Source organism: Scardinius erythrophthalmus (assembly GCF_964197995.2).
Source record: "Scardinius erythrophthalmus genome assembly, chromosome: 9".
NCBI lineage: Eukaryota > Metazoa > Chordata > Actinopteri > Cypriniformes > Leuciscidae > Scardinius > Scardinius erythrophthalmus.
In genome coordinates, this window is record NC_138229.1 from 30372052 (window position 1) to 30444140 (window position 72089).

The window sequence follows — 72089 nt, forward strand, 5'->3', positions numbered from 1 at the left end:
GTTTTATGTTTTAAAGAGATATGATTATTTGTAAAAGGAAATTTGATTGTTAAATTTTTTTACATTTTTTTTAAAGAGCTAAATCATCTTTACAATTTCACATGGGTCTGATTTAGATTCAGTTAGATGGTCAGTTTACACCCAGATGGTGTAACTTACCCACTGACTCGGATCAACTTACCCCAAACCTGGGGTAAATTGAGCCACAGGAACACTTTTTTTAAAAATAAGAAAGCCATGTTTTTAGAACATTTTTAGATGTATTCTGATCATTTAAAATCATCATCCTGAAACATCCTGAAATTAGTTCAGATACTTTCATTGTACTTCTGCCTCATTTTCCCTTATCCTTAGGATCACAAGTAAAAAAAAAAAGGTTCATCTTACCCCACTCTCCCTATATATATATATATATATATATATATATATATATATATATATATATATATATATATATATATATATATATATATATATATATATGTATATATATATATATATATGTATATATATATATATATATATATGTATATATATATATATATATATATGTATATATATATATATATATATATATATATATATATATATAAAATAGAAAAATGTGATACTCATCGAGTCTGATAAAATATTGTGCAAGGTAGACATCTAGTGGTCTTCCGTCAGCGTGAGGTAAAATGAGGTAAATAAGAGGTTTACTCTCTGCTCATTTATATGGACTTTTAAAAATTTCTAAATGTTCATTATTTTTAAAAAGAAGTATCGTAGATGCCATACAAACGGAAGAAAAAAAAACTGCTTCGCGCAAAACACAACTAGATTCGAGATAGCAAACTGAATTACAGAGCCCTGGGCTATATTGGCATAATCTAAACGCATTCTAGATCAAAAGTAGTCTCCTTATAAAGACAGCAGCAGCAGCAGCGTGCTTCACCACAGTCACAATACTTTTAACGTGGAAGTGACATGCCTTCACTTACAGGGTTTTAGGGAAACTGCCCTTCAACTCCCGCAGAACAAACGGTACATTCATGAGCAGCAGTAAGTCAGTCAGTCAGCACTGCAGTATAATAATATCTCTGGAGATTTCACTCCTCTTCCTCTCTGAATGTTACATTTGTTCAAACGCGCCTCATACGATGAGGATTATAATCTGGAGCATCGCGAGCGCTTTCCTGTTCAGTGTCATTTTTATGCAGCGACATCGAAGGTATGTGGAATATACAACTAAATCCATATCTAGATGCCTGTATATGGTCAAAAAAGCATCTTGAATTGATGAAAAATACGCTGAATTCTGTTTGCTGTTTGGTTGGTAACATTAGCTATTCCCGTGTTAGAGCCTACAAATTCGACTAATTTGTACTAGCTTACTAATTAATGAACAAATCATTGCATATTAAGTATGCTGCTGTTCATTAATTTTACTTAGTAGCTATTACAAAAAAGCACATGATTTTGAAGTCCTTAAGAGTTTCAAACTTAACTATGTGCTTTCCCATTTGTCCTCATTGTAGACCAGTTTTTACATGTGGCGGGAACTTCACTGGAGACACAGGACTGATTGGGAGTCAGGGGTATCCTGGTGTCTACCCACCCAACAACAAATGTGTGTGGAGAATTACAGTAAGGACAGATGCGTGGGAGATATCAGTCTTTAAATGTCTTTTCTGTCAAAGAAAATATTTCCCATGCACCATAAATCTCTTACTAAGTGTGGTCTGGTCTGGGTGATTGCTTACTGTCCCTAGCTAATGATATTTTGGTCCATATTCTGATCCTTCATTGTAATTCTGTAGAAATCTTCCCTGTTCCCTGTTTTATAATTTACCAGGCAAAAAATTTAATTCTTTTTGCTTAGAAAAGTAACAACACACACTTCACTGGCAGCACACTTCAACAAGCCACACTATTTGAAGTATGGTTCATTTCTATAGCACAAATGTGTTACTCACGAGCACCTCTACTGAATTATGAATGTCTTTTTAAAAATCAGTTGCGACCTAATAGCATTTTTGGAGAGTAATCTAAGGAGTTAAATGTTTTGATTGTGGAAAGATATTCATGCTAAAAAAAATATTCTTTTATTTCCCAAAAGCACTGATAACCAACTAGTTTAGCGAGTTTCATCGTTAATAGTGTTTTCCGAAACCACAGTTCCAATGAACATTTGCATGAACATGGCTGCCATCTTTTCCCCAGAATAAATGGCACACGCGTACACACTTGGGTGTCCGACACCATGTCGCTGGTTTGTGGTTTGCCCCTTCTTGGACCACTGTTGGTAAATTCTCACCACTGCTGATCAGGAGAAACCCACTCTGACCCAGTCGCCTTGCCATAACAATTTGGCCCTTGTCAAAGTCGCTCAGATCTTTATTCCTGCCATTTCTCCATCCAACCCGTTTATTACGAGAACCGATTATTTGCTTACAATCTAATCTACCCAGACCTTAATATGTGGCCTCGTTAGGAGATGATCAACGATATTCGCTTCACCTGACTGGCCATAATATATTGGCTCATCAGTGCTCATCATTCCATTTGAGGGTACGTTTACACGACAACGATATGGTTAAATCGGAGAAGTTTTTCCTTTTGAGTTTTCCGCGTACAGACGACACCATTGTCAAAACGATCCCCATTCACACGGAACCGTGAAAAGGACTTAAAACGCTGTATTCTGGGCCCTATTTTAACGATCTGAAACGCAAGTATCAAACGCGAAATGCAAGTAACTTTGTGGGTGGATCTTGGGCGCTGTTGCTATTATACCGGCGGGATAAATGACTCTTGCGCCCGACGCAAATCTAAAATGGGTTGGTCTGAAGTAGCTTCATTATTCATAGGTGTGGTTTGGGCGTAACGTGAAATCAACCAATCAGAGCATCATCTCACATTCCCTTTAAGAGCAGGCGCGCTGGTTCCATGGCAGATTGCTATTATAACGGCGGATTTGCCAGGCAGGCGCACACCAGGAGCGGTTCACAGCCGAGGAGACAAACGTTCTCGTCAGGGCCGTAAAAGACAGAGAAGTGTCATTGTATGGGGATGGGAGAAACCCACCCAAATTAGCTTCGGTTAAACAGGCGTATGATAATTTGGGTAAATGTGTAAGCTAGATTTCTGCCTATTTTTTCACATCTTCATAGGCACAACAATGATTTCGTGTGTTAATATTTTTCATAAGCATGCGCCCTTAAAATAGGATCTGAACGCACCACTGACTTTAGACTAGGTTTTTCCTGGTCAGTGGCGGAATTGTTTTCTGAAACTGCAAAATAGCACCAGGGAACGTTTGCGCCAGAACACGCCTCCTCTTTTCGCTGAACCGCCCCCCCGGGAGCGCAAGTTCATTCCCTAATATTATAATATACCGACGTGCGTCTGTGGAGGGAAAAGTCTGCTGTGCGCAGGTGCAAAATAGGAATGATACATGTGTCGGTGTACAAAGTCAATTGCGCTGGGTGTAAGATAGGGCCCTATAGATTGAACAGGTTATACGCATGTGCCCTACAGTATATTGTTAAACCAATGATGTTGAAATGACAGAGGTGCGACCATGTTACTTCGATTTAGAGAAACAGCCACAACTAGCTAGTCAATTTCGTTGCATCGTACTGTGGTACTTAGGCAACGAGTTACGCTATTGTATGGGGAATTTACTCCTAATCTCGTGAGAAAATGTAACAATTTTACATTTTGTGGAATTGGTGGCAAATTTGATTCATATTGAAAACATGCTTTTTTTTTTTTTTTTAAGTAAGCACCCTTAACCCAAACCCTAAACGTAACATTAAGCAAATTGAATGAATGACATTCTCCACCAATTTGCCAAAATGTAAAATAGTTACAAATTGCCATGGGACTGTGTTGACTCTTCTCAATTAACCGTCTACAGGTCCCTCAGGGGAGGGTCGTCTCCCTCTTGTTCCGGGTTCTGGATCTTGAGAGTGATAGTCTTTGCAGATATGACTTTGTTGATGTTTACAATGGCCACATCAACGGGCAGCGTCTCGGCCGCTTCTGTGGTACTGCCAAACCCGGAGCGCTGGTCACCAGTGGAAACAAGATGCAAGTGGTCATGGTGTCAGACGCCAACACAGCTGGGAGTGGTTTCCTTGCTGTATACTCAGCGATTCGCCCAAATGAAAGAGGTAACGAGACTACCAACTTATTACCATCCAAATATAGTAAGTGGCCCTTCCCTGTTATTTCAATTCAGCTCTGTGTTTTGGTTTGCTCATCAGGTTTTTTTCTGTATAAATGCACACTCAAATTTCCAGAAATTATTTAAAAAATGCAGCACTACAGACCTCAGTATTTTCAAATAAATCTGCATTGATTCCATGTCATCAGCCTAATATCCAATGATTGTCCATGGCAGGTGACCGGTATTGCGGGGGTCTTTTAGACAAGCCCTCTGGGACGATAAAGACTCCTAACTGGCCAGATAAAGACTACCCAGCAGGAGTAACATGCGCCTGGCATATTGTTGCTCCTCAAGACCAGGTGTTAATTTATTATTTCTATCAATTCCAGATAATGTCACAACAAGTCATGCATCATTGACAGCACATTGACAGGATGAGTATGAAGAAATATCTTTTTAAATTGCAAGTAACTTCCCCCCCTTCTCAGATCATTGAGCTGAAGTTTGAGAAGTTTGATGTGGAGAGGGACAGCTCCTGCCGCTATGACCACGTGGCTGCGTTTAATGGTGGAGAAATGAATGAGTCACGGAAGATCGGCAAGTTCTGCGGAGACAGCCCACCCATGTAAGACCTTCAGTCCATCACACATGCACCAATACACCATTTACCACCCGTTCACTAAGCAGAAAAACCACCACAGACACTGACCTCGAATTTTTAGACTGATCTTTTTTATTCTTCACTTAGGGGTAAAAAGAAGTTCAAAATACCTTTTCAGCGGTATACTGTTAGCGAACATTCTGACGCCACTCACACTGCTGTATGTAAATATATATATATATATATTTTTTGTATGTTTCATGTATTACAAAATAAACACACAACAAAAATGACAGAAGTGAGAAAGTAGCAGTTCAGAAAGCATCTGGTCATAGAGATGTGCATATGTTTGCACCAGCTCTGCAATTCATCACTCCATTCAAGTCACGTCACGTTTATTTATACAGCACTTTATACAATATATTGCTTTAACGCAAACAACTTTACAGTATTAAACATGAAAAACAGTGTCATTTTCAATTAGAATTACACCAATGGTCGTTTGACAGTGTTTATCAGCCGAAACAAACTCCAAATGAACTTAATTTTAGAACGGATTGTGGTCGAAATGACGGCACACCAGTTTGTCCTTCGATTTCGCTTGAAGTATATTGGGGCCTTAATTCTAAAAATCTTTGTTTATGCATAGACTTTAATAGGGCAGTATCAAGGTATATAAGTGATTTAACATTATGTCTTGAGTGAACGTAAACAGGTGGTTGACAAAATCTTACTACATGTTAAATAAACCTACTTCACCTGAAAAACTATATCGCATCAACTATATTGTGATATATCGTTATCGTGAAATAAAGTTTCTCTCACAGTTGGGAGTTTATATCGCACAATTCTAACTTTATAACTTGCAATTGCGATTTTATATTTTGCAATTCTGACTTTATAACTCGCAATTACAAGTTTATATCTCGCAATTCTGAGAAAAAAAGTCAGAATTGTGAGATAAAAAGTCGCAATTATCTTTTAAATTGTTTTATCACGTGGCGGAAACAACCTTTACTGATCAGAAATTGTATTGAAAAGACAGAATTGCAAGATATAAAACCGCAATTGCGAGTTATAAAGTTAGAATTGTTAGATATAAACTATATAAAATATATTCAAATTCAATTCTGACTTTATAACTCACAATTCTGAGTTTATATCACACAATTCTGAGAAAAACAGACATAAAAACTTGCAATTACATTTTTTATTTTTTATTCTGTGGTGGAAACAAGCTTCCGTAGTGTCCACATGGTCAATAAATCTTTATTTTAGAGAGGTATTTCAAAAGAAAAATGGTCACATTTATTTATTTATTTTGTCTCGTACTGTAGGCCAATTTACTCGGATGGCAATCATCTCCTCATCGTGTTTCTGTCTGACCTGAGTCTAACTGCGGATGGATTCATCGGCCATTACCGCTTTAAATGGAGGAGTCTCAGCACAGCCAGCGCCCCTCTCACCCCCATGAGCACCATGCCACCCACCACACGGCCCGCAGGTCAGTCCACAGCCCACTTTCCAGTAGGTTTCATTTCAAATGAAAAATGCAAGTAGCGGCACGGTGTAAAACTGCTGTATTTTATAGGTATGTGTGTAGGTAATGACATTGGAATGTATTGAAGATTTATTATGTTTGGTTCATATGGAACGCATTAGTTCGGTCACGTGGGAAGACTAATGTGCTTCTATTTTGTTACTAAAGTGCTTTAACAGAAATACATTTATGTGACGTTTTACACTGTATTTTAGTGTATAAGGACATGCTATAGTTGGTCATTATTAAAGCGAATCTTTTCACTCTCTTTTCCAAAAAGCCCTTACATATTCAGAAGGTCTTTGCAAGCAAAAATGCAAAAGGACTGGAACAATTGAAAGTCATTACTGCTCTAGTAACTTTGGTAAGTGGCCGTTGTTTGATTTTAATGTTTTTGCTTTCTGTAAACCCAAATAATAGGAGGAATTCTGGGAATTTCTTTGAAATTCTGACTCCAGGCATCAGCGCTCCTTTTTCACATTTTCAGGACTTTTACAAAGGCAATAAACAAATTAGTCTGATAAAAAATAAAAATAATTGGTAACACTTTACAATAATGTTCATTAGTTAACATTTTTTTTAATGAATTAACTAACACAAACTAACAAAGAGCAATACATTTTTTTTACAGTATTTATTTCATGTTTTTTCAAAGTGAACCTTTGATTTTAATAATGAATTAGTAAATGTTGAAATTAATATTAACTAAGATTAATAAATGCTGAAGAAGTATTGTTCATTCTTAGTTCATGTTAACTAAGGTAGGTAACTAATGCTAACTAATAAACCATATTGTAAATTGTTACCAAATAATTTTACGTATCTCTACCACTCTTTATCAAAATGATATTTGAGGAAAAATATTTTACAATAACTTGATATAAAAAGGATTTGTATTTAAACAAACTGCTTAGAAATCATTAGTTAACCCTTATAAAAAATACTTTAATATACGCTTGGGATCTAAAATATACGCTTTGTAGTAAGTACACTGTATACAAAAATGTACTAGTAGTATACTTGAATGTGTCCTATAAACATTCAAATATGAATATGTGTATGAAAATAAAATATTCAACATAGTCAACATTTCAAGAGATGCCTAAACACCTAAAAGTGATGTAAACCTATTTTAATTCACAGAAATAATTCACTATTGTTTTTTTTCCCAGAAGTTAACTAAAGCTCTCATTCACCGTCTCTGTTTTAATAATGCTTATAGATGGAAAATGTGTTCAGGCCGATACTGAGACTCAGCTCTTTTTTTATTTTATAATTGTAGTGGCAGTAAAGCTGCTGAGCACAGTAAAAATGACAGCACGCATAACAGAACTATACATTATACATTACCATGCACATGCAATTTTATGCATTTGTTCACAGAAGAAACCCTGATTCTGTGAATTTAGTCTTTTTTTCTCTCCCCACAGTGATTACCGCCACCCTTATCTCGGCAGCCATGAGGGACCACAGCGTCCTCGCTACCTTTTCCCTCATTCACCTTTATAAGGAAGGAAGTTTAGCCATTCAACAGGCTGGGAAGACCATGAGCACAAAAGTCACGGTCCTCTGTAAAAAATGCCCTCTAGTCAGAAGAGGCGAGTATCTTTACACCGACCTTGATCTACAAAAACCCTAACCTTAATCACTTGAATTGAAACCAGCACAGCCAGCGCTAGCACCCAGCGAGCCCAGCAGATGTTTATAGTTGATTGAGGTGGATTTTGGAAGGTGATAGTTTGCAAATTTCGAGCTCCCCCCAAAGTCCTTTGGCTCCATTTGTGGTGTTGAGATATTTCAGGCAGGATATGCCATTTCGGCGTCACGGTGTGTAACTTAAGCTCGCTCAAGAGAGGGTCTCAGTCGGTTTCCTTGAATCGTGGACAGCTAGAATAATAATTCTCTTCAAACCCATGGATGGTATGTGACTTTATTGATGCCATGCTTTACCTCAGCTCACTTAGTGTCGAAATAGTAAGCCACTGCTTGGAAACTCTGAAAAGCAACTGTTTTGTTTTGAGGGAAATTTCTAGAAAATGTGCCATGGAAGAATTTGCGTTAAAATATGCAGGAATTGTTTTTGGCAGTTCAGAGGAACAGTTTAACATTAATCATTTGCGGTGGAATTTTTATTGTTGAAATGAAAAGCAAGGGAATAAACAGAAAACTATTTGCTTTGGCTCACGTTATATGAAAGCAAAGGCGTCTGTGTTCTTCAACATGAGCAAGGAGAAAAGGAGAGTTGTAAACACCCTCTTGAACTTTTTTTTTACGCCACAGGTTTGGGATGTGCATTTGCTAGTTCAAAAGATGTGGCCAATCCTCTGGTACTAATTAAAAAAACATCACATTAGAACTAGCAAAAATAAATTGCCCTTGTGAAAAGGAAGTTAACCTAGCATAATTGTATTGAATGCACTTTAAATCTTGAAAGTATAATATCTTAAGAACTGTACTTGCAGATAATGTAATGTTAATGTACTAAAAGGCCACTTAAGGGTCCTAACAGAGAGTGAACATTCATGATTGTTTTTTAACACACTTTAAAAAAGTGAAATTTTTACAGTGTCAAATTATTTATTTATTTGACTTTAAAGTACATTTTAAATCATTAAGTTTATTATCATTTGTCAAAAGAAGTACACTTATTTTGATGCGTTGACTAACATACTAAAACACATGTTAAGCACTTGATTAAATATTTAGAGTTAATATATTTTAAATGTACTAAATTACAACAAATTCGTAATTACAAATATATTTAAAATACATGACATACAAGTTTAAATAAAATGACATTAAATTAGGCCTATACTTCAGTTTACCATAAATGCTTGACGGTACATTTGACATCACTTAGAATTAATTATGAAATTAAGTAAATTATGAAATTAAGTCCTACTTGGGTCAAAAAACACTTGAAACTTCCATGCAATTAAGTGCCTGAAAACATTACATTTAGTTTGCACTTAAAGGTGCAGTATGTAATATTAAAGGTAGGGTAGGTAGGATTTTTATAAAAACTTTTTTTCAAATTTGTTTAAACTGTCTTTATATACCAATACATAATTAAAATGTAAGTGCTCTGAAAAAGAGAGTATAAAAATCGAGTGACTGTAGACCTTTTAATCTGCAATAAACACAGCTCATTATTTCCATTCGGGACGAAACAATTGATTGGTTTGGGCGACTGTCACTCACTCTCGCAACCATGGCTACCACCCCTGTTGCTAGATCTGCCCATATGCGCGCGCACCCGTTTGATTTGAGGAGTGCAAGAGAGGCGTGGAACCTACGAAGAGTAAAATTATGGCAGAGAAAGAGCATTCAAAATTCAAAGCACCTGCATATGCAGTCAGCGAAGGCAAACAAGGCAAAAACTACTTCCTCGGACCCTGGTTGCCTGCACTCTTGAACGACCTCCTCTGCTTCGCCCTCGACCCCGGACTTGTCCTCGAACCGACGATGCGGTACTTGTCTCCGGAGTGTAGTCCTCATTAGAGTCAACAATCTTTTCATCATGGAAACTTGCAAAACACCGTATATGTTATGAATCTTACACGAAATTCACCTTCATCACAGTGTAACTGATGGTAATGGAAAAACGTGTATCAATGCAACCTGTTTTTAGCTTTGCCTTATGAATATAGCTCGTTACCTATAAATATAGCTTGTTACCGAATCAAACAAAGTATATTTTAAACTTTACCAGTATCGATATGCTAGCTTGATAGTGAGTACTAAAAGAAATCTTATTTGTTTATATTTATAGTGATAGTTAGGTATTTTATTACATGTGATTCTGACATGATGTCACTGCATGCACTGCGCTCCTTCCTCTCCACTCGTCTCAGGTAAATAAATGCGTCTTCCAGCTGAGCCTGAGCGTTTGGCGTCGCGCGTTCATGTGTTTTGGGGGCGTGGCTTTGGAAGGAGCTCAGAAGGGAGGGGGTGGAGTGAATGGAAATAATGAGCTGTGTTTACAACAGTCGTGAGAGGTCTACAGACACTCGATTTTTATACTCTCTTTTTCAGAGTACTTACATTTTAATTATGTATTGGAATATAAAGACAGTTTAAACAAATTTGGAATGTTTTTTTTTTGTAGAAGAATCCTACCTACCCTGCCTTTAAGAGCTAGCGGTTGACATTCAAAATATTGGAGAGAGTTGTTCCCCCGCCCCCTCCTGCTCAAACTCGACGCTCATGCGGGTTTCCAGATTGAGGACAAACAATAGGAATGAGCGCAATTAACAATGGAAGGTAACGAGCCTTGTAAGTTGCTGAGCTGATTTATTAGTGTTTTAATATGCCATAGAAATTTTTAGATGGATGCGGAGGCTTTTTAGGTCGCATAGAATCTGCAATCTCTGTCCTAGTTTGTTTGCTGGCTTCCATGGCTGCAATACTCTGTGTTTTCCACCAACTGGCAACCAACCCGGGGTGTCGAAATTCTATTGGGTAAATTGGCTATTTTTGTGCTTTAGTACAGTCAAAAAAAGTACGTACAGCACCTTTAATAAGTATATTCTTTTAGAGTATGTTATTTCATATCAAGTAAAAAAAGTACATAATTATTATGTATTTGTTTTGTTTTTTCAGGGCTTAACTACATTGTCATGGGACAGACAGATGAACAGGGACAGGGTATTGTTTCCCCTTATAACTTTGTGATGGCCTTCAAAACCAAGAAGCAACGGGATCTGGGAGTGCTGAAGAATATTCACTGTTAATGTGCTGGAGTCTGGATTTCTATGACCTACAGTATATTATTCACTTGATGTAAGTGCATTTAATAACATTCATACTTGAAGGACTCTTTCAGTATTTAAGACTGCTCTGACTTTTTCAAATTTTTCTAGCACATTTACCCCAATAGAGCATTTGTAAAAACGTAAAAAATTCTTTGTTTTCAATCTTTTTAAAGGAACATACTTTACTTTGAAAGACTTAAATATCTTTTACATAAACCAATGACGGTTTATGTAAAATGACAACATAAATCAATGACGCCCTCAAAATAATTTTAAAAATAACTTCTAAAATAATTATAGCAAAAAGCACTTCAAGAGTTGGACTGAAGATCTGAACTGTTGCAGAGCACATTGGAAAAATGAAGGCACTCACTACAACAAACTGTCTTTTGCAGTAGCTGGTGGGTGCTGACATTTACGAGAGATGCGGACATGTTGGCCTTTGAATCTGACATTTATCTAATCTATCTAGTGTTGTAATGAGTGAGTGAAGATTGAAGATGACAAAATGAAATGTTGTCAAAATGAAGTGCATTGTAAATTGCTTTGATGTCAGATGAGGTTTCTACAGACTCTACAGTTCCTATGTCACTCCTGCGATGCAGTATTTTATTTGAAATACTGTGTGCTCTTGTGCAGCTCAGAAACGTATTATATGTTGATTTTTCAAACAATGGGAAAATAAAATGAAAACAGAGTGAGAATGAAAAGCTTAAGTTTGCTTAGTGTATATGAGGGAGTCAGTTTAATTTGGATTATTTTTAATCAGCTTTTAAATTTTAAATTAGTTATAGCATAACATAACTTCTGGCCCCAGTTCACCACATGTTTATTTAATTGTGATATTAACGGCAATTTAGTAAAACTACTATATTTTGTAAATGCAATATACAGTATAATATTTTATTATTATAAATTATGTTTATCAGAATTCTTAGCTTTGAGATTTTCTTCGCAAAGACTGCAGGTAATTTTTTGACTTCCCTTGTGAAAAAGAAGTGATAGAGTACTTATTATGGAAATAAAATACTTTAAAAGAATATACTTAAGTGCGAACTGAATATAATGTTTTCGGATACTTAATTGCATGTTACTTACAGTTAAATGAAAATGTATTATAGTTTAAATTGGAACTTCAGAGTGTTTTTGACCCACTTAAGTAGGACTTAAGTACATCTTGATATATAATTACATAATTACCTCTTATTGTCTTTGAAATATGGTTAAAGTGTACTGTGTACTACTGACAACACATTTATGGTCAACTAAAATATACTTTAATGCCATTTTATTGAAACATAACCAGTATGTCATATATTTCATTATATTTGTAATTACATGTTTGTTGTGAAGTTGCAATTTAGTACATTTAATCTATATAATAACTTACAATAAAATATCACATATAAAACACACCACAGTTAAATCATAATTATGTAAGGTGCTTTTTGTATGTTAGTCAACACATCAAAATATGTGTGCAATGCACTTTAAAGTAAACCCTTTAATTAGACATTATTACAAAGTGCACTTTTTAAGAGTGTACTTAAAGGGATAGTTCACCAAAAAATGAACATTCTGTCATCATTTACTCACCCTCAAGTTGTTCCAAACCTGTATGAGTTTCTTTCTTCCGTTGAACACAAAAGAAGATATTTTGAAGAATGTTGGTAACCAGCCATTGACTTCCATAGTGTTTTTTTCCTACTATGGAAATCAATGGGGCCCATCAACTGTCTAGTCCATCATTCTTTAAAATATCTTCTTTTGTGTTCAACAGAAGAAAGAAACTCATACAGGTTTGGAACAACATGAGGGGGAGTAAATGATGACAGAATTTTCATTTTTGCGTGAACTGTCCCTTTAAGTGTGTTAAGAAACAGTCATGAAAGTGTACTCTCGTTATAGTCTTTTATTAGTATTATATTATACAGTTTTCTTTTTAATAATATACTTTTAAGATTTAAAGTACACTACAAGTGCACATTCACTACAATTAAGCACACTTCGTTTTCACAAGGGTTTGAATTTGCATTGTAATGCTGGAACTGGGCAGCAAACTTGTTAATATACTGAGATCTGTTAGTGTTTCTGTACAGTAACATAATGCAGTACAGTGAATGAGACACATTGTTAAGTGAATCCACTGAGCCCGGAGGGGGCTTCGAATGTGAAACCGAGCGCAGCTCTACGTGATGGTACAATTGTCAAAGGGGAACATTCAGCTCAGCTGAAATTATCCCAGAAACTCAAACCTGGAATTTCACAATGACATTGAGAGAAATTCCCTCTGGAAGAGAGCTGGACACGTTAGATGATTGTAAATAGGAGGCAGAGCCCAGGAAAGTGTTTGCAATTCTGGCCACTGTTAAATGATGTGGATGCTTGTTCAAAAAGAAATTCTGCCAATTGTAGCATTTTTCTGCTTTCGACTTTCGAAAAAATCCTCCTCTGAATTACAATGCGCTTTCCTGGATGAGCAAATATTTAGACTGACACCCAAAATGTATGATTATAAGCCAGAATAGCTGGCCAGCTAGATCTAAGCCTGATTAAATAACAAAATGAATGAATGTGCAGATCCACATGGCTCAAATATTTCTTGTGAGCACCTTTATTTACGTAATGTAAAAATATCCAGCTATTTACAATCTGAAAGAATCAAGAGTCGATGAAGAAATAAAGCATTCACAATTATTAAGAAAATAACATTCTCTTTGAATAATCTTGCATCTAGTATCTTAGCTAGTAGAAATGAAATGATTAGTGACATATTTCGGTGCAATTAACAGGAGGTAAATTCATGAGGAAATATTCATAAAAAATAGCACTTGCGTTAAAGTGTTGGTGCGTAAGGCAGAAGGGATGTTAAGAGGAAAAAAAGTGCAATGTATGGGTTGTGCTTTCTGACAAGGTCAGCCATTGACTTTCTTCAAGCCCCTTCCCATAAGGCATGCAAACACCGTCATCACCATCTTGGGTTTGACCTCCACAAGGTCATCAGGCAGGGCGTACACCCTGACTCCGATTTTTCGCGCCACTGAGATTGCGTATCTGTGAGGGGGAAACAGAGATACGGAGACGGTTGTTGGTGGCGAGACAACAGGCAATTTGGCGTCAGATGCGTATCAGGGTAATTTATGAGGAGCCGCGGGGGGAACTTACTTTGCATTGTTTAGCTTGTCCTCTGGCGTCATTTCCCCGCTCTTCACCATCTCGTATTTAATGACTTTGGGCACGATGGTGTCGATCAGATCAATCACTGGCAGGCTAGTGCTGATTGATTTGTCCTGAAACAATACATCATATACAATTCAATTTCATTTAAACTTAGACATGTTTGATATTATTTGAATCCCAATATGAATTCATTCACTTCATGGTTCTGTAGGAAAGCAGTACTAGTAAAACGTTGTGTCGAATGGGATTCACCTTGAAGCTGCTGATATACGAGTCTTTATTGCCTTGTTTCAAGGTGTTGTTCACCCACTTGATAATAATTTGGTCATTGACTATTTCCCCTTCACCGAGGTCAGACAGAACCTTCAAAGTATATCTGCAAGAGTTATTTGTAAGAAACAAGATGATTAATATGTTTCACGTTTTTAACAAAACTATAACCATCCTCATATGACAAGTATTTTTTTTTTGCAAATATCCAAAAAGTTTGATGTCATTTTTTTTTTAAAGAAATTAATACTTTTATTCAGTAAGAAGGCATTATTTTTTTTCTCCAAAAGTCACAGTAAAGACTATCAAATAAATGTTGTTCTTTTGAACCTTCTATTCATCAAATTATCCTGAAAAGCAACATGTATCACTGTTTCCATAAAAATATTAAGCAGCACAGCTGTTTTCAACATTGATAATGATAAGAAATGGTGTCTTGAGCAGCAAATCAGCATATCAGAATAATTTCTGAAGGATCATGTGACACTGAAGACTGGAGAAATTATGCTGAAAATGCAGCTTTGATCACAGGAATAAATTACATTTTAAAATATATTCAAAAAGAAAAAAGTTATTTTAAATTATAATAATATTTCACAATATTACTGTATTTTTGATTAAATAAATGCAGCCTTGGTGAGCATAAGAGACTTATTTTTTTTAAAAACATTTAAATGTTAAGTATTTTATGACTGGAAATGTATTTTCCTGCCTCTCGTAATATATGTTGACAACACACATTTAGCATATATTTAGAGTATGGTTTGGCCAATTTTTTTGCCATACGAGTCAAGTCAAATTCTTTCAACCCAATAGAGACAGAGCGTATTTAGGCCACGCCCACACCCGGGGGGAAAACAATCCAACGGTCTCCATTGACTTTGCATTGCGAGAGGTTGCCTCCTTGTCATTTCTTGCTTCTAACAAAAGACAGAAAAATGCCTAAAAGCTGATGTGTGACAAGGTGTACAGCAAACAAGCTAAAAAACCCAGAAATACGTTTTTATTAGCTCTCGACCCCAAAAAACGAGTGTTTAGGACATAAAAGTGGATACAGGCAGTTGAGACAGAGCGTCACGTGTCTCATTACTCTGAGAACTAACGTAGGCTACGCCCGCTGGAAGAGACCTAATCGGCAACACAGGATAGTTTATCTTACAGAAATATAATATATAAAACTGACATTTGGATATTTGAGTTGATTGCACACGTGGTGTATTTTTAGTGCATAGGCCTACTGAGTGTCAGGATCCCACAATTTACCCATTCGTTCCAGCCTGTATCCACTTTTATGTCCTCAAACACTCGTTTTTTGGGGTCGACAGCTTATGAAAACTTATTTCTGGGTTTCTTAGCTTGTTTGCTGTACACCTTGTCACAGGGCAGCTTTTAGGCATTATTCTGTCTTTTGTTAGAAGTCAGATTATGACGCGTTGCGCTCTGTCTCTATCTCATGAGAACTATTTTACAAGTTTTCAATTTTCAAATGAATACAAACGATTTGATTTGTATGAAAATAGGATTTTATAGGAAAGAAAAAACCTAGCATGAAGGTCCACCTCTAAACGCATCCCTCAGTGGGGTGTAAGCAGATGATACGATGATACGCCGACATGTAAAATAGTTAGAATTGCCATGACAGCATGTTGAAACTTTTATTGTATAGATAAAGTACCTTGTCATTAGCTGCCAGACCAGTGCCAGGGTGTGCATGGGGCTTCCCTCATTGATATTCTCACCACCGATTCCTACCAAGGAAAACTTTGCTTCCTTTTTGCCCAGTGCGACTGCATAATTACAATTCTCAAGCTACAAAACAAACACATGTCGGCCAAGTTAAAATGACATGTATAATTTAACCCTGACGACAGCAGTATGCATACATAAATAGAGTTTTTGATGAATAAAGTGCATTTTGAATTCTAAATTGAGCTGGCCAGTACCCTGAGGCAGCTGTGGAAATCATTTCAGCAGGGACAAAAATCCAACATGTACTGTAGCAGTACACATGTTCAATTTGCTCTCAGAAACAAACGTACTAATGTGATATGACTCGAAGCTGATCCGGTTAGCTGCTTGTACTCTCAACCTATTGAAACTCAAAGCTGAACTTCTGAAAGTACAAACCTTCTTCATGTTGGAGCCCAGTATTGGATAGGGAGGTTTATTGACTCTAGTCCAGTCAACAGGGACCTGGATTCTCTCGTATAACTGAAGAATGACCTGACCGTCATGCAGATCACTGGAGAAGAAGATGTTCATGATTAACTTCAGTCTTTTGGTTATAATGTTTTATGTAGTACATTGAATCAATGTAAATTGTGTTTAAATGTACAGACCACCTCTGATTTGTCAGCAAATTTCTCCAAAGCACAACAACAAAAAAGCAAAAAGCTACATGTCAGAGCTGTGGCCTTGTGTTTGGACATGTGCTATCCATCCATCCATCCATCCATCCATCCATCCATCCATCCATCCATCCATCCATCCATCCGTATTTCTCTCTCTATAAATAATAACAACTATTTTATCTATTACTACTAAACAACACCTATTTTTAAGCTGGTGTACTAATTTTGTTTATAGTTTTAACTAATTGCTCATGATTTTCATAATTTGTAAGTCATTTTGAGTAAAAGTATCTGCTAAATTGATACATGTAAATGTATGCACAAGTTACAGTAAATGCCTAAATGCAATACTTTGGAAAGGAGGTTTAGAACAAACCTAAGTTTAAGCAATAGCCTTAGCAAGCACCACTAACATGACAATATTTTTTACATAGTATCATATTATAGTTTTATTTCTATATGTTTTAGTTATATTTCCATTTTTAAAAGTTATACATTTTAAAAATAATGGTGTTGTACATTAAAAAGTAAACATGCATACATTTTGTTTGATTGTTTAATTTATCTCACAACCTCCCTACCGTTCCACCATGAACCCATAGATTCATTGCTTTTGATTTCAGGACCAACATTAGTCCTGATATTTCAACTGTCACCGTAGAAAACTATGGCATTACTGTGAGCTAAATAAATGGCTGTGTTACCTGTACAAGTGATTGACATGTGGAGAAACCCCCAGAGAATTCATCCAGTTTCTGAATGTCCTGTCCTCTCTTGTTTCCCCTGTTGAAAAAGAGGGTGATAATTTATTAGTCAAAGTCACACCATGTCTTATGCCTTATTTTGAGGATCATTATGTACTTTAGATGCAGTACATTTTTGAATATTTTTATTTTAATACTGTTTTAATTGGATGTCAATGTTTATATTGACCTCACATTATAAGCCCACCAAAAAACTGTCCACCCTCTGAGAATTAAACTGGCTATTTTTGCTGCTGTCCCTTTAGGACGTCTAAATATACACTATATGTAGGCCATTGCCTGTTTACCTATGTAATTTACACTGTTGTTTATCAGGATGGATCAATTTGCTGTGGTCACAACTATGTTCTGTTAGTTTCACTTTCATGGACTTTGTTTATCGTCAGTTTCCTTTGTTCTAGTTTCCTGCCACTTGTTAGTTTCCATGGACACTCATTCAGTCATCACAGCTGTTTAGTATTTTGTCTTATTACACGGCTCTGTGGAATACTTGATTCTGATTGGTCAATTGCGCCATCCAGCAGTATGTTACCCCCCGATAACAACCGCTGAAAACAGGTAACACAGGCTCATCCGGGCTCATCCGCTACACACTTGCTAGGAACAGTTTTTCTTCAAGAAAGTTTTGCATTTGATGATCTAATATAATATTAAAACTCAGTCAAATCAATATTTCGTGTATGGTTACTTATGTCATCCAGTATCGTGGACTCACTCTCTCTTGTTTCATACAAACGCAGCTGCTGTCATTTTGCGACTATTGTTTTGTACACTGTAATGGATTATAAGATAACAAACAGGTACGATTTTAAAACAGTTTCATCTCAAATCAATATTTCTAATCAATGATCTATATTATGTATGTGATGAAATGCTGTGTAATAAGTGGTATGACTGTACCGTATCTTTACATGTCTGTAGTTTGAACTTGCCGCGCTAGCAACTTCCGCGGAAGCTTTGCGTTTAAAGACCTAATAAAATATTTAGCTCAATATTTCGTGTCTAATTATTTACTTATGTGGCAAGTAGCCGTGTAATACATCATCACTGTGTATTTAAGCTCCTCCTTGTGCACTCTTCATTTGTACGGTATTGTTTGTCTCTTTACACTCTGTATGTTGCCTACCTCTTTCTACTGGTAGAGTATGTTTTTTAATAAATACTTTGTTTTGTAACCTTTTTGAATCATCTTCATCTTCATCTGGACTAAAACGTCACAGAATACCGGACCCCAAAATGAGAAGAAGCATGGAAATAGCTTCCATCAATGTTGCTCCTTTGAGTGGCAAAGAATTGAAGGAAGGAGGGACAGTTTTTATTTTCCAGGGTGGCAGATGCCTTGAGGAATATGTTGAGGAATTTGTCGGCATCAACCACCTCACCCATTGTGAAGACATCCCGCACATGGAGGGGTTTTGGATCAGACTCGACGACAAGATCCGGCTGTGGTGCCGTGAGAAAACTCCTGCTGGACGCTGGCCAAGTACAACAATGTCACCCCACGGGTCTACGGATCTTCTTTCATTGTGGCCGATATAGAAAAGGATCCTGCTGTCAGCATCCAGCCCCACCCACCATCCGACACCACCCCAGAGCCAGACCCAGCGCCCATGCCCACTGCGGATAAGGAGCCAGAGCCCACCGCAGACCAAGAGACCCAGCTGATTCTTGCCACGGAGAGCAAGCCTGAGCCAATGCCCACCAAGGAGCCAGAGCCAGCAGCCACATCCGTCCCAGAAGAGAAGCCAGAGGTCCCAGCTGACCAGGTGTGTGAGCCAGCAATTACATCTGTGCCAGTGGGGGTGTTAGTGGAACTGGAAACAGAGGGATGGCTGATAGACTGGGAAACGGATGCAGTGCTTCCCACCCTGCCTATCACTGGTCCCCTCCTATATTAATCAGTGTCTATCATCGCCACTGGTCCTACCCAGCCATGAGTCTTCTATGTCATCATTGCCATGTCCAGCCCTAGTTTGTCGTCACCACCAGTTCATCACAGTATGATCTTCATCACCACCAGCCCTGTCCATCACCGCGCCTGCTTCCTCACCCAGTCTACCTCTTCTGCACGCTCCACTGAAGCCAGCCATTCCCTCGGCTCTGCCTCCACTTGCTCCCTTTAGCCCCTCACCATCAACCCCTGCCATGCAGCCCTGATCCGCCTTGGGGCTTCTGGTCCCCAGCTCTGCCCTGGCGTGAGGTGTCCTGGGCACCGCCTCGTCCCTCAGACCCCTCAGTTCCACCTCAGTCCATCGACCAATCGGCTCTGTCATGGCTCCTCGCCCCCTCAGCTCCACCTGGGACTGTTGTCCTTTCGGCTTTACCAGGCTACCTTGTCCCACCAGCTCCGCCCTGGTCAGTAGTCGCTCCACCATTTCCACGGACTTCCGGGCTGTCTGCTGCACTCCCTCCCTCCACCCCTGCGGGCACCCTCAGGCTCCACCGGGGTCCTCACTCATACCAGCATCACCTTGGTCCTTCGGCCCCTTGGTTCCACCTCGGCCACTTGTCGCCAGGACTCCGCCTTGGTCTCCCTGTCCATCAGTGTCACAGACTCCACCTGGGCCTCTTCATCTCCAGGCATCAGTGCTGTTGGTCGGGCTCAAAGCACCCCCTTGGCTCCTCCCTCCATCATTGCCGCCGTAGCTCGCCTCCATAATGGTCTTCTCCTGGGTCGCTCTGGGATCTCGTTGGCCATCCGGTCTTCCCTGGATCCTACCACCATCCACTTCTCCTTGGGCCCTTCTACCATCATGTCCTCCATGGCTACTACCTCCATCGCCACCATTGTCTCTCCTGCCAGCATGTCTGCCTTCGTCCAGCCCTTCACCCACTTCACGTCTGCATCCTAACCCCCACCCCCAAAAGCTTTGTGTTGTGAATGTTACTGTATGCCTATTTGTACAGCGAAAATCCTGTTTTCAATGATTTGCTCCAGGTAAATATGTTTTTATTAAAGTCCTTTAAATACGAATGATTAAAGTGCACAAGAATGATTACATGATGATAGTCTGTTTCACAATATTCTCTTAGTTTGCACAGTAGACCTTTATACTTATTAACAATAAAATCAGGCTGCAGACTGAATTAATAGTGTTGTGAATGTAGAAAAGAGCATGATGGTAAAATAATCATCTATCTCCCTCTGCAACGTAAATGGGAAAAAGGCAGTTAAGAGGGTTCTGGCAAATGCACGTATCTATTTGGCTGATGACATGCTGTATTTAAGGAGACAGAATGTAGATGAAAATAGAACAATCAGATAAAGAGGACAAAAGACAGATAAACAGACAGTGAGATAAAACCTAATCACCCCCAATTACTGATGTCACATGTGACCCTCTAACACACACACACACATGCATTATGTGTGTAGTAAGCCACAGAGCGCCACCTGCTGCTCTCTAAAAACACTGCAGATGCAAAAGCACCAATTTGTCAGTGGTGTTGGTAAGAACAGTACTGTATATCTTTCACGTATATTTCATGCAACCCATAACAGAGTGTCTTGAAACTTTACTTATTACATAAAGTGACTTCTTTACATAGATGCTTTTTCCTATTTCCTTATTAATCTTTATTTATGTTAGTTAATAAAAATAGAATTGTTCATTGTTAGTTCATGTTAGCTCAGGTCCATTAAATCATTTTAACGGATACAACTTTTGATTTTAAAAATGTATTAGCAAATGTTCAAATTAAAGGGATAGTTTACCCAAAATGAAAATTATCCCATAATTTACTCTCCCTCAAGTCATCCTAGGTGTATATGACTTTCTTCTTTTAGCCAAACAATCGGAGTTATATTAAAACATTTCCTTGCTCTTCCAAGCTTTATAGTGGAAGTGAATGGTACCTTAGATTTTGAAGCCCAAAAAAAGTGCATCCATCCATCATAAAAGTAATCCATACGGCTCCAGGGTGTTAATAAAGGCCTTCTGAAGCAAAGTGATGTGGTTATGTAAGAACAATATCCATATTTATAACTTTATAAACTATAATCACTGGCTTCTGGTTACGGCTGTGCGCGAGTCTAGTTCCAGCGGAACAAAATAAAAATAATATAAAATATAATAAGAGTTTGAGTATGTTTCTTGTTTTAATGGTGGGGAATGTCTGGTTGGTAATTCACACAGGATGTGAGCTCAGATGTGAAGCAAAGATAATGCAGCATCATTTATCACAGGCAGTCAAAAACCTCTCCGGGTCCCAGACTGCATAAATAACACCTTCTTTTCAGCACGCGTTTGGCACATTCACATAAAATAATGGAACTCACCCTCAATTGCATAATCAATGCCATTGCTGGTGGGTCTGTTCAAGGCCGGGTACATGTTGAAAAGATTGGCCACAAAGGCCATGTTGAGCTTATGGTTTCCTGCCACCACATCCCGTGGAGTGACAAACTGTCTGCAATCCAGGCGATCCGCCTGCTTCAGCATCAGCTCTGCTCGCATTTCATCATCACGCTCCTTAAAGAGAGAGTTATTGAGTCTGAGTAACTATGCTTAAATCTGAAAGCAGATGATCATCTGCCTCAACAAGATTAATGGCTGTTCTGTACAGTGCCACAATAATAGGACAATATGTGGACGTAACTGTACAAACACTACATTTTACACCCCCGGTTAGTATAAGTTCAAACAAAGCAGGATGTTGACTTACTCAGTAAAAAAGGCAAAGGCTGCAGACCAAACATTCAGACTGACTTACCTTCAGACCAGACATGTCAATGTCAATCCTCATCTCATCATCCCCGTCTCCTTTAGGCGAGATCTGATCAAGCAGGTGGAAGTAAGCCCTGGAGTCCTGAGAGCATTATATAAGTCAATATCAACTGACATGCAAATGACAGCTCAAAGGATTTGATGTCAAACCAGATCAAAGGCCTTTAGGGTTTATATAGTTCTTTCATTTCTAGGCCTGTGGTTGATTTACAGGTACTCAGCATATATATCCAATGCGGTATTTCAAAATATACAACAAATGGCCATATATATATATATGTGAACAAGTGAACGCAAAGTTTCTCAGGGGAATGTGGAAGCTCATAATTTTTCCTCCAATCTCATATTTTTTTTCCACCACGAGTCCCTTTAATGCATCCTGGCTGAATTCTGGCTTTAATTTTAAAGTATTAATTTCTTTAAAATAAATAAATACATACAATAAATAAATAAAAATCTTAATGACCCAAACTTTTGAATGGTATTGTATTTGAAATATTATTTGGCCCAAAAAAAAAAAAAAAAAAAAAAAACCTTGGGTAAACTTGGGTAAAGTATAGTAAACCTCAGTTCAAAGCCCAGTTCTATTGGAGTGATGTGAATTATCAGTAATGACTGAATGACTGATGATGACTTCTGTGATGAAGCATAAACTACCTTGATATCTTCACTGAAGTTTCTGATTTGTTGCCAGCCAGCAGCTTTCAGGTGATAGTTGACCCATCGCAGCAAAAGGTCCTCGGGGGACATTGACATCAGGTGGTCCAGCTCTTCTGACTCATCAAGCAATGCAATTAGAGCTACACACAGATAAATTCACAGAAACACGTTATTGAAACCTCTTAAGAGGCGTAAATCAGTCACTCATGTACATGCATGCTTGAATTAATTTATGTCTGCAATAAGTAAGCCCACTGGATGGCACCATGTTACCAAAAATCTATTTAGGCAGAGTAATGACCTTCATTGCGTGAGATCTCAATGTCAGCGAAGAGGCCGATTTTTATGATTTGCCAGAGGAGGCCAAGCACGAGGTGAGGGGTCCCTGCTTTCATGTCCTGAGCATCGATGTTGACCACCGTGCAGCCAATAGCCGAAGCAGAGTTAAGTGCCAACATCAAATTCTCCTGTATTAGCAAAGAGGTAGATAATCATAATCAGTGTTGGGAGTAACGCGTTACAAAAGTAATGTTTTACAGTAACTTTTTGCCTTTAACGCAGTAGTGTAAGGCATTACTAATACATTTTCAGTAATATTTACTCGGTACATGTTCAGTAACGCTTGCGTTACAACACACTTTTAGCCCAAAATGTAATTGTAAAAAAAAAAAAAAAAAAAAAAAACAAGGGGGAAAAAAACAGACAGACCGCGAGACATTAACAAATTAAAAATGCAAGTGAGTTATTACCTGTTCGTGGTCAGTCAATAGCCGCGTGTGGTGTCCAAGTTTGTAAATAAGACTAAATGACAGTTTCTGATATATTTGTATGCCGATTTATTTCATTCATCTCCCTCTTGCTGGTGTACCTTTGTATTGTGTGACATACAGTAGTCTAGTAAAAGCGTGTTTAGGGCAGGTTTTACAGGAGTGCCGTGAGGCATGATTTCGGTCTCTGTGCTCGCGCTGACCAGTGGAAAAGCGGTTAATGGGAGAATATGGTAGAAGAAGACTGTACATTCGCGAGATAGACGTATGCACATTACTCTGTTTGTTCTGTGTTTTCTTTCTAACCAGAGAGCAGTCTGTTTTCTTTCGTTTTGAATTGTTCTGTTTAAAAGTAGACATGTCTGACTGTGAGGCGAGTAGGCGCCGAGTTTCGGTTCATTTATGAGACGAGCTCCAGGTTCACGCGCCGGCGCCTCCATGTCCTGATTATCTCGTCTACTATATTTACTTCTTATGCGGAAAATAAAATAAAATGAATATAATATGTACTGTGGAGAGCCAACCCTTCTTCATCCGGTGGGTAGTATTACTTTTGGTATGCTTAGTGTAATTCACAGAATTACTAAAAAATATTTTGCTACCTAAGTTAAAGATTTTTGTGTCACTCATGCATGCATGTCTATTTGCCTCATATTAAATATAAAACGCATGTGTAGACTGATATTTTTCTAATGTCTGGACTCATTTATTAAGGGAGTATGGATATATAAACAGACGTTTCAATATATTGGTATTAAATGCATTTTCTGAGAATTTATATTTCAAGTTTTTACTGCAAATGTCACGTCCATAACGCTGGAATAGCACAATTGTAAAGAATTTATCCTCAACTAGATTTAGGATGGGGCTGAGAATCACCCATTATGGGAGAGGTTTTCAAAGATCTTTATTCAGATATCACCTCTTTGTTGGATTTCAAAAGTGAGAGCACTTACAGTCATTGTAAACGGAGTGCATTTCTTTGTGTTGATGACGCGCTCATCAATGGTGTCAGGTTGCGAGAGGTTGATCATTTTGCTGCAAAGAAACGGCCAAGAGGTTGTTAAACATGAACTCTTATTTATATTGTATTTAAATGTGCTGAATAATTAAAGGCAATGTATTGAACAGCACAACAAACAAATAACATTACACAGTAAACCAGTTAATCTTATATTACCAAAGCAATATTCCATCTTTTACGGATTTGAATAAACTGTCAGTTTCCGGGTCCATTGGGATCAGATGTTTGCAGTCAGGATCCTTTGCCAAGGCCTTATTCACCCAGTTCACAAAGGCCACTTTTTCTTCATCTGAGAAACGTTTATAAAAACAAAACATTAGCAAAATGACATTTGGTCTACTTGTGTCAGGGATCATTTGACAAATCAATTGACAAATCTCATTTCAAACAGTTTAAATATGGTTTGACTCTTCTGAAGCAGTGCTCAAGCACAGCAGGAACGGCTCAGAGGCTTTATGTGTTTCCAAGTGAAACAGGATATTCCGTTAGAAAATATGTATATAGTTGGACTTGATTTATTCAACAGGAATTCACTGGATGGTGAAAAGGGTTAGGGACGACATGGCAGAATGGGGGTGGGCGGGCAGCTGAAGTCATGTATGATATCAGCCAAAAATGAGGCAAAGCAAGTTTTTACATCTTAAATGATAAATGAAGACAACCCATTTTTTATTCTTTTGGAAAAAAAATGAAATGTTCATTAACTGTTTCCCCACCATTGACAAGATTTTCCATCATTTTTGACACAACGCTTCCAAGCCACTAATGAGTTTTTTCTTGCAATTCCTGTTTTTGCTGTTATAAGGTAGGGGGCGCATCCTCTGAAATATTACAGCATCTCCGGATCCAAAAACAAGATCTGCATAAACCAGAAGGAGCTGATAGAAGCATTGCTTGTGCACAAGTAATCTAATGTGATCATCAAACATTTAACAGCATATAAATCAAAATGTCTAGGTTACTAATGTAACGCCCAGGAGGAGGCAACACTCTGAGTGGAATGAGCCCTCACCCCTAAACCCTCCTCCAGGGGCAGTGCTTGCAGATTCACCACCTGACCCCTAAAATAAGTGGTAGATCCTTGTGCAAGTATCCAGGCCGGGTTCTCAGGATTACGTGAGAGTTGGCTGGTCCAAATTCCAGGCACGATCCATCAGCCAAAACATGCCTGCAGGTCCTCCACCCTCTTATCAGAAGCCAGTGCAGTCAGGAGCGCAGTCTTAAGAGACAGGATTTTAAGCCCTACTGACTGCAGTGTTTCAAAGGGTGCCCCCTGTAAGGCTGCTAAGACCAAGGACAGGTCCCAAGAGGGTACAAAGTGAGGCCGGGGAGGATTTAATCTTCTCTCGCCCCTCAGGAACCTGATGATCAGGTCGTGCTTTCCCACGGACTTACCATCTACTGCATCATGATGTTCAGCGATAGCGGCGACAAACTCTTTCAGGGTGGAGGGAGACAGCCCTCTCTCCAGCCCTTCTTGCAGGAAGGAAAGCACAGCTCTGATCGGGCATTTCCAGGGGTCTTCTCATTGGAGAAGAGCACCAATTAACGAACAGGCTGATAGTGTCTACCACTGCTGGGGGTAGACTACTTAAGTCCTCTGCGTCCCGTCCAGAGACCACACGTGGAGGTTCCAGGGGTCTGGACGCGGGTGCCATAGGGTGCCCCGTCTCTGAGAAAGCAAGTCCTTCCTAAAAGGAATCCGCCAGGGAGGGGCTGTCACGAGGAGCATTAGTTCTGTGAACCAGGACCGGTTGGGCCAGTACTGCGCTACTAGCAACACCTGCTCCTCTTCCTCCCTGACTTTGCACAGTGTCTGTGCGAGAAGGCTCACTGGGGGAAACGCATACTTGCGTAGTCCCCTCAGTCAGGGACTAAAACAACTAACTGGCAGTTGAACCGTCTGGGTGAGGAGTCGCCATTCTCCTGGGAGCGTGGGCTGTCGTAAGAGCTCGTCAGCTGCACGATTGAGCTCACCCTGAATGTGAACGCAGCGAAGCTACCTCAGATGCTTCTGACTCCAGAGGAGGAGATGGCGGGTGAGTTGCAACATGAGATGGGAGCGTAGACCACCCTGATGGTTGATGTACGGCCGTCTGGACCAGCACATGCTTGCCCTGTAGTAGAAATTTGAAGTGGCGCAGAGCAAGTCACACTGTGCCAGTGCAGTCGAGGTCCTGTCCAGGACCCTGAGGCTGCACACCCTTTACACATGAGACAACAACAAGCCTGGACACTGCCTGGACATGAATTTGATCAAAAATGTGATGGCTGGCAACATTTTTAGCAAATGATGAGGGGGAAAGAGTTAAGAATGAAACTAAGGTACATTTCAATTTCATATCGACTGTCTATACTCTTTAAAATGTTTTTTTTTTATTGTCATTGATGGTTCCATTAAGAGCCTTTAACATCCACGGGACCTTTCTAGTGCACAAAAGGTTCTAATTAGGTTCTTTAGATTATTAAAATGTTCTATTATGGCATCACTGCATAAACAATTTTGGAACCTTCATTTTTAAGAGTGTAATGGATGTTTATGTCACCTGAGTAAGAATGCTGCGTTCCTTCACTTGAGATCTTTGACGTTCCTCCAAATGACCGAATCCCATCCCGCCTGGAGATGGACTTGCGGAATGTTTCTCTCACTTCTTTACTTCTTAGCTCTTGGAATATCTGAAGAATTTAGTGAGATCCAAGCTTTCAAAGTGCAACAGTGACACGAGCAGCTGAGGTATACTTTGACCAATAAAAACTCATCAACACTTCAAGATAAGATAAAAACTCATAATCAGGCGTACCACAACAAACTCTTCAAAACTGATCTTCTCGTCTTTGTTGGTATCACCGGCAATGAACTTCTCCACAATCTCCCGTACCTTGTATCCGGGAAGGTGAAAGCTGGCCTCTCGAAAGAGCTCTTGAAGTTCAAAATCACTTACAAAGCCACTGTTGTCAATATCTAGAATGAAAGACAGTTTTAAATATCAATATTACATTTTATAGTAGTTAAATTCCTCACAGCAGAAAATCTTTGACATCACACCATATTTCGGGATTCCATAAAAAAACTATAAAATTATGTGTGTAGAACCACATGATACGATGATCCGCCATCAAAACACATTTATGTACATTTATGTACTTTATGTACTGTTAGTGTAATCTTTGGTAATGTTTGACAACTCACAAGCACAAAGTAGATGATTCAAGCACATTTCACATGTATCTAATGCACAATTCACTAAACCTGAGATTCAGACAGAGTTTTACTGACCGATTTTGTTGAAAGCCTCTCTCAGCTCCTCCAGATCTTCTCGGGAGATCTGTGTGACGTTGTTCTCCATGCTGGTCTCCGCACAGCAGTGCTCACCATGCAAAAGACCTGCCAAAAAGGTCCACACAGAGAGTTTGTGCGCTATTTGCCTGTATCTCTATGATAAGCAAATCCATGATAGACACGACTGGTAGAAATACTTAGCGAAATGCAGTTATAGATGGGTCGGCATACACTACCGTTCAAAAGGTTGAAGGTTTTTTTTGTTTGTTTTTGAATAAAATTCCATATGCTCACCAAAGCTGCATTTACTTGAACAAGAACATACGGTAAAAAATTATTGTAATTTTAACTGTGAAAAGACAGTAAAAACACTACAGTTGAAAAAACTAGGTCACACTTTAGATTAGGGTCTAATTCTCATTATTAACTATGACTTTTGCCTAAATAAACTCCTAATTACTGCTTGTTAATGGTTTGTTTATTGTTAAATTGAGGTATTGGGTAACATTAAGAGATGTAGAATATGGTTGTACAGAATAAGGAATTAATATGTGCTTATAAGTACGGATAAACAGCCAATATCCTAGTAATATGCATGATTATACGCAACTTAATAGGGAGAACTGGACCAAAGTGTGACCAAAACCTATTAATAGGTTAACAGTAAGTTCCCTTACTATGTATACAGGGAAAAACTGTAATAGATCTAACCTTATTTTATATAATTTTGGAGTAAAATACAGTAAAACACCTTCAATGCATTCTTATTTGTCTCAGCTTGTAAAGCTACTTGTGATGAACTTTGATTCATCATGTGTTCATCATTTTCTTTACCACCAGTTTAATTATGGTGGTTGTCATTATGTTATAAAGGTTAACATTTTTTGAAATTTTCAGATTATTCTGTAAATATGTTTACAATTTAACTGTATTAAATTGTAATAATACAGTTGTTGCCTGAAACTTGTGGTTGCCCGAATAATTCTGTAAATATATTTACAATTTAACTGTATTTTTACAGGATTATTCGGGCAACAACAAGTTTTTATTTTTTATTTTTATTTTTTTACAGTGTACAGTGAGAAACTTATTACAATTTTATTACAATGTTATTACAATTTAAAATTACTGTTTGCTATTTTGACATATCTTAAAATATAATCTAGTCCTATGATGTCAAAGCTGAATTTTCAGTATCATTCCTCATCATTCAGTGTCAAATGATCCTTCAGAAATCATTTAAATATATGCTGATTTGCTGCTCAGGCTATTACTTTCTTTTTCCTTTTTTACATCAGCATAAAGATTTTAGGCTTCACCATTTGTCTTCACTGGTTCATTTTAAGTGGCGCTGAGGTGTGATAAATTAATTTAAAACTACAAATATTCCATGTAGCCTTTTCAAATAATATGAGACCATAAAAGCTGCAGGAAAAACAACTAAAAGAATTAGCAAAACGCTAGTTTAGCATCTCACACCGCAGGACCTGTCAACATCCCAGCAGGATTTCATGACATCTACGAGTTACAAAAACAAACTCACTGAATCATCAGTTTTCTATTATCAATCACAAAAATATCTCTGAATAATTAGAAAACAAAAGCTACGGGAAACATAAAAAATCTGCATGTTTTGATGAGATAAGACAGTAAAATCAAAGCTTGAATGCTGCCATTGTGAAAACGATACCTTTCTCCTAAAAAAGTCCCACGACTCAGCTTGAGATTACCCTAGGAAAGATAGAGATATTGCAATCGAATCCACTGCAGTGACTTCGGTCCTCTCCCACTGCGTATGTGGAGCTCAGGAAGATAGTGGTGAGGTAAGAGACCTTTGGCCTGTTATGTCTATTAAAGGCGAGGGCTTCGTAGCTGGAGTTAACGTTTAACGCCCAACCCAATGCTGAGTCAGCTGAGGCTGTCATGACATTCGTTTCTTGTACTAACTCTAGCTGTGACATGTGAGCATACTTTATACTTTATACCCACATAACTTTGTGACCTAAAAGAAATGGCACCACATTTCACTGGTTTTATTATCAAAGCTCACACAAACGCAACCATAAACACATAATCTAGAAGGCCTCTTTGATAAAAGATATAAATTATAAAACAAGCCATTTAATTGGTCTCATAACTAGAACGACTAGATACAACAGCAGATCGAAAGTTCAGCGATGATACAGGAGACACGCTCTACCAGAGTAATAAGACCTTATCAGCTGACCTGATGATTGGAAAGAGGGAATCACCACCCATAAAACAGAGGAATGTGCTGAAAAATAATATTCGACCACATGAGTGTCTCTTCTGTGCTGTGAACTCACTGGAGGCGGAACGAGAAACCTCAGCTGACAGATGTTTGACAGCAGACCTTCATGTTTTAAGCATGACAAGACAATACAGCATTTGCTCATGGTAACTTCATTTCATGATAGAACCACTACAAATAATTAGATGGAAAAAAACTAAGAATAAAAAATAAAGAATAAAGCAAAAATACATTTACATTTATGCATTTAGCAGATGCTTTTATCCAAAGCAATTTACAGAAGAAGAACAAAACATTCATCAAATAGCCAATATGCAATACAATTAACTAGCTAGAGAAGAGAAGAATTAAGTGTATTTTTTTAGTGTGTGTGTGTGTGTGTGTGTGTGTGCATGCACACATATTGTTTTAAGAGTGTGGGGTCATTAAGTGCTGGCTACTTAATTGCTTTAAGTTTATTTGCTGTCATAAATTTAAGTGAACTCAAAGTGGTGCCAAAGTCATAATCTTAAATAATAAGTTCACTGGACTGTCAGGCCACTTTAAAGTTAAAGAATTAAATTGGAAAAGTTGGGTTCTGATTTATAATAAGTGTCTTTAACTATTGTGCACTAACATTTAAATGAATCATTGGTAACAGTTTGTTTTACAGTCCTTATATGTTACACAAAGTTACTATAACAATCAATATAAATTATGGATAATTGCACGCAATTAACTCTAAACCAAGCCATACTCCTAACCCTATAGTAAGTGCATGTTTATTAATCAGTACTTAAAGTATAATTACTCTGTTACAAGGACACATTAAACTAAAGTGGGTTGCACTTTATTTTACAGTACATGTACAGTGTACTTACCTAAGAAAATAGCAGGTAACATAAGGAAACTACAAGGGTTAAGGTTAGGTTCAGGTGTAGGTTAAGGGTAAGTACCTTTATTACCCTTTGTAATTACTGTAATACGTATGTACGGGAACAGGACTGTAAAATAAAGTGCTACCATATAGTGTAACCTAATAATTTGATGCAATGCACTTATTGTGTAAATACATGTTTTTATAGTTTACTTATATATATATAAAAATACCTGTATGTAATTTAAGCTGTAATTACATCTATAATTACACTGTTGACTTTAAACCTAACCATACCACTAAACCTGTCTCTAATCTTACCCATATTGCACTGCAGCAGCAATACAACATGAAGACCATAAGTACACCGTAAAGAACAATACTTTTTTTTATGTAAGTACATACTGTAGTAGTTAAAGTCTAAAGTGCGACCAAATGTTGTTATATCATTAGAATGAAAACACTCTTTACAGTGTAATGTAATCAAGCGGTTACTGATTTTGAATGCAAATGAAGATGATACAACAAAATGATGTATCATACGCATTAGCATGGAAAAAACAAATGCAAATTTAGAAAAACAACCACAAGAACCATTTCAGGCAATAAAAAGCCATCATGGTAAAATGCTTGCTCAAGCTGAATTACAAACTTACCCCTTACAAAGCTACTCGCTTCCTGTTTTCAAGGGATCCAGGTAACAACTGCCATGCACTAAAAGATCTCTGAGCGATTCATAAGAAAGAAAGATGCTCTCCTTTGTTAAAAAAGGTCTTTAAAAAATTATTTTGGATGAACACACGGGTGGAAAAGCAGCCGTTTCAAGGCCCAAGAATGTTTCACTGACACCTAATACTGAGCTCACTCCTTTAAGAGACTCATCGGCCTCTGTTGCCACCTGCATTATTGATGGCTCTGAAAAGAGGATCAGTTACCACATCTCCAAGGCCCTTGCAGCGGGACATAGGTTAAGTATGCCACCCATATACTTAACCCACATCCTCTAGTTTAATATAATCTTACTGCAGTGAACAGTGAGGTTATGCATGTAGTGGAGGTTTCCTGTATGCTCTCTTGCAGAGCCAACAAAGTCTCTGTTGATACCAACAAAGTCTACATGAGTCACCTCAAACAAGTGCGTTACATCCATTTAAAAACCCTTATCGTTCTCTCGGGTCATTTTGACCCGAAATTCATTTAAAAAAAATTTTTAAACATTGAGTGTTCATCAGAGGGGTCCAAGAGCCTAGGACTTTTTTTTTTTTTCGAATACCACGAAAATCTTTTATCACGAATACACACACAAAAAAGTAGGTTTTGTGGTTGAGATAAAAAAAAAAAAGTAACAAATCCTTCCCTCGCGGGTCAAATTGACCCCCATAGGAATGAACTAAATGAGATGTATGCTTCAGTAACAGATAGAAAAGCCTAAAAAAACTTTACCAAAAAACAATTTTATAATGTCTACATGTGTGTCTGAATGAATACTGAAGAGAAATGGTTTTAGGACCCAGGGGAACAGCTCATTTGCTCCATATAGAGCTATAAGGAGTCATGACATATCATGTTGTATTATTTTTTTCCCCACAAGAGGTCGGCAAAGACACCCAATGTAAGATATTTTGAGCTGAATTAAAAGGGTTATGCATGAAATTGTGAGTTATTTTTGAATTAAGTTGAAAGAAATGTAAGCAATGTGCTTAAATTACTATTTATTTATTGATTTAAAGGTAAATCAAATTTAAAAAAAAAATCTCCAAAAAACATGCATTAAAAATAGAAATAATATTATCAAAATGAAATAAAATAAGTATAATTTTAGGGCTTCGGGTCATTTTGACCCGCGAGGGAAGGATGAGGGCTAGTTTCACTAACACTTTATTTTACAGTGACCTTCTTAATGTTATAACAGTATATTATGCATAATTGCATGCAACTGTTATGTTTTGAAGAGACGAGGCAGAGAGATAAAGAGGTTTTAAGAACAAAAAGGCAAAAAAATAAATAAATATATATATATAGTCCACACAAAGAAACAGGAACATAATCCAAAGACGGAAGGAACAAGACATCCAGGACCCCGATGGAGACACAAATACAAACAACGACTCATACCCCACGACTAAAACACAAGAGCTTAAATAGGCAAACTAAAATCAGTAAATGATCAACAGGTGGGAGAAATTAAACCATAATGAGTACAAGCACAGGTTTATGGGGAAATGTAGTTCATAATGGGAGAACAACAAAGTCTGGAAGGGCTGCACTCCAGCTGGTGATCGGGACAGCAACTAACCCCAAACCAAACCCTAACCCTATAGTAAGTACAACCAAATCTTAAAACAACGCTAAGGAACTTTTCTTCTTCGGTCGCCCTACAGGTTGGAAGCGGAATTGTCCATTACCGCTGTCGTAAATCATTTCGCCGCCCGCAGCATACTGTCGCACACACGCTCGCTGTTTATCCAGCACCGGCTTTGGAATGAACAATGTCCACTGACAAGGTAGAGTATGTTGCATGATTTCATTAAAGTATGATGTATTGCGACATCAGAAACGAAGGAAAACTAAATAATCACTATTGTAATGCTTGACGTAAAGCAAGTCAAATTTGTAGTTTTCTTATGTCTCATTCGAACTACAGAAACGCGACCCGGTTTGGCAAACTTGCATGGTGTGGTTATAGCAGATATAGGGCTGCAAAGCGAATCCAGAAGTGCCTTTCACCCTGTTACGAATTGATGAACCACTGAAACGATTTTGGAAACATTATTTTAAGGTAAAAAATGTTTGTTAGTGTTGCTTTAAGTACATGCACTTAAAAGTACAATTACACTGTAACAAGGAAGCCTTCAAATAAAATGCGACCCCATAGTTACATTTCCCATTTTCTTTTTTTTTATAGTTATTAAGATGGGACAAATAGAATGTTTTGCAAATGATTCTCGGACTATGATAAGTTTTAATCATATAAAAACAACAATAAGTAGCTAATATAAATAAATAGTATAATATTTCTTATTATTCTTCTTCTTATTATTAAGGTTTTATATTACTACTACCAGGTCTCCTCCTCCTCCTACTACTAATAATAACTAGATGTACCGCATCGCGGTACAAAATATGACCGCCGCTCAGGCCTGCACTGGCTTTCCACAAAAATAAATGACGTGGAGTAATTTGGCTGTATTGCGTGTTTATGTATATACCTAAAAAAAGTAATAGTATGTGCATGTCTGTCTGTGTGTGTGTGTGTGTGTGTGTGTATGTGTGTGTCTGTGTGTGTGTGTGTGTCTGTGCGTGTATGTATGTGTGCGTACATGTGTGCGCGTGTGTGTTTGTGTGTCTGTGCATGTGGATTTGTATGTGTGTGTGTATGGGTGTGTGTCTGTGCGTGTGGATGTCAGTGTGTGTGCATGCTTGCGTTTGTTTGTATTCCTGCATGTGTGTGTGTGACAGTATCATCCTAAACCAGCAACCCTTCGCTCAACAGCACCATCTACAGGCCGATGAGTGTACAGTCACTAAATGTGCACATAAATGAATTTATTTTATACCCCCCCATGGACGAAATTCTACAAAACTTAGCAGAGGATACCCCCAGAGGATGTCAAGTTAATCATACACATGAAATATGGTGCAGTTCTGAACATCTCCACTGAAGATAGGGGCGATCAAAGCAGAATAATATTGCATTTTCATTTTTTATGGGAGGGGCGCAAATCACAAATGAGTGATTATGGGCTAGGTTGATGTGGGCCCTTAAGAGCAACATATCATAACAATTACAAATGTTTACAATTACAAATTACAAAGCAATAACAAATGCATTTTTTTGGGTTTGGGGGGGGCCCAGCGCGGGGGGGGGGGGGGGGGAGGGGGGTGAGTGGCCCCCGGGGACCAAACGAAATTTTTCCGTAGAAGTCTAGTGGGGCTACATGCTCACCAAATTTCATGTTCCCCGGTGTTTCGGTGTCCCTGGTATCGTTGACGAAAAATTTACGGGGGCCCCAGCGCAGGGGGGGGGAAGTGGCCCCCGGGGACCAAACGAAATTTTTCCATAAAAGTCTAGTAGACCAACATACCATAAAAATTTCTTCATCCTCGGTGCCACGGTTCAGGTAGTTATTTAGGAAAAACTGCATTTTTTGGGGTTTGGGGGGGCGCGGGGGGGGGGAGTGGCCCCCGGGGACCAAACGAAATTTTTCCGTAGAAGTGTAGTGGGGCTACATGCCCACCAAATTTCATATTCCCCGGTGCTTCGGTGTCCCTGGTATCGTTGACGAAAAATTTACGGGGGCCCCAGCGCGGGGGGGGAAGTGGCCCCCGGGGACCAAACAAAAATTTTCCGTAAAAGTCTAGTAGACCAACATACCATAAAAATTTCTTCATCCTCGGTGCCACGGTTCAGGTAGTTATTTAGGAAAAACTGCATTTTTTTGGTTTTGGGGGGGCCCAGCGCGGGGGGGGAGTGGCCCCCGGGGACCAAACGAAATTTTTCCGTAGAAATCTAGTGGGGCTACATGCCCACCAAATTTCATGTTCCCCGGTGCTTCGGTGTCCCTGGTATCGTTGACGAAAAATTTACGGGGGCCCCAGCGCGGGGGGGGGAGTGGCCCCCGGGGACCAAACGAAATTTTTCCGTAAAAGTCTAGTAGACGAACATACCATAAAAATTTCTTCATCCTCGGTGCCACGGTTCAGGTAGTTATTTAGGAAAAACTGCATTTTTTTGGGTTAAGGGGGGCCCAGCGCGGGGGGGGGGGGGGGGGGGGAGTGGCCCCCGGGGACCAAACGAAATTTTTCCTTAGAAGTCTAGTGGGGCTACATGCCCACCAAATTTCATGTTCCCCGGTGTTTCGGTGTCCCTGGTATCGTTGACGAAAAATTTACGGGGGCCCCAGCGCGGGGGGGGAAGTGGCCTCCGGGGACCAAACGAAATTTTTCCGTAAAAGTCTAGTAGACCAACATACCATAAAAATTTCTTCATCCTCGGTGCCACGGTTCAGGTAGTTATTTAGGAAAAACTGCATTTTTTGGTTTTGGGGGGGGCCAGCGCGGGGGGGGGGTGGCCCCCGGGGACCAAACGAAATTTTTCCGTAGAAGTCTAGTGGGGCTACATGCCCACCAAATTTCATGTTCCCCGGTGCTTCGGTGTCCCTGGTATCGTTGACGAAAAATTTACGGGGGCCCCAGCGCGGGGGGGGGGGAGTGGCCCCCGGGGACCAAACGAAATTTTTCCGTAAAAGTCTAGTAGACAAACATACCATAAAAATTTCTTCATCCTCGGTGCCACGGTTCAGGTAGTTATTTAGGAAAAACTGCATTTTTTTTGGGCTAAGGGGGGCCCAGCGCGGGGGGGGGGAGTGGCCCCCGGGGACCAAATGAAATTTTTCCGTAGAAGTCTAGTGGGGCTACATGCCCACCAAATTTCATGTTCCCCGGTGTTTCGGTGTCCCTGGTATCGTTGACGAAAAATTTAAGGGGGCCCCAGCGCGGGGGGGGGAAGTGGCCCCCGGGGACCAAACGAAATTTTTCCGTAAAAGTCTAGTAGACGAACATACCATAAAAATTTCTTCATCCTCGGTGCCACGGTTCAGGTAGTTATTTAGGAAAAACTGCATTTTTTGGGGTTTGGGGGGGCCCAGCGCGGGGGGGAGTGGCCCCCGGGGACCAAACGAAATTTTTCCTTAGAAGTCTAGTGGGGCTACATGCCCACCAAATTTCATGTTCCCCGGTGCTTCGGTGTCCCTGGTATCGTTGACGAAAAATTCAGTAAGGTGACGAAAAAAAAAAAAAAAAAAACTTTGACAATCCCTATATGACCGCTTTCACTAGCTACGCTAGCGGCGGTCATAATAATAACTGAATATTTTGAACCGTACAGTTAAAGCATCCCATCGTTTGCAAAAAAGTCTATTTTTTCCTATCTTAATGAAATGTAGCAACTTATTGTTTAGCACAAACATAAAATGGAAGATTAAACTAGTTTAAATCAGTTTATGCTGCCACTAGCAAGGACAAGTAATTAGGGCAATACGTATGATGTGATGACGATGATAATCATCATCATCATCATATTCTAACCGATATATGTAAATATAGCAACATCAATAACAACAATAGTTATTATTATTATAGCTACACTTCTTGGAGGGCCAGTGGCGTTTTTTTTTTTTTAAGGTTTGTGTTAAACAAACCTTGTTTCGGGATTGGAGATTTCGAGATTTGCTAAATGATGTGATGCAATAACAAAGGTAAGGTTCAAACAACAACAACAACAACGATGATGATGATGATAATAATAATAACTACTGTTGTTGTTTTTATTACTATATTTACAGTGTAACATCATCACGTGGTTAATGACTTCAGAAGAAGAAAAATATAGGCTAGCATTTTATTTTAATTATTATTATTGTTGTTGTTGATTTTATTAGTAGTAGTATTGTTATTATTAGTTTCATGGCATGGTATGTGAGTTCCAGAAAGTAAAGCAAGTGTGTATTGCCCTGATCAGCAGCTGTTAGTGCAACAGTCCATCAGCAAGCAGGCCTGTACTGTATGACAGACAATTTCCCTTGCCAGTTACAGCATCATATCAGATTACAGTACAACTCTAATACCCTATAATACACGTATGGAAAGGATTTGAAAATGGACTTTAGCCACACAGATTTCAGTAGATGCAGCAGTGAGAGGAAAATATCATTACATAATACATCAAGCAAAAACAACAATAAATACATAAATAATCCATGCTGTTCCATCATAGTCTTAATAAAGTTAATTACAAAGCAAAACAGTCTCACCTGTAATTGTGCTATCTGATCTCTTGGTCCACAAAAATATCCTGTGGAGTCCTCTTGTGATTAACGCCATGGTTTTCTTCTAATGCAGGTCAAGATAACCGAAAATATCAGACAACGAGCAACAGATCTGGAAATAAAGATCACACACTGATCATGGCGAATGGACAACTAGGCCTAGGCCCACTGATGACAGCGTCACGAGAGGTGTCTTAAAGAATGAGAGAGAAAGAAAGAGAGGCAAACAAGCACCCAGACCAGAGTTCAATCCTTTTGTGCACCGACATTCACTCCCAAAACAACGCAACTTTTTGGGTCGAAGCAATAACTTGCTTCGCAATATGGCAAGACTCCAGGCTAATGCGCTGCTGCAATGGCCTGTCTACTGTATTATCCTAATCTCCCTTCAGAAACACACAGAGTGATAGAGGCAATATCATCTGCACTATAACCTTATTTTATTAATCTAAATTATTCATTAATATGTTAATGTCTAAAGGTGAGAACGTCGAAGGCTAAAAGTGGAGAGCACAGTGCGCGCGAGAGAGAAGCAAACAGCAGGTGGCGCTAACTGCAAAGAAGAGTTACAAGAACAAGCTCTGTTAGTGTGTTTATCGTGAATTAACTATTCCTGTGTCATTGTTCTTGAGTTATGTAACAAAAAAATCTGCTTTCAGTGATTTTAATCAAAGAATCCTTGTTTTATACTCAGTTTCCAACATTTACAAACCAAGGGAACCCAAACCAAAACCCTCTTCCAGCCCAGCCAAATAATAAATAAAGGCTGAATTTGATAATGCATAAAAACTTTCATTAAAAGCATTAGGTAGCATTATAACCTCCTGGGATTCAGACTTTTGTAAACAACTTCTCTTTTGTCTTTATAAATGACTGACATTAATTTAGTGATCAAATTTAGTACTCTTATGGAAATAGGATATATATATTTTTTAATTACCATTTAAATCTGACTAATTTTCTAATTGTTTGTCATAAATCAACATCTCAGGAAAACTTTATGGAGGACACCAGGACCATGTTTATCAGGCATTTTGGACACAACAAGTGAATAGGGAAATAAATTATATATCAATATTAGGCTACTATGAAATAGCCTATTAGGCTATATTATTATGAAAATGTTGCCGATTATTACTCCTATTATAACACTTCTTTTTTCATTTCATGTTTCCCTGAGAGCACATTAATATGCAAATTAGATACAGTGTATTGGATGACACTACCCATTTATGGCCATTTTACCACTTGCATAAAGTAAAATGGTGTATCAATTCATTTTGGTTATATCTTTCATAACATAATTGAGAATCATCTTAATACAACGTTTGTAAAAAAAAAAAAAAAAAAACTTGAAACATAAAAATTTATTGGTAAATGAATGTTATATACATGTTATGTCATGCCTTTTTCTTTTTAAACAACTGGTGTCCACTACAGAGGACATAGCATAACATATGAATAAAATATATATATTTTTTAAAAAAAAAAGTTTTCCCAAATTTGTGTCTTATGCTCTAAACAATGTAATTACATGAAAAAATAAAACAACAGTTAAATAACGTTTTTTTTTCTGGGTCTCAGGATGATATATTATTATACATATTATATATAATATAATTGACAACAAATGCTAATATATTTAAATAATGAAAGATGTAAATACAGAGCACCCCATCCATCCAGTTTAAGGTAACTTTTTAAAATCTTAAAATAAAGGGATACTTTATAAACAGATAGGCTACACTTAATTTTTCAGACATAATGTATAATATTGTTTTGTCTGAACTCTCCAAATGTTATTCTTCGTGATACACAGCGCATCATGTTGCTATGAAGGCTTGTGACCATTGAGATTTGACGGACGTAAGACAGGAACCAATAGCGTCGTTAGTAGACGCCAAGATGCTCCTGATTCCACCATTCGGCGCTTAAAGGAGGCGGGACTTGTGTTCCTATTCTATCATTTAATTCGTGCAGCACCAATCGGTTATAGCGTCCGCCCGGACAAGAGAGCAGAGGCTGGGTACCACAATGACTGGAGATGGCTTTATTTTGATTCCGTGTGTTTAAAAGGAACTTTCTATTTACGGGATTTTCTTTCCTTTGAGCGCAGATGCTCGCGCACGCATCTATATCGCCATTTTTTCCCCAGCCCGTAGCCCGGACGAGAAATGTTATCCGGAGGAGACCCCGCCGCTTTTCATCGGTAAGCGAAACGAAATGAGCTCGAGTTTGCTTTGTGAGCCGTTAAATAATACGAACGGCATCCGTTGCATGGTATCCGAATGAAACCCTGCGCATTGCGGTGCGGTTTGTTTTCGTTTCGCCTCGTATTTTGGAGCGTCGGGCATCCCCTCCTCTCCCACGCATCACCTAATCGATAATCGATTGCATGGACTTGGGGCAGATGCCACGCTTTCTTCCATGCCATCATCGCTGCATGTGATAAACTGCAGCTCTATTTGAGACACCACTGGCTCTCCTGTGTCATAAATGAAAAACAAACCCTACCCTCTAAAATTCACACCACCATGGGAGAAGAATGCTGGCTTTGGAAGGAAACACAATTCTTGCACGAGAAGTCACACCAAAATAATAGCCAACCCTGGAATTGTGATGAAAGTGCTACGGCGGAAGAAGATCATCATGTTTCTGGCGTATTTTCTGCTGGTGGCTCTGACCATGCTGAACCTGGCTAATTACAAATGGACCAAAGAGCCTCAGCAATGCAACCAGCCGGTGCAAGGAGTGAACTTCCAAAGCAGATCCGACATCCGTTACCTTTACAAAGCCCCGCAGGTCAAGAAACGCCAGCTGGTGTACGTGCTGACCACTTGGAGGTCCGGCTCGTCTTTCTTCGGGGAGCTCTTCAACCAAAACCCGGATGTGTTTTTCTTATATGAGCCCATGTGGCACATTTGGCAGAAGCTGTACCCAGGGGACGCGGTGTCCCTCCAGGGAGCAGCCCGGGACATGTTGAGCTCTCTTTACAGGTGCGATTTCTCCGTTTTTCAGTTGTACAACAGTCCCGGGGGGAAGAACATAACCTCTCTTGGACTGTTCGGGGCCGCCATCAATAAGGTCATCTGCTCCTACCCCTTCTGCTCGTCCTATAGAAAAGATGTGGTGGGAATGGTGGACGAGAAAGTGTGTAGAAAGTGCCCCCCGCAGAGCCTTCAGATGCTGGAGGAAGAGTGCCTGAAGTACAACACGATAGTGATAAAGGGAGTTCGCATTTTGGATGTTAACGTTCTGGCTCCTCTAATGGAGGACCCCTCTCTGAATCTGAAAGTCATCCACCTGGTTCGGGACCCCAGGGCGGTGGCCAACTCCAGGATTAAATCTAGACACGGGCTCATTCGGGAGAATCTGCAAGTCGTGCGCAGCAGGGACCCCAAGCTTCGTCGTGTGCCATTCGTGGACCCCAACCACAAAATGAACAAAAAAGACGGCTCAGATTACCACTCCATCGGAGCCATGGAGGTGATCTGCGAACAGACGTCTAGGACTCTGAAAACTGCTCTTCACCCTCCCAACTGGTTCAAAGGCAAATACATGACGGTACGTTACGAGGACTTGGTGGAGAATCCCGTTAAAATGGTACGGAATGCATATCGCTTCATTAACCTCTCGGCCAATCACGAAATTGAGGTCTTCGCCATGAACATGACGACGGGACCGAACGCCTCCACCAAACCGTTCATCGTGTCGTCCAGGAACGCGACGCAGGCGGTCAGCGCGTGGAGAACTGTGCTGAACTACCAGCAGATCAGGCAGGTGGAGGAGTACTGTCAGCATGCCATGTCTCTGCTGGGATACCTGCGCGTCCGCACGGCCGGCGAGGCCAAGGATTTGAGCAGGCCGCTCTTGACAGTGCCCAAAATATGAACCACCGCCAAAGACGTTTCGATGTTTTGCATTTTGTGCTGAGAACAGCCTCATTCTTGTACAAACTGGTATTTATGTTCAATGCTTATTAATGGCTCAGTGGAATGTATCTGTTTGCATCAGCCACTTACTGTCTGTCGGGACCAGGCTATTGTCCGCTGCATCGCCACCTGTTCGACCAAAATAAGAAGAAGCATACTTTGTGAATGACGTGTCTTTGATCATTAAAGCTATACGCCAAGATATTTATTTAATCAAAAGATTTAGATTGTTTTGCATTCACTGCTTTCAGCACCGCACAGACTAAAAGAGACTACCTGAATAGCAATAGTCTCACTGTCTCGTTCAAATGTGTGGAAGATGCGCTCTAGTTCCTGTAGACTCTGTCTCGGGGTCAACACACTTAAATGCATGTCCTTCTGGTTATGCAGTACATTTTAATGTTTCATCATGTCTTCACTTTTATGGAGAAAATATTAAACCATTTTTAATTGATTTTCGACCCCAATTACTTCCACTGTATAGACAAAATATCTATCTATCTATCTATCTATCTATCTATCTATCTATCTATCTATCTATCTATCTATCTATCTATCTATCTATCTATCTATCTATCTATCTATCTATCTATCTATCCTGTTTTATTTTGTAATATGACTTTAACAAAAGCCAGTTCCATAATGTCATCATATATAAGAAGTGACCATTTTGAGCAGAACACACTACAGTATCACTATTAGCAATGTATTTGATCAATTCTGTGATGTTGGTATATCATTCGGTTTGTTTCACTCGACATTCCATCTCGAGTGATAAAATGACCACACTCAAATTCATAAAATTCAAATATCCACACTTTCAAAGATTGCCCTTATGTAAGCTATAACAGTCGGTCTCTGAGCAATGTCTGACTTCAGGTCTTCATTTCCATCCTGTTATGTAAGTTATAATTAAATATGAGGTGTTCGAGCTTGACCTGATAATATTCCTAAACATCTTCCACACCCTTTAACAGAAATGCTTACAAGTAAGAGAGCTTTAAAGGTACTGCACAACAGAAATTGCCCAATCACTGTATTACGTGGTTCATAGCAAGAGGGTTTGAGAGCAACACACTCCCAACCTACTTTTTCTTTCAGTTCCGGTTTTAACGCCACGCAAGATGTCTGCATTTCCCCTTTTTTAATGCATTTGTTTTGTACAAAGTTATTGGAGGAATAAAACTCTTTTTCTGTGCTCTGATTGGAATGTGGCCAGTAGTGCTGCATTCTGACACATCCAGCAGGTTTAGCTATTTTCCCGGCACATGAGTCTGTTTTAAACAAAAAGGAAATGTGATTATGTGACACTCTGAAAATTTCTATGAATGTCTTCTCTGGTGTAGTTTGGCAAGTATATACATGACAACATCCAAAAAAAATGCAGCCTCTCCTGCAGAGGAAGTGCTTGTTCACTTTGAAAGTAAACAAATACGTTTTAACAAACTATCTTCATTTCTTTTATTTCAGTTACACTCAATATAGATTCATGGCTGTGTTTATTTTCTTGTCCCACATTTGATCTAAAGCAATTTTACATGGTTAATGTCATCATACTTGAAATATATTTTTTTGGTAACACTTTACAATAAGGTTTCATTAGTTAACATGAATTAATAACGAACAATACTTCTTCCGCATTTATTTATCTTTGTTAATGTTAATTTCAACATTTACTAATTATTAAAATCAAATGTTGTATTTGTTAACATTAATGCACTGTGAACTCACATTAACAATCAATAAACAGCTGTTTTTTAAAAAAAACTAACATTAACAAAGATTAGCCAATGCTGGAACAAATGTATTGCTCATGGTTAGTTCATGATAGTTAAAACATTAACTAATGTTAACAAATGAAACCTTAATGTGAAGTGTTAGCATCTTTTAAAATGTTCTTTTGAATGTTTTATTCATCAAAGAATCCTGAAAAAAAAAATCATGAGTCATTTTCAACATTGATAATAATAATAAATGTTTCTGAGCAGCAAATCAGCATATTAATGATTTCTGAAGGACCATGTGACACTGAAGACTGGTCATGATGCTGAAAAAAAAAAATATATATATAAACGTTATTTTAAATTATAATAATATTTCACAATATTGCTGTTTTTACTTTATTTTTGATCAAATGCAGCCACTTTAAAAATATGAAAAAAAAAAACTATATATATATATATATATATATATAATGTTAGTATAAACTAGGTTACCGTTACGCAGTGGCGTCTGTATCTGTACCAAAGCAAAAGCTATTTTAAGAGCCAAACGCCGGAAATATCAATGGCATCAGCTCTGTTCCTATAATACATCAGCTATACATCTGTTCCTATAATACAGGCATTTAAATGTTGGCAAACTGTCAACTAGCAGACCACAAATCCCGGACAATCAGTCTGTCTCCCAGGAGTATCCAGTGACTATGAATCCTTGATTCTCTGAAGCGGTTGCCATCGCAGCCGTGTGTGAGAGCGAGCGAGAGCAAACCGCGAGAGAGCAGCCTCTGTTTTCCACAAATAGCAGCTGCGGGTGGGGGAGGCCCCTGAGGGGTCGGGGCAGGGGGCCGTATGTGGACTGGGTGCTCAATGGCTGGGCTTGAAGAACTGTTGGCGCTCAGTTTGGGTCCCGGCAAGTGCCCTGGCCCGTCGCCATGTCTGTGCCCTTATCCTGCTGCTGTAAACAGAACATGAGGTGATAAAAAAAAAAAACACTCTAGGCCTCCTGATGACATTGTTTCACTTCCAGTAATACAGGATGTATTGTTAACTGTTATTGTACTGCTTCCAGGGGAATGTTTATCATAATTTGAAACGGGTTTCAGATTATGGGTCGGTTGTAACAATACCAAAATGTCAGCATAGTCGATAACCATACCAGTTAAATTCATGATTATCAGTACAACCTATGCTATTGAAAATGCTCCTTGATTTAAAAATCATTTGATTTAAAAGGTGATATTTTTTATAAAACCTAAATGTAATATAAACAAATTGTTTAGTATTTTAAGGTACTGTCAAAAATGTGTCCCATATGCCAAAGTTTGGGGTCAGTATTCTAACAAAAATTATAATTAAAAAAACAGTTCTTTTGAACTTTCTATTAAAGAAAAACACACTTTCCACAGAAAATTATGCATCTAAACTGTTTTCAAACACTGATACAAATCAGAAATGTTTCATGGGCAGCAAATCAGCATATTAGAATGATTTCTGAAGCATCATGTGACACTGAAAACTGGAGTAATGATGCTGAAAATTCAGCTTTGCATCACAGAAATAAGTTACATTTTAAAATATATTTAATAATATATTACTGTTAATACTGTATTTTCTTTTAAATCAAATAAATGCAGCCTTATATGAGCATAAGAGACTTCTTTCAAAAACCTTACAAGATTTTACTAGCACCAAACTTTTGTATGGTATATACTGTATACTATTGTTCAAAAGTTTGCTTGTATTCTGTTTACTAACGGAAATATGCATCTTAATTTGCACCCAATGTAAATAGTAACTTGTGCTATAAGCAGAAACTAATATTTGCATTTTAAATTTCCCAATAGATAAGGTGAGAAGAAGAGTAAGAGTAAGTGAGTGGTGGTTATATAATAAACCTTGTGTGTAAAATCTTTCGAGATTCGCATTGAATAATCATATAATGTGTTTGTTTACTAGGAGCCATAGTGATCACTTACCATAACTTTATTTAAAAAATCTTGTGTGCACACTAATTGTACCAAATATTTTAAATTCAATTTAAGCATATAATATAGACACCTAATATAATTTTTTATTCTACAAATTTTTAAAGAAAGTGAATGCAAACTTTTAAATGGAAATCTAGGCCAAATATTCAAAAGGTCAAAGAGACCGAGAAGTAAAAATAGCAGGCCAAAACAAATCACATGATCACCCCCCCCCCCCCCCCCAAAAAAATTTTTCCCTCAAGCATGTGTTAAACATGCGGTTTGGGTGTGGAAATTCTTGCACTGTGTTTGATTGACTGCTCTTGGAAGCACAAATGCTGTTAACAGTCTCATTGTTACCTACTGCCACGCTCATTTCTAAGGCCACAGAGACAGTCCTCTGTGCAGTTGTCATGGTTACATGGTCAGTGATGCCCATCATGCAAATAGAGCAGATGTTGACCATGTAGACGAGGACAGCTGAGAAGATGGAGTGTATTTAGATGGCCTGGGGGAATGAAATGAAGCAAAAAGGAATCTTTCCCTGCTGTTTCCCAATGAGCACCATTTACACCAATCCCCTAATTTCTTCTAAAAATAAATTATAAAGCATGTTGCCCATATTATTGGATGTCTTTTCCAAGTGGCTGAGCGATCATTGGCAGCATTGCTTAGGTAAATACATCATGAATCATTGAAGTGGTTTTTACAGCCATGAACGCATTTAGCAGAGCTCTTGTCCTCTCCTAAGTCATATTTTAGTGAACACTGGAGTCTCATCTCAGATGCGGAGATGCATATGCATGGACTCGTCTCTCCGCTGACCCCAGTGTGAGGTGTAATTAGCATACTGCCTGCTCTGAATACGATCATTTCACTGCTGTGCTTCTACTTACGACCTATCCCGTGATTAAAAATTGATGAGAACCTATTTGATTGGGGACCCTGCGATCTTAGATCCATAGGTTATGAAAGCACAATCATTATTTATGTGTCATGCAGTTCTCATGCGTTTTAAATGATACAAACACTATACTTACAAAGGTTCCTGGTTATAGAAAACAAATCTAATCAGGGCTGCAGTAAGCAATTCTTGAGGTACAAAACCTTTATTACATTTCTGTCATATAATTTGTGTGTGTGCTATCAGGGTTTATTAAATTATATATATATATATATATATATATATATATATATATATATATATATATATATAGGGGTTTGAAATGAACTTTTTCACTCTCCAACCAATTTGGCTACAAAATGTTTAAGTTACTGGCCATTCAGAAGTTCTATTAGCCAAAAAAAAAAAAAAAAAAAACAGAAAAGAAATTAACCAGATAAAATATGTCAACCATCTCATCCCTTTCTCTTTCATCCTCATCCTTTTCACCAAAAATGTGTTTTAGGTGGACAGATACAGTATAAAAAACAATCAAAGAATTGTATAATGTTGGAAAATAACAATGTTATTTCTATTCTGTTAACCAAATGCCTTTTTAATTTTGGCTATCGCTTCAATACAAATGAACAATCACGCTGTTATTTGTTGCGTAGTGAAGTCTATGTTCAAGTAAGTCAGAGTATTTGCCCTAAATCTGTGCAGATTTGGATTACCCAAACTTCCCCAGCAAAGTGAGTAAACATAATAAGGAACCAAGCCAAATTGGCTAGTGATTTGACAATGTTACTCGCCACAGTTGATTTTTGACATTTGGCAGGTTGGCGGATGTTAATTTCCAGACACCTACCATGGTGTTTCTTATTTGTCATCTCTGATTTGGATGTGTCTCCTCAGCCGATGCGCCGTATACCGTTTAATGGTAAAGGTTGTAGTTTCTGCAACATTAGTGCCACCTAGCAGAATTACAAAAATACTGCATATTTTGCAAACGGCCCTTTCTTGCGTCACGCCTTCTCGTTCACTCAGATGTCTGACATTTCTTACATTGCAGGAGTGCCCACTACTGGCAGAACCCTTGCAATGGGTTTAAATGGAACACCCTAAGCCCTTGATCATTGGAATCTGCCATGGAGCTGATTTATTATTTACATTTTTTTTTCCTTATGAATTTGTTTTATGCACCATTGGCTTGTCCTGCATGTATGGTTTGGCTATTGGAGAAAATAAAAAAAATGTACACACAAAAAAATTATAACAATAAACTGTCAAACAGTCAACTTAAAGCTGCGGTATGTAATATTGACAGCTAGCGGTTGAAATGGGTACTGCAGTCCAAATTCGAAATATTGGAGAGAGTTGTTTCCGCGCCCCATCCTGCTCAGACTCGACGCTCACGTGGGTTTTCAGATTGAGGACACGCAACAGGAGCGAGCACAGTTGACAACGGAAGGTGAAGAGATATACACACTGTGGGCCCTATCTTGCACCCAGCGCAATTGACTTTGTACACCGACGCACGTATCATTCCTATTTTGCACCCGCGCAAAGTGCGCTTTTCCCTCCACAGAAGCACGTCGTTAAACTAGGGAATGAACTTGCGCTCCCTGGGCGGTTCAGCGCAAAAAAGGAGGCGTGTCCCGGCGCAAACGTTCCTTCATGCTATTTTGCAGGTTTAGAAAACAATTGCGCCACAAACCAGGAAAAAATAGTTTAAAGTCAGTGGCGCGTTGCGCATGTTATTCATATGCTATTTTAAGGGCGCATGCTTGGCCATAATCAATGTAGCGTGTGCACAACGCGCACTTTGATTCTCTCATCTACACAGAGGCAGCAGTTTTCATTTTTGCAAATCATACATTATTACGATAGATAGATAGATAGATAGATAGATAGATAGATAGATAGATAGATAGATAGATAGATAGATAGATAGATAGATAATTTATTATAAAAACATACATCTAGCTTACACATTTACCCAAATTATCATACGCCTTTTTAACCGAAGTTAATTTGGGTGGGTTTCTCCATCCCCAACGTCCCTGACGAGTCCGTTGCTCTCCTTGGCTGTGAACCGCTCCTGGCGCGCGCCTGGCAAATCCGCCGTTAGAATACGAATACGCTTTAGAACAATCCGCCTGCTCTTAAAGGGAATGTGAGATGACGCTCTGATTGGTTTATTTCACGTTACGCCCAAACCACACCTATGAATAATGAAGCTACTTCAGACCAACCCATTTTAGACTTGCGCCTGGCGCAAATGTCATTTATCCCGCCGGGAAAATAGCAACAGCGCCAAGACCCGCCCACAAAGTTACTTGCGCTTTGCGCTTTGACACTTGCGTTTCAGATCGTTAAAATAGGGCCCTGTAAGTTGATGAGATTTTTAGTCTGCAAGAATCTGCAATCTCTGACCCAGTTTGTTTTTCCTGGCTTCCATGGTTGCAATACGCGGTGTTTTCCACCAACAGGCAACCCGGGGTGTCGAAATACTATTGGGTAACTTGGCAGTGAGCGAGATCACACAGACCGAAACAATAACAGACATTCCCACACAAAGGGCGAATTTCAAAGGAGAATAACTGGTTGTAGAAGTGGTTTTCAGAGATGTATGTGAACTTAGCATGTTTCCTAAATATCTGCAAACATATTATGAAAAAATTACATATAGCACCTTTACAGTAGCTACAAGTACGATGTGGTTTAATATCAAAATAGCTCCAATATCATACACTAGATTTGTGTGGGGTGGGGGTAAATGAAGCTTGACCTGCTGTGACATCACAATCTTGTTTCATTGCGGTATATGGATCTGCAAGTGTACATATTGAGTAGACTCACTCCCTGGGCCAAAATTGAAGGGTAGAGGGTCTGTCCAAATAAACTTGTCCCCTTGACGAAGTTGGCGGCAAAGTGCTTAGGGAGTTCGCAAGTGTTTGTCTAAAAGTGGAGTTAAAGGGTAACTCTCGCCAAAATTGAACCTGGGCTCTTTTTGTTAATCTGCCCGAGTCAAACTTTTGTGTAAAAGCATAATTAGAATGGAAACGCCACTTTTAAGTTTGACCATATTTTCGTTTTAGGTCAAAATGCCTTTTGAATGGGAGTGCTTGGGGCAGTACTATGATAGCATCAAATCGCTATTTCGAAAACACTAAGAAGGCTCGACACAACATAAGTAGTCGATCTCGGAATGCAACGTAATGAACTGATTCTATCTTTACTCTCCTCATGTTACGTTGCATTCGGAGATCGACTACTTTTGACTGACAAAATTCCAGCCACTGGAAACACTAACTGATAAAGTGAGTCGTACAAAACCTTTCTTTTTAGTAAACTTTGTGTACACAAACAATGTAGTCAATGCTCGAGTTCATGTGTAGAGCCCCTGGTGATACTTCGAGCAAAGTTTCATGTTGTGTCGAGCCTTCTTAGTGTTTTAAAAATAGCGATTTTGATGCTATCATAGAAGTGCCCCATGCACTCCCATTCAAAAGGCAATTTGACCTAAAACAAAAATACGGTCAATCTTAAAAGTGGCATTTCCATTCTAATTATGCTTTTACACGAAAGTTTGACTCGGGTAGATTAACAAAAAGAGCCTAGGTTCAATTTTGGCGAGAGTTACCAACGCATTCTCATCCTAGTGCGTCATATACTGACGCTTTTGACATTTTGTCTACATCGAACGCACATGGCACCCTTTAGCGTCAATATGAATATAAATATCAATATTAATAATACGCACAGAGCTTTGTTCGGTTATGGGTAGGTTTAGGTCTGGGGTAGGGTTAGACCGCTAGGAGGCGCCTTCTGGCCCATATCTATCTGCGTCTCATATTGACGCTAAAGGGTGCCATGTGCGTTCGATGTAGACGAAATGTCAAAAGCGTCAGCATATGACACCTTGGGATGAGAACGGGCCCTTTAAACGCCCAAATGGAGTACACTTTGAAAGCCTTTACATTCGACAGTAGCGTATAGCATAAAAAATGAAGTATACCGTGGGCTTTAGAAAAATGTGGCTGCGCACGTATGGTATGTGCTTGCTATGCTGCGGATGAAATTCATGTCATATGCATAAGCATACCCTAGAGTATGTGTAAAAACAAAAGTATACTTTGGGTTTTACTGTTTGACTGTGATCAAATGCACACACATCCAACAGTATGCTACCTTGAAAAACATCCTCATATAGAATGCACTGGCAGAAAGTCTCTTTTGTGAAGCCTAAACTCACTTCAATTCAACTCTGTGAAATGTCTATTGAATGTGAATAGGTCTGGGAAGTAAAGATTACATCTGCCGAGACTTCATTTTAGTTCCGAGCCAGACAGACAGAAGTGTGAGTAACAAGGCATGACATGATCCTTTGAGCCACTCCATCTCAAAGCCAGTCCACAATAGACAGTGCCCGAGAAGCAGGTGGCTCTGAATGAGAGAGATAGAGATGGATGGAGTAACTGGAGAAGCGAGTGTGTGTCTCAAGCTGGGACAATGGCATCGTGACCTATATCGGATTTTCTGTGGGGTGCCCGAGAATATATGTCCAGCCAGGAATTTGCTGTGGGTTTCCCATTGGCTTAGAAGATACAAGAAAATCTTTTCAGAAACGGATGACTGTGGTTCATGTGTATTGAACATAACGGCTCCATATTATGCTACAAAAATGTGAATTACATAACATTATAAATGCCATACTAAACAATCAAGCACTCATTCTGTAACAAAAAGCTCTCTGAGATGCCTTAAAAAAAAGAGAGTAGATGAGAGACTGATATACAGATATGCATGCTGTCTTATATGTTTTGAAATTCTGAGGCCGTTCGGAATGGAATACTAGATCACTGCTTTATGAATACAGCACAGTATCTACAGTGCTTCTGATTCACACACTAAAAATAGTGTGAAATATGAGTAGTGTCTTAGTTTTGCATTAAATAGATTTGGAGAAGTAAAAGTAACACTGTTAATCCATGTTACATGTAATTCTTAACCTTCTCATTTCATTATTTCCAAAGGCTTTCCAAAGAAACTGAACAACCCGATCTTATGAAATATGTCTCTATAGCAATCATTACATTTATTGTGCAATTTATAGTTTGTATGCGCATATACGCACTGTAAACCCCTTGGTATTGGTTACGTGCGTATTACACGCCATAAAGTGCGTATCATATGCACGCGAAAACTACGTATAATATGCACGTAAAAACTCACTTTTGCGTATAAATTGCACGAGAAATACAATGCGTGCTATAGAGACGAATTTCATGAGATCAGGCTGAATTGAAGCACATGAATTTTCCACAGACGGCTAAATCTTCACGCTGCTCTTTTCCAAGGTGAATGAGGAAGCTAAAAAGGGACAGAAAACAACAAAGGTATCATTAAATTAGTCAGAACTTAGTGCGCCTTATTCCGGTTGAAAGCTTTGTCTGAGGAACAGACCAAAATAAGTCATTATTCACTGAAAATCTTCCTTCCTCAGTAGATCTCAAACCTATTTCATATATTTCGAATATTTCAGCTTGTTGCATTGTGATCAGTCATGAGAGCCAGTGGCATTCGCATCAGATCAAAATCTAGAGTGACATATCCTTGACCCACATGTAGCCTACATTTAAATGTATGCAAATGAGATGTGAATCTCTTGATTTTTGATCTGTTGGCTTGATATATCACTCCTCATTCATTCATTCAGTGCTGGAAAAAGAGCAGTGTGAACGACCTGGCGAACATTCCTCGTCTTTTGTGTTCAGAAGGAAGAAAGTCAGACAGCTTTGAAATGACATGAGGTTGAGGAATGAATTTTTTTATTTATTTTTTTAGGAGAACTTCCTTGAAACACTATTCCCAGAACATCGGTCATTTTCTTCTCTAATACTTTGCATGCTATAATACTGTCACACTAAGGCAAAATACAGCCAAATTCCAGACTTTTAGATTCCGATCTGCCCCGTGTTTGGCTTACAGTAATAATACTCTGATGCAGATAAAACTGTCTGTGAAAATTGATATCAGAACTGATATCTGTCATGGTGGCTGTAATAAAGCGCATGAAGAAGGAGTAAAGAAACAAAAAGGAAACATAATGATAAGTCACTCAGGAGATCAGAGGAGAATAGCGTACTGTAACAACCACGTTAACACTGACAATGGTTTTGTAGCCATTTTTTCTCGGACTCAGTGTTGGAGTTTCACTTTTCGAAGGCAGTATTGTAGAGTCAACTTTGGGTGGATCCTAACTTGTTGTGGTGTCCCATAAATTGATATACACAATATCTGTGGTGTATATATTTTTGGAATTTAGGTGTAACCTTCATAGAATTATGTTAGTCAGCAAAAACATTTGCCCTGAAGACACCTGAATGACAGTGGTATGTCTTTACAGGGTGTGTTCCGCATTACAATGTTGTTAATGTTGTCCTGATCTTTTATTCATCTCGCATGGTATCTTTAAAATATAACAGATATTTTTTTAAAAACAATATCACCATTTATGCGACTGCATGCTGTTCCAACCTGGTGATATTTTTGTTACTATGTGAAACACAAAAAGAGCTCTATAGACAGAATGTCCCAGCTCTTACATAATGAAAGTGCAATGTGTTTTAAATGACAAGCAAAAAAAAAAAAAAAAAATGACTTTAACAAATTCTGTTGACTATAAGTAAACTTGCACTCAAATGGCTATTAACTTTCATTTGAGTGTTATTAGAGTATTAGACTGGTAGTTTTATGATTAAAATAAGTTGACATGTACTTACAAAGTTAGTTATAGTCAGTCGAATGTCTGTTGGAGGATCATCCCAATAAAGTGTTAGCAGATATTAAGCAGACAGTTCACTAATACTAATAGGGTTTGGGTAACCCTAACCCTAATGAAAGTTAGATGACATAGTTGCAAAGTTACTTATAGTCAACAGAATGTTCAAAAGGGACCATCAGAATAATGTGTTGCTTGCTTATCCTAAAGTGACTATCCCCACAAAAACAACCCAAACTTTCTTCAATTCAAATGTTCTTTCACAAATTTAAGAGAGTGATCATTAATATAAAATGTGATGAAGTAACTTCAATTTGCTGTATTATTAGTTATAAATTAATGATTAAAATAGTTTTAAAATTGTATCTTTAAGATGTGTGTGACCATCATGTGACAGTAAAAGAGTGCATACAATCCTTATTCTGATATTGAATTGTTTTGGAATGGTAAAAGGCTAGGTGACAGGAGAGCCTGATGAACAAGTCTAAGAATGTTCCACATATTGTTGAAAATACCATCATAACATTCTGAGAGATAAGACTATAAACGGGGAAGGATGCCTTTCCCTCACTGTCACTTTTTTGACTGTATGACTGCTCTCTCTCTCTCTCTCTCTCTCTCTCTCTCTCTCTCTCTCTCTCTCTCTCTCTCTCTCTCTCTCTCTCTCTCTCTCTCTCTCTCTCTCTCTCTCTCTCTCTCTCTCTCTCTCTCTCTCTCTCTCTCTCTCTCTCTCTCCCTCTCTCTCCCTCTCTCTCTCTCTCTCTCTCTCTCTCTCTCTCTCTCTCTCTCTCTCTCTCTCTCACACACACACACACACACACAGAGGTTACAGAGTTCAGCTCCCCATTGAGCGCAGTAGAGGCTTGTGTAATGAGCGAGGGGGGGCTGGGGGTTCATTGCCCTGGTGGTCCTCTCAGTAGGTCTGCTGCTGATAAAAACTATAGATAGTTGGTATAATATTAGTAGGTAGTACAGTAGGGGTGGAGAAAAACACGAGAATTTGTGATTTAGTGTAAAGATCTACCAACACACACTCGACTTCTTCTCGACTTTGAAACTACTGCGGAAAAAAAGACACTTACATCTTGGATGCCCTTGAGGTAAGCTAAAACATACCAACATTTAATTTCAAAGTGAACTATCCCTTTAAGGTGCAAAATGAAAGAATACGTAAGAAATGCTTAATAAAGTGTAATAAAACGTGCAAAGTGTTAAATATAAACATAGAGAAATCGACGACAGTCTTGCATACTTTGCAGACGACATTGGTCTGACTACGGTCGGACTTATAAAATCCCAAAAATGTTCCACTCATTTTCCAGTTATCACTCCACACCGGTTCTGTTACTGAAGAATCCAAGGCTAGCTAGCGGTGGGTGCGTCAGACAGAGTTACAGCACGCACGGAGATGAAAAGGGTATCTGACTTATCTAACTCTTGGGGATACGGTGAATAAGCTTAAGTCCCAAAAAGTTCAGATCTGAGTGTATGAGTCAGAACCTTCACTCCCCACATTTCTCACAGACCATGTAAAAAAATATTTTCATACAGAGACATTTTCACACTTTTCACATAAGATTTGTACCTTTTTTGCATCATGTTTCACCTCTTCATTTGTTTGTGCTTTCAGCGGTCCAGTAGCCTCTACTCATCTAGGCCTAATGCATCTGAAATCACATATACTGAGTTGGTTCTATGTTTGAGAATGAGCATATGTACAGTATGAATAAAGTATTGTCAAGAATGAATGAATAAATGTGTGTATGAAAGCTGAATACTGTACGTCCACTGCTATGTTAGCATTGTCATGTAAGCTATAGAATGAGTTGGTGTCTGAGGCAAATTCTTGGCTCAGAGCAAAAAAGTTCTGACAATTGTTTTTAATAATCCATAAAGTTTCAAGAAAATAAACATTATTTTTGACAAAAATGTATCCAAAAATTCTGTGTTGAGTCAAAAATGAATACAGGTCAATTTGTCCCCCTTTATGCATTCTTGGAGTGGTGATTAAGTAGTGAAAAATTAAGAAATAAGTTTTTTAAATCACAGCATGCCAAGTCAAACCCGCTTTATGCATTCTATGGTTAAATGTGACGTGACAGATCGCTGTAGTGCCTCAGTTCAAGTCTTTTCTTCCACTTTAATACAAGTTATAGCACGAAAAATCATGCATGAACATTAAAAGGTATGGTGAAAGATACAGTACAACTTACTGAAATGCATCATGTGTCATGTAATCGCTTAATCTGTGATATCAGATATCATTCTGAATCGGTTATCGGCAGAGAAATTTAAAGGCCTTAAAGGGTTACTTCAGGATTTAGCATTAAGCTTTGTATTAGTAGAAAACCTGTAGTATTTTCGAATTACCGTGCTTTCCACCCTCATATCCCCCTGAGACGAGATATTTATGTATTTTTTGTCTGGAAAAAATCCTCCGATGACGCAAAAATCGTCATTTTGCGTCATCGGAGGATTTTCTGGCCAGAGGCTAAAGACTACAGCCAGTAGATGGCGTTGTTCCGCATGTGTTCAGCCCGCCCATAGAGGGATCTCACTCACAGAATGTACACAGTGTCAGCCGTCTTTCTTTGGAAGCCAAGCTTGCAGGCTTTTGTTCTGTGGAGAAAGCTGAATAATAGGAGAAAGCTGAGTAAGTAGGGGTTACCATCCTCCTTTTCCCGGACTTGTCCGGCGGGCGAGATCGTTCAAAATGTACGGGATTCAGCTTTTGCGTTCTGCGGTCGCTATTCCTTGTTTACATCCACACCTTTTGTTTCAATCTAACTGAATTCATTCCGATTGGTGAATCTGAATGTAGTGTTTACATGAACGCTAAACAAGTGATCGGTTGATGTGCGTTTTACCATTGCTAAGAAAAATTTCCGCTCCTCCGTGAGAGATGCGAGACCCGGCGCGTCTCAGTAATGACGCCACCGGCCTCGTGCCGTTCTCCCGCGGCCGTCAGCCTCGTCCTGCTCGCCACAGTAAACATGATGAATGGCGACTGTAGAACGCAAAAGCCGAATCCCGGACATTTTGGACGATCTCTAAATCCCTCGCAAACTCATCACGTAGGCTAGCTTTGTTGTTTTAAACTGTGCACTCTTACCGGTAGGCGTGGCCTCCTGAGACAGCGAAGCAAGTGCATTCTGGGAGTTGTTGTCTTTCATCCACATAAGCCAAAAATACATTTTCTGGCTTTTCTCAGTCTAGAAAGCTCCAAATTAAAAAATTTCTTCACATTTCTTCTACTTAAATTACCTATTTTAAATACACACTCATCTTCCCAGAGGTGAAGTATCCCTTTAAATAATGACAGAGCTTTCTTTTTTGGATGAACTATTCTTCTACTCTGTGATGAGAAGATCTTTTCTCATTGCAAAGATCGGGCAGGGAGGCACTTTATCTGAATAAAGAACTAACAGCAACCATATAAAGTACAGTGCAATGTATTATGCATTTAACCCAGCTCACTGAAGACGTTTGTATATTTGCATTAAAAGATATCATGAGTTCAAACTGTGAGAGGGAGTACTGTATGTGTCTGTTTGTGCTTACTCAGCTGTTTGACCCCAGAGTAAAGCTAGCTGAAGTTTAAGCCATGTTTCTCCCTTCTATTTTTAAGTGCATACCAGTCCTCAACAGTAAAATCCACCATGAAGAGGTTTAATTGCTATACAATGCATTCTAATAGGCTGAAAAGCCTTTGAAAAATGTCATTTATCATGCGTTTTCATCCATACTGTATCATACCATTGACTTCCTGGACCACCTATAGCCATATGACGGCAAATATTTGTTGAATCCATGACCGGTATTATTGGTTTGATTTTTTTCAGTGTTTTTGAAAAGAAATGCTCACCAACACTGCTCTTGTTTGATCAGAATTACAATAAAAATAGTAATTTGGTGAAATATTATTATAATTGAATTTTTTTTCTATATTTTAAAACATAATTTATTCCTGTTGATAATTTTCAGCATCATTACTCCAGTCATCATTGTCACATGATCCATCAGATATCATTGTACAGTATATTTCAGAGGTTTTCAAACTTCTTTAGACTTGTAACTTGTAACCATGTACACAAACAATACATAATCATAATACACAACATAGTCATAATGTGCTGTTAGGTCTGCAAAAGAGAACTGATTTCTCCTTTGGGAATCTGACATGAATAAGTGTCTAATAATGGGGAGGGCTTGGAATGGGATTCAGTTTCAAGACGGCATATAATACGTATCTTGGGATGTGCCCTAGAAATATCCACTTCACTAAAGAGTGAGTGACTTCTCTTCTAATCCGCTGCTTCCTGTCTCTGGTTTCCACCAATGCTCTGTATTGTTTAAAACATCCAGTAACTTGAATACGATACGCCAAGTGCTTCAGAGGGCTTTTTGTTAGGATGACCAGTGATTGCGGAGGCTACCACCATTGTGTGACACAATTGTGCAGCTGATTTATTTTTTTTTTTTCCAGCAAACCAGACATGACACTGTACAGTGGCCTGCCTCACAAAATGCATTGTTCCTCAACAGTATCTCCAGTGTGACAGTGCTATTTTTGGGTTTGGGCCGATGATTCAAACATACAATGTTTAGAAAGAAGAAACATCTCCTCTGTTATTCTTTATATTGCACTGAACACCACTGTTTCCTGTTTGCTATATATATATATATATATATATATATATATATATATATATGTGTGTGTGTGTGTGTGTGTTGTGTGTGTGTGTGAGTGTGTGTGTGTAACTATTCCACTATAGGCGAGTTTTCAGAACCCAAGTGCAGTTTATTGAGAATCCCAACATGAACAGATACAAAATAAACAAAATACTTGACAAAGCATAACTTGACTTGATCAAACAGCAGATTACACGAGCAAAGCTAGACAAGATACAATGAAAACATGAGGGCTGTTTATACTGTACAATAAGGGTACGCTTACACAACAAAAATATGCTTACAACGGAGAAGGTTTTCCGCGTACAGAAGACACCATTGTCAAAACGATCCCCATTCGCACGGATCCGAGAAAACGACTAAAAACCCTGTATTCTGCGTCCAGGCCACTAGATGGCGATGAAACACTATAGATTGAACACGTGATACGCATGTGCATGACGTCATCATCTTCAGAGATTCGTGTTTTTGTTGTTTAACAGCCCCTTCCATTAGACTAATGACTAACAAGAAACACCTGTGAACAATAAAGAAGATCAACCAATCATAACATGACACATAAGACAAGGGAAGCACAAGACACGACCACATGAGGGCAAGGAAGTCACATGACAAGAAACCAGGAAACATGACTGAGAATTTCAAAATAAAAGACATGAAACATAAACGTGAATCAAAACCCAAAACCAAACGTGACAATACAAGAGTTAGCTCCAGTGCTCCTAATCTGATTGGCCGAGCAGCTTTCCAAGAGCACTGATACAGTGGAAAACTGTAATAGAGCAAATGGAATATTTCATGTTACAGTAAAATAAGTGTAAAATTTGTGAAAAAGAACCCGTCATCATAAATTTTTTTAGCGTGGGCAAAAATGATAACTCTGTAGATAACTTTTTTTTTAATATGATACAGCTTTTTATGAAACCATTTTTTTTTTTTTTGTCTTGGGAATTAGAGGTTAATGCAGGATTGAGGTTGCCACCGAAATGGAAATGTGAAAAAGTTGCTGAGAACGGGAGATTTGAAGATGCTACTCTCCTTCAAAGAGTCCACTGAGCTTGTCACATGAGACACGGCAACAAAGGCAAAGCAAGAGGCAGGGTTCACATCGTCCTAAAGCTTCACACAACAGCCTGACAGCAGATGAGCTGTCTCTTTCCGCTTCACACTGATTCAGCTCACAGTTATCTGGGACAATGCTGTCCAAACTGAGCCTCTTGCTTTGCACTGAATGTGGCAAAAGGAAAAGAGTGTTTTGAACAGTATCTCACACAAAATCTTGTATCTTTAAAATCTATATAATATAATATAATATTGCCAATATATATAGGGTACATTTGGCACCTTAATGTGATGTGTATAGTGTGTTTTTGGTTCTGTCATGTTTGCCTGTGTGCCCGTTCATTTGACCCTGTGTGCCTGATTGTTGTATTCCTATCTCGTTAGTCCCTGTGTATTTAAGCCCTGAGGTTTCCTCTGTTTCTTGTCCTGTCTCTTTAATGTGTTGCTTGTGTTCACCTGTTCTCCTACTACGTGTTCCTGTTGGGCTATTATTAAAGGGGTCATATAATGCCATTTTTGTACAATCTAATATGATTCTTTAGGGTCTAAATTAAAAGTTTGTAATATACTTTAATTAAAAATTCTCATTAGTATTGTAAGAAAACACTCATTTTACCTGGTCAAAAACAGCTCTGTTTTCAGCACGCCGTTTCAGTGCATGTGTCTTTAAAGGGATAGTTCACTTTGAAATAAAATTTTGGTATGTTTTAGCTTACCTCAAGGGCATCCAAGATGTAGGTGTCTTTGTTTCCGCAGTAGTTTCAATTTTGATATTTTTAGGTCAAACCGTTCTTGTCTGTCAGTCATATAATGCAGGTCGATGGTCACTGTCTCAAAACACAAACACAGAGTCCAAATTAAAACAATTCCCCATCGTCCAAATTAAACAATTCCCCATCATAAGTACACATTGATGGCCTAAGACACGAAACAAGCGGTTTGTGTGAGAAAACGAACAGTATTTATATCGTTTTTACCTCTAATAACAAAGCCACGTCCAAGTGATCTGAAGGCGCGGGCGCTTCCTATTGTGTGACGTATGCGCAGACTGTTGCATAGATATATACAATAGAAGCCGCCTTGGCTACGCCAGTTCAAGGAACGAGGCGACATCTAGTGTGTATATATCTATGCAACAGTCTGCGCACACGTCACACAATAGGAAGCGCCCGCGCCTTCAGATCACTTGGACGTGGCTTTGTTATTAGAGGTAAAAACGATATAAATACTGTTCGTTTTCTCACATAAACCGCTCGTTTCGTGTCTTAGGCCATCAATGTGTACTTATGATGGGGAATTGTTTAATTTGGACGATGGGGAATTGTTTTAATTTGGACTCTGTGCTTGTGTTTTGAGACAGTGTCCATCGACCTGCATTATATGACTGACAGACAAGAACGGTTTGACCTAAAAATATCAAAATTGAAACTACTGCGGAAACAAAGACACCTACATCTTGGATGCCCTTGAGGTAAGCTAAAACATACCAAAATTTTATTTCAAAGTGAACTATCCCTTTAAATGATAATGAGCTTTGCTCACCCGCCCCTCGGTTCTGTGCATACACCGTTTCTAACACAATAACCACGTGTTGTTCATTATAAACGTGGGATTATGAATTATATTGAGAACGTCGTACATAGAAAACATGCCGTAATGTACCCTGAGTGTAAACCTTAGACGCATTCATCGTGAAGCCTGCAGCAAGGTTTGCAAATTTCGCAAAGATTAATATAAATACTAATATAAAGGTTGATAAAACATTACACTCACATCTTCTGGAGGTTCAGCAGGAACACGTTGGTACCGATCCGTTTTTTCTCGTTTGTAAAGCTGTCTGGTGTGAAATGATTTGCGCAAGTACATGAAAGCATGGACGATCGTGGGGAATCCCCGTGAGGGAATCCCCACGTCAATCCTTTGGGCAAATCGCTTCAAAAACAAAACTCAGCCACTGCATCTTCAACGGCTCGGATTTAGGAACATCCAAATGACTGCTGTGTTCCTTATTACATCTAAGAACTGAACACCACAATCGCTTAGACGCCATTCTGCTCCAGCATATCAACAATGGCGGACTACTATGACGACAGCTGTCACAGCTCGCTCAGGGCGGGTCTTGTGTTGAAACACGGCTGTCACTCAGCACCGTGGGAGGGGCGTTGGATATTATGACGTCACAATATCGAACGGCTTGATTTCAGAGAGGGTCAAACATATAAGGAGATTAAAACAAAACCACTGGATGGATTTTTATCATGATAGGATGGTTGTGTACAGGCACTGCCAACAGACATTTCAGTGCAATCAACTTGTAAAAGTGCATGCACCATTATATGACCCCTTTAAAGGATTATTGATTTGTTTTTTTTTGTGCGCTAGTTATTATTCAACTACCCGTGCCACTTATATAGTTCACCCATAAATGCTAAATCTGTCTAGTTTTGAAAATAATTTTTTTAATAAAAAAAATACAGTAAAACCGTAATTGTGTGAAATATTATTACATTTAAAAATAACCGTTTTATTTTTGTATATTAATTCCATCATAACTCTTCAGTGTCACATGATCCTTCAGAAATCATTCCAATATGCTGATTTGATAATTAGTTTGCTAATATGCTGATTTGCTTTTCTTATTATTATCAGTGTTGAAAACGGTTGTGCTGCTTAATTCTTTTGTGGAAACCATGATTCATTTTTCATGATCCTTTCAAGTAAGTTCAAAAGAACCTATAAGAGAGCAAGCGAGACTGTATTGTTTATCAGTAATTAATTTGATGAAAAGTTGTCTCTATATGTCAGACCACTGACGTAAAAAAAAAAAAAAAAACACCTTGGTGATATCAATTGTGCATGGTAAATTTTATTATCACACGAGGTGCATCCCAAATGGCGTACTTAAGCACTATTCTACGCCATTTTGTATTATAAATAGTGCGAGTAGTGCGTTCACACTGAAAATTCTAAAAGAAATAGTGCAGTTTAAGTACCCGGATGATGCACTTTTTAACCGAAAAAACGAAGTGTGGAACGTTGGACACTTCATGCACTAATTACGTAGCGGAGGGGGAGGGGCTATAAGACTCCGATGTTGAAAGACAAAATAAACTTAGAAAGTTCTTACACTACACATATAGCATGAGTACATAGTGTATAAGTGCATAGTGTATAGTACCATCAACTATGGACTTAATTAGCATGTTAGCATGGTTAGCATTGTTACTACATTAGCTGCTTGAGCAGGTCTTGCCATGAAATATTTGTACGTTTACTGTTGCCAAATACTTTTTATGAGCATATTTGAAGTGTACTTAATGCTCCTAAGGCCCAGGCTGTATTTGCTCTTTGGTCAAATGAAGGAAACACACTAGAGGGCTAAACGCTGCTGGTTTAAAGGCTCTTAGTGCTTAAGGCGTAAGTTTAAGAGTCTTAAAGCTGCATCTCAGAATATCCTCTGCCCCAGTCTCTCACACCGTCACATGTGTGCACACACGGCCTCACTCCATGCATCAGCCCAAGTCAACAAGCTAAAGTCAAGACAATGACGTTGTATTCAAATGCTCTGACCCCAGTAACTTTTGCACAGAAGCACGTGGGGTCTAAGACTCAGTGATTAGACCCAGGGCACTTCAACAGCCTTTGTTACCAGCCGTGATATTGACTTGCCATTTACTCGCATTCCCTCACTGAGCAGCTAATGAGTCTTCTCTCCGCAGCAGAACTCGTGAAGCACTGGCAGAATTTTGAATGCTGGGTATATCTGATAATCTGGTAGCCTTGAGGCATTTCCTTAACAAAGCCCTGCTTTGACTTTATGTTCAGACAGGAAGTGAGACTGTTCTCAGTAGTTCAACATGTGGTTAAGTTGAAGTGAAACTAATTTCAAGTATCAAAAGGTTCACTACACGCAAACTTCTGCCATGACACTCATCGCATCGCACGCATTAAAATCGCACGCATTAAAAAGTAGTAAAATAAAAATTAAAAGAGACAAATTGTGTGAGTAAGCTTACACGCAAACTGATTACAATGTTATGCAATAATCTTAATATAAATTACTACGCAAATGTAAACATCACATTTTCAAATTAGCAACTAGTGACTCACTTTGTAAGTGTATCATGTGTGATTAAAATGCTCTTAACCCTGCGTTTATCAATAGAAAAATATTTTAATTCAGCAAAAAACAGACAGTTTTCTTTTTGATTTTTTTAAGTTTTATTGCTCATGTAGCCACTATAGCAGATTCAGAAATATTCTGTATTTTTTTTTTCCAGTGAGCCCTATTAAGTCTTTAATTTATTGAAATATGATATTGTGAAAATGCTTAGTCATCAACCACTCAAAGTAAAACACAAATCATCTTGGAACAGACTGTCAGTGTATGAAACTGCCACCATACACAATTCCATTATGGTGATTATAATGACGAAATTCTGTCTTTACAGAAAATATATCAGAGCATTTATTATTTGACCAGCTGATGAACTTATTTGACCAACGGATTCGTGAACCTAATCATATTGTGTCGAATGGACTGTTCCTTTCCCAGATTAAGCCAGTGTTTACAGCAGGGAATGCAGAGCCGGGGTCAGGTTAAGGACTGTCAGAGTTAAGAGGTCTGGGAAAATCAAAGCAAGGCCTTGCAACAGGATTTTTTCATGACAGCAAACAAGCCTTTTCACGTGAGCCAAGTGAGAGATGCAATAACACTACAGTAAAGTAAGCCTCTTTACCTTTTTAATTTTCATACTTCAACCAAGTAGTGAACTAATTATAAGGAGAAGAACCAATGTATAAAGTGTCTTGCTCAAGGCAACAATCACAAAAGTAACTTTTAAATAAATTATATAAATTAGTTTTAGCTCTGCTAAGAATAACATTAGTTAAATTAATGCCAAAGCAAATTCCATTTACCAAAACTTATGGTTTGTGTTTTTCTATTTTATAACCTTAAAGTTATAACATGAACGCTTACAGCAGGAAGCAAACAAAAGCGTCGCGAGAGACGGCATTAAACTACCTCATGTCTCAAAACACATAACAATACTGCACAAAAATTACAATAATAATTGTAACAAACCTGACTGCTGCAGATTCATTTCGCTGTTGATAGTGTTGCCATTGATTTACGCACTAAATCCAGCATAAACTCTTGCACAATTTGCATATTTTTAAACTCTCAAGACAGACGTCACATCCCGAACCTCACAGCAATTGGCCGCCGACCGCGTTTTGCCCAACCTTTTGACGCTCTCAACACTTTCTACGGTCCGCTGTAAATCCCCAAATGCACTGCGCGAGCGTGAAGCTCGACTTCCAGAGGAATTAATTGAAAACACTCGCTCTGTGACAGTGGAGACGCACCGTTATGGTTGCAATCGCTGGCGTCGGTTTCGGCAAACTGAATGTTTGTGTCATCATCTGTGAACTCAAACATGTGTAAGTAACAATCTTTTATACTCTAGGTATTAGATAGTGATTGGATAACCAGAAGTAATGACGTAACATTGAGTCTTCCTGGCAGAACTTTACGCTAAGGCTTTCATTTCAGTCATGAAACTCTCTAGAGAGTGCAGGCTGATGGGTCCTTTACAAACAGTCTGCAAGCAATCACATGATTACCGCATGGCACAAGCTGATTGGCCTCTGCTGATCCTGTAGCCAATGAGATTGCATGCTCAACATTTAAATAGTCTGGTTCAGTGTTTGCTGTTATCTAGTCCTGTATCAGAGTTCCTCTGAAACCCTCCACCTCCCCCAGCTCCACCTGCCTGGATCTGTTACGGGATTTATGTCTGTCTATTTACGCAGCTGCTTCAGCAGATCTTACATTCTCACAGCAGCGTGTCTGTATATTATCAGTAGCAAGTCCATACTTGCTCTGCAGACGCAATAATCATCATCAACAGCTGCAGTCTGTCAAGACCAACTACATTAGCAATGCCATATTCAATAACATGATTGAAATGTTTCCTTACCATATAAAATTGGAAGAAAATGGTTTAACATCACATTTTATGTTGTACCTAATTATAACTTCTGTCCATACAGAGTACATCAATTATATTATTTTGATAAAATGAAAGGAAAAGGATGAGGCTGGCATCTTGCACCTTATGTGTTTGATCTATTGTCTGGCCAGTGTCTCAGTGAAGAGAGCCTCACTACACTAGCCTCATTGTTTATACATTTCTCTGCTTATGACCTTTGGGGACATACTGTATACTGATGCAGCGCATTTGATACACAATGGAATTTAAAAGTACTATGCATGATACTGAGAAAAAAAATATATAGGCCGTAAAGGTTTTGACCTTGAAACGCAAAAAAATTTAAAAAACACAAAAATGGACTCCCATGACATGATGACCATCAGCAATGATGCAAAGACCAGCAAACAACATCAGCCCTCGGGAACAGCAACATCAAAGGGCAAGTCAAAAGCTGGTAGACAGTTTCAAGAAGAAAGTAAGTCCTTTTGAAAAACTTTGTATTTTTGAAGCACACACAAACACATACACACGCTTCAAAAATATAGACAACACAAGAAGTATCCAACACTATTCCTCTGCCACTACCTCTCATATGATCTTCTGTTTCTGTCGCTGTTCTCCACCCTCTTCACAATGCAGATGTGTTATTATCTGTGCAGTGCCTTTGAATAATGAATATAGGGTTCAGTCTTGCCTCAGAAGTGGACAGCGGACAGGAAGGCAGACAGCAGTCTCTATTTGTGTTTGTGTTCAGATGTAATCTATGTCTGATATACACAGTCTGCAGTGAAGATCCGGCTTAGGGACGTCTCTCAGCCCAGTTCTGAACGCTCATGGGTGAGGTTGGAGATGTGGGTGACGTCGTGTCATCAGCTCCTTGTAATTTTGGTATCGTATATTACATTTCCAGGTGTGAATTAGTGGGTGGATTGTTTTTATAACTGCAAGTCTGTCATTGTCAGCATTTAGTGCATGATAATTAAGTCATTATTTATTCACTTTTGTCATTTTTTATTCTGTAGAATACAAAACAATATGTTTAATTGTATACTGATTGTTCTTTTCCAGGCAATTAAAACAGTGAGTGGAGCTTTCAAGCTTCAAAAGGACTATAAAAGTTTTATAACAAGGCAGGGTTAATAAAAGAGGCGTTACATTACACCATTTTCATGTACATGATAACAGCATTTGGGGGCCTAAAAACGCAAACCTTTTGAAAATGATGCAGTTATCATCTCCGTGCAAACTACAAAAAAAATGTGAATTCATGAAAATGGTGACATTGTGCACTTGTATTACTTGTTCAGTCTATAGGCACATAGTATTTCTTTACAAAGTGACATCGCCAACTACTGGCCTGGCAGTAGAATACAGCGTTTTTAGTCGTTTTCATGGATCCGTGTGAATGGGAATCATTTGACAACATTGTCATCTGTACACTAATGACAACCCCCCTCCCCCCTTCTTTATTTTTAGTCTATGACCCAGAAATAGTTCCAGGATAATCTAAGGACATGTTTATCTGGAAACATGTCCTATTTGGCAAAATCATGGTAAGCATGTGAGCTTGATCCTGTGTATGTGTTTGCACAGGGGCACTTGACAATGATATTGCCCTTTTGAATAATAGCCATAGAAGCTAAACTGTCTTTGAACTCATAACTCTCAAAGTACCTCTGCAATCCCTTTGACTCATGCATTATGTAACGACACACTCTTAGAGTCAAAACACTTTTCCCTCAACTATTATAATAGTACAGTGAGTGTCGTCAGACTTAGACATGATGTGTTTAGCTAAGCACAGAAGTCAATTAACAGGCAGCTCATTAATGCACTTCAAAAGCGTTTTAAAAATGTACCATCTGTGTCTTTGGAATTATCTGTCAATCAGGAGTAATATATGAATAATCTATTCATGAAAAGGTCATTAAACTTTCATGTAGTTTTTTTTATATGTTAGTTAGAACATGGTTAGTACAATAGCTTGAGAAAAATGAAAAGAGAAGAATCCACCAATGCAGTTTGATTCTAAAAAAAATATCCAGGTACATTCAAAAAGCTCTCTTTATAACACATTAAAACCCTACATAATAAAGTGTATTATTTAACATATTAGCTGTGTCCCAAATAACATGCTATACATAATGCACTTTTACTATGCACTATATACTGCTAGCATGTGAATTTTAGAAGAATATTTTGTCATCCAACATTACATGATAGATTACATGATAGTGACAACATGAGAAATGTAGCTGGCTATTTAAGTTCCCTGTCAGTCGGTCACTCCCGACATCATGTCGGGTCAAGTAAACTGACGAAGTGGGATCTCACTTGAGAGACCAATCCACTTTGAGTGTAACTAAATAAGCCAATGCACATTGGCATGTGGGTTTTACATCCGACACTCTGCCCCGCAGCGCGGGTATAAATACGGAATTGGATGGATTGTGTATTTTCTTTCACTTCGGAGCCAAGCGGTTCTACTGTTTTCTGCTTTGCAATCATCTTCAAATATGTAATTTCAAGTCTACTGTTCTGTGGGTAGAAGCCTTCAAGTTGGTGTTGGTGTGATGGCGCTTCAGCTCTCTCTGAGTGTGAGTGCATGCAGCGAGCTGCGGTACCACATCTTCAAAGAGAGAGAGCGCACAGCGGCTGCACTATTTCAGCTGTTGTGCCCCGGCCATTTCCCCTTGTGCGCTTCAGGACCAGCGAAAGAACGTTTTCCCTAAAAGAGCAAGCACGGGTGTGAATTTGCGTCTTTTTAAAGATGCCCGTGTGTTTCTGAATGCGGTAGTCATCTTGAGCGCGCTGGCCCCTCCCGGGGGTACCAGTCATTACATTTGGGGTTCATGTCTATCGCATTGGAGGGTGAGCTGGTCTCCTCTGAGGATAAAGATTCGGCTGCATTACCCATTTGGGACCGTAGCATTGCCCAAGTCAGACCCAGAGTTAGCTGCTATGCTTTCCAGGGCTGCCACAAGGGTCCACCGTGTCCTGAACCCTCAAGGCTGGATGATTGGTTTTCTGGGGCGGGTCGTGCTGGTTCTCAGCTCCCCGCCCCAGTGCCTTTCTTTCTGGAAGTGCATGGTTACTAGATCATGGATGCCACCTTTAACTGCCCGAAACATGTCTGGTGCCCAGCTGAGTTAAAAGTTCTCATGATGTAGACTCCTGATTGCATTGGCTTCCATCAAGAGGGTAGGGAACATAATGCCAGGAATTCGGGCCAGCCGATTCTCAGGTCATCCTGAGACCCCAGCTCGGACATGTGCCCACGGTTCCTACCACTCCCTTCCCGGACCAGGAAGAGAACTTGCAATTCGTAAGAGTGAGGTCGTACAAATTCGTATGAATTAGCCACCTCGTAAAATACATATGAATTGGTCGTGAGATAGCGTTGCTTTTAACCTATGAATTTAAATAGTTTTCTGTTTATAATAAATTGTCCCTTATATGTTTAGTATTTTATACTTGATGTGTTGTGCATCTTTTATGTTTGATGTATTAGATGTATTAGATGTAAAAAAAAAAAACAATTAGATGTGTTATTGTTTGATTATGTTAAGCACCTTGAGCTGCATTTTATGTGCAGTATGAAAGGTGCTATATAAATAAAGTTTATTATTATTATTATTATAATTAAAGTATTAAGCCCCAAGAAGCCGTTGTTTACAGTGAATTTAAGGGGCATTGTTAGCCATGACGCCAACTCGTCAAGCCTCGAAGTTTCATAAAATAGACACACCAACTCAAAAACTATAATTCTATTGATAAAAAAATATTATTTTTACGCCAAGCAATGTAGTTCTTCAGAGGCCGGTTGCATAAACTGCTAAGATTAGTGTGGGGCGAGGTCTCGTATCTCTCACGGAGGAGCGATGATCGTGAGGACGAGAGGACCAGCCCTGGACTGTTTTATTTAATGTTTTGTTTTATTATGTGTGGCAGCAGTCATCCGTGAGGGGCTGCCGTCTTTACATTAATTTTGTGTTTATAAATTTATTAAAGTCTTTAAATGTTTGGCGGTTCCGCCTCCTCCTTCCCATAACAGCAAACTACGTTCCAATTAGTCTTACAAGTTAGTCATCAATTTAGTACATCAAGTTAAACTAAACAAATGTTGCCTGTTGCGGAAATAAAATAAGTTTGTGTTTTTTAATAGTTAACATTTATTTTATTTCAAGCAACAACAAAAATATATTTTTAATGTAGTACGTCCAGATTACATTTATACTACTCACTAATTACTTATTCAAAAGAATAACTTTTTTTCCTTTTGGAATTTCAAGTGTGAACTCACACTATTTAAACTATATAGCATAATAGTGCAGAATGAGCAATTGAGATGCACTTGTTATTTAATTCTTGCTGGTTTGCGTACAGTGTTAGTAGTATACCCTGTGTGCTTTTTGTGTGTGTGTGTGTGCGTGTGTGTGTGTGTGAGTAAGACGTTTTGTTCCTGAATGAATCAGTGTTTTTGAATAAACTATTTTATTTTTATGATTCAACTGATTTTTAAATGATTTGACAAAAGGCATGTGTGTTGTTTTACTATTGTTCTGCTCAATGCAGATACACAATAAAGACAACAGAAAAATAGAACAATGAAAGCCTTGGGCACTGGAAGCAATCGTGTACCGAAGTAGCTTGTACGTCTGTGAATATTAACCTTGTTTATGAGTTCTGGCAGAACATCATTCTGCACAAATCCAGAGAATAATGAATAGGGACATCTGGACCTCACACTGAGATTGAGATGACAAATATGCAGATTAAGTCTGCATGTCTGCTCACAGGATTGATAATTCAGCTTCAGTTGCAAAACTGATTTGAGAGATTGATGGCTGTTTTGAAAAGAAATTATGAATACCAACAATTTTTTTTTTTTTTACAAAGATTTATTGGAAATCAATTTATGTTGAGATCATGCTCTCTTTAAGATCCTCCTTTCTTTATGATCTCTTTTGATCTCTAGTAGTGATGCTATTTCCTAATTGTTGTACTCTGACATTTTTATTTATACACCTGACATTTTATAGAAAAAACTGGATGGGTAGATGGATGGGGTGGTTGCTAGGGTGTTCTGGGTAGTTGTTCTATGGTTGCCAAGGGATACTGGGTGGTTGCTAGGGTGTTGCTATGCAGATGCTATGGCAGGGGTGTCCAATCCTGCTCCTGAAGGGCCACTGTCTTGCAAAGTTTAGCTCTAACCCCAATAATAAAAAATAAAAAAACACCTGACCCAGCCAACCAATGTCTTAGGCATACTAGAAACTTCCAGGCAGTTGTGTTGAGGCAAGTTGGAGCTCAACTCTGCAGGACAGTGGCCCTCCAGAACAGAGTTTGGACACCCCTGTGCTATAGTATTCTGGGCGGTTGCTAGGGTGTTGCTATGCTGTTGCTATGGTGTACTAGGTGGTTCGGGTGGTTGTGTATCCCCTCCAGTTCGAACCGCCCGCTCTGAGCAGGACTAGAAGAGTCGGGCGCTCTAATAAGGAGGTTAAAGACTGCAGTATCTAACGTCAGTCGCTAGAGTGCCTCTTGAGATCAGGGGAGTGAGGTTTACATGCACAGCTCTCATGGGTCTATGTATGTTACAGTTGCATAGTTGCTACTAAGGAGTTAGTGTCAAAAATGTTAGCCTCAGAATAATAACAAGAAGAAATAAATGTTGGCTTTCTGAATTTTTTTTATTTATTTTTTATAAATGATAAAACAATATGCTTACAGTTAAATTACTGTTTGAAGTAAAGACAACACTGAGACGCAAAACAATACTGGACCCCATTGACTTTCATTATATGGGGGGAAAAATACGATTTTTGTGTGTGTTCCACAGAAGAAATGTTGTTTGAAACGTGAGTAAATGATGGCAGAATTTTTATTTTTAGGTGAACTATCCCTTCAATGCAATGACATTCAGACATTAGTATATAGGTTAAATATCCAAAAGCTTTTGAGAGGCACCGTATGTATTAGTAGATGCTTCTTAATTTAACCCTATAGTATTTAACAGTTAAACCAACTAAAAAAATTCATGTTTTTTGTGTGTTTGTTCTTCTGTACGTTTGGATAAGGTTGGATGAGCCGTGCCGGATGAGAAATCCCAGGAGGGCAAACACAATTTACAGCATATAAACAACTAGAGAAGAAATAAAACAGCTTGGCTTGTGCAAATGTCAGGAAGCCAGGGAGCAAAGGTCATCCTCCTTATCCTGATCTATCGACCACTGACGTCTGAGGATTCTTGAGAACCAGAACTTTGAAGTTGCAACTTCTACAACCCCTCAAAGCATCAGTGCTATAAAAAAAGAACACACCCAATGAACCGGCCCACCCTGTTTATACAGTACCACTTCTGTCTACTGCCCCTCTGGGTCTGTCTTGTTGTCTTAGTCATAAATGGCTGTTTGACGTGGCAGAAGAACTCTCCATTCAACAGAAGTGCATTGTGGATCTCTGGAGAAAGATTTGGTGTAGCGCAACTATATTTCTCACTTTCTCCCATTGTTTCCTTTCTACTGTGTGTTGTATTCTACCGAGAATAGCTTTGGTGCATGAAATATATCATTACTTTAAACCCACCCTGAAAATGTAGTGCAATAATTATCTGACAAACAGAAAACATCAAGAAAAAAACAAAAAAAGTTAGCTACAGGGCATACAAAATAATGGTTAGCAATCCCTTATCTCGTATTTCTTTCATGCTGCAGCCACAATTCAATTAAATGCATTTCAGAGGTTGGTTCACCTGCTGCTGTGCGTGTTAAGACACATTTGTTTTTTTTCTTCTCTCTCTCCTCTCTATTTAGTAGCTCAGGTGGAGCATATCTCTGTATTCAATCTACAAAGTACTTTATCTAGTATTATACTATTTGCAGATGTGCAGTTTTCAAGTAAAATGAATAACGAATTAGTAAGTAATAGTGCTCAATTGAATTATGTGGTTAACTAATAACCAATCAATACCTACTATTTTTATACCTCCTACCTCTTTTCTATACCTCATACCTCCTG

The 72089-nt window shown here is 38.7% G+C and overlaps 3 protein-coding genes across 4 annotated transcripts; 2 read left to right on the plus strand and 1 right to left on the minus strand.

The window, feature by feature from the left end:
- The first annotated feature begins 653 nt into the window (after positions 1-653).
- On the plus strand, positions 654-11754 carry pcolce2a (procollagen C-endopeptidase enhancer 2a). Of its 2 annotated transcripts, none has more exons than XM_081374622.1 (10): positions 654-682; positions 1518-1626; positions 3902-4157; positions 4388-4512; positions 4642-4778; positions 6092-6258; positions 6575-6658; positions 7725-7892; positions 10897-11076; positions 11444-11726. In XM_081374622.1, exons 1-9 carry the CDS (start codon positions 678-680, stop codon positions 11025-11027), a joined length of 1182 nt encoding a protein of 393 aa, XP_081230748.1. In that variant the 5' UTR covers positions 654-677; the 3' UTR covers positions 11028-11076; positions 11444-11726. The 2 variants fall into 2 exon arrangements, with proteins under 2 accessions (XP_081230748.1, XP_081230747.1); XM_081374621.1 differs by lacking the exon at positions 654-682 and adding an exon at positions 931-1210 and having other exon boundaries at positions 11444-11754.
- A 1672-nt stretch (positions 11755-13426) lies between these two features.
- On the minus strand, positions 13427-42295 carry pls1 (plastin 1 (I isoform)). The gene is made up of 18 exons (XM_081375088.1): positions 42235-42295; positions 42049-42087; positions 38012-38138; positions 28069-28176; positions 27593-27753; positions 27338-27467; positions 24948-25080; positions 24724-24805; positions 23302-23467; positions 22998-23140; positions 22327-22422; positions 21893-22085; positions 17554-17632; positions 16626-16740; positions 16174-16307; positions 14481-14604; positions 14214-14338; positions 13427-14102 (listed from the first exon to the last, which is right to left on the minus strand). Exons 3-18 carry the CDS (start codon positions 38079-38081, stop codon positions 13964-13966), a joined length of 1998 nt encoding a protein of 665 aa, XP_081231214.1. The 5' UTR covers positions 38082-38138; positions 42049-42087; positions 42235-42295; the 3' UTR covers positions 13427-13963.
- On the plus strand, positions 40014-42412 carry chst2a (carbohydrate (N-acetylglucosamine-6-O) sulfotransferase 2a). The gene has a single exon (XM_081375089.1). It carries the CDS (start codon positions 40523-40525, stop codon positions 41915-41917), a length of 1395 nt encoding a protein of 464 aa, XP_081231215.1. The 5' UTR covers positions 40014-40522; the 3' UTR covers positions 41918-42412.
- Positions 42413-72089: the final 29677 nt, after the last annotated feature.

What these genes read in the sequence shown, in the direction of transcription:
- pcolce2a (XM_081374621.1), top strand. Translation starts at nt 1,032, where the DNA reads ATGAGCAGCAGTAAGTCAGTCAGTCAGCACTGCAGTATAATAATATCT. An exon ending in TGCGGAGACAGCCCACCCAT is followed by an intron (nt 4,779 to 6,091) that starts GTAAGACCTTCA and finishes CTCGTACTGTAG; the next exon opens with GCCAATTTACTCGGATGGCA. An exon ending in TTACTGCTCTAGTAACTTTG is followed by an intron (nt 6,659 to 7,724) that starts GTAAGTGGCCGT and finishes CTCTCCCCACAG; the next exon opens with TGATTACCGCCACCCTTATC.
- pls1 (XM_081375088.1), bottom strand. Translation starts at nt 38,081, where the DNA reads ATGGCGTTAATCACAAGAGGACTCCACAGGATATTTTTGTGGACCAAG. An exon ending in ACTTCAGTGAAGATATCAAG is followed by an intron (nt 22,423 to 22,997) that starts GTAGTTTATGCT and finishes TAATGCTCTCAG; the next exon opens with GACTCCAGGGCTTACTTCCA. An exon ending in CATTGATTATGCAATTGAGG is followed by an intron (nt 17,633 to 21,892) that starts GTGAGTTCCATT and finishes CTTTTTCAACAG; the next exon opens with GGGAAACAAGAGAGGACAGG.
- chst2a (XM_081375089.1), top strand. Translation starts at nt 40,523, where the DNA reads ATGAAAAACAAACCCTACCCTCTAAAATTCACACCACCATGGGAGAAG.